We start from the raw sequence: 72,089 nt of genomic DNA, 5'->3' as shown, positions 1-72,089 counted from the left end.
AAATAGTGCGTTAAAATATAAAAACTATATAAACAGTAAATATAAAATAAACAAGGATTAATGATTAACCCAAAAATATTATATAAAGTGAACAATGAAATTGATAATATTTTGTAATCATTTTAAAAAATATTATATATATATATATATATATATATATATATATATATATATATATATATATATATATATATTATTTTTACATATTTATGTGCTTATTATTCATTATTTATGCACATTTTGAGCATTATTTTTTATTCTATTTAAAATTGAAACAATTTTATTATTTACTTTAATTAATTGAATATAATTTTTTTAAAGAAAATAAAAACGTGAATTTTGTTTTAAAATAAGAATATGTTATTTTTTTATAAAGATTAATCTTGATTTTTTAGAAATATTTAAAATCACGTATTTTTTATAAAAATAAAATTTATTTATGTGTTAGAAAAAGTTGGAGAGATTTATTTAATTTTATAAGAATGAATTATGATTTGATAAGATAAAAATTATATATTACCAAAAGTAGGAAAAACTATTTTAAGTAAGAATCATGAGTCACTAACTTGTTGTTTTTAACCATTGGATTAAAATAATATCAAAGGTTATAAATGAGTGTAATTATAAGTGTAACATATTGGTGTAATTTGATCCCTCCTATATATATATATATATATATATATATATATATATATATATATATATATATATATATATATATATATATATATATATATATATATATAGGGGACGACTCAAGTGAGAACACTTGGTTATTATCAGAAATGAGAACAATGAATCACGACCATTAAATTTTGATTTTGTTGATTTTCATGGACTGGATTGGTTTCTCTTTCTATGTTGATTTAAAATAAATACTAAGGATCATAGAAAGAGAAACCAAACCAGTCCATTAAAATCAACAAAATCAAAATTTAATGGTCGTGATTCATTGTTCTCATTTCTCAAAATAACCAAGTGTTCTCACTTGAGTCGTCCCCTATATATATATATATATATATATATATATATATATATATATATATATATATATATATATATATATATATATATATATATATATATATATATATTATGTTGAAGAATATATGAGCAGATGATGTAGTACACTTCACACAGAGACATAATTCTATGTCCTCCAAGCCCTGCGCTCATGGTTTTGTAGGGCGAAGGCAAGGTTTTAGAAAACGTGTGTCCATTTATAAAAATATTTGTAACTTATTTCCGTTTATAAAAATAATTTTATCAATAGTTGACTTTTTCCGTTTATAACAATTTTATCAACGGTAGACTTTTTTCCGTTGATAAAAATATTTGGTAACATAGTCCCATTTATAAAAATAATTGTATCAACGGTAGATTTTTCCAGTTTATAAAAATATTTGTAATTTATTTCCATTTCTAAAAATAATTGTATCAACAGTTGCCTTTTTCCGTAAATATAAAAATATTTGTTACTTTTTTCCGTTTATAAATATAATTGTATCAACAATAGACTTTTCCTGTTTATAAAAATATATGTAACTTATTCTCGTTTATAAAAATAATAATTGTATCAATCATAGACTTTTTCCCATTTATAAAAATGAGTAATGCTATTTAGTACGATGGAATTTGGAAAAGAAATGCAAGAATGAATATGTGTCACTATTTTAGTGGAGAATTTTAAATTAATTTTAAATTTAACTTCCTTTTTAATAGGGATCATGGGGTTGTGGTGATAATAGATGGTTGTGATTTATTCTTGCATTTCTTGTTTTTCAATTTTCTTACTATTAAGCATTTTCCTAGCTATAAAAATATTTATAACTTATTCCCGTTTATAAAAATAATTGTATCAACAATTGACTTTTTTCTGTTTATAAAAATGTTTATAACTTTTTCTGTTTATACAAATATTTGTGTTAATAGTTGACTTTTAACTATTAATAAAAATATTTATAACTTATTACCGTTTATAAAAATAAGTGTACAACACTAAACTTTTTCCTGTTTATAAAATTTTTTTGTAACATATTCTCGTTTATATAATTGAATTAATTGATTAATATTTTAAATGTATCCCATAAAATTAAATATTAGTATTATTGATCAAATAATAATTAGAAATGTAGCATAAATGTCTAAATTCCATATAAATATTTTTTTTTTGAAATGACGCATTTAACCTACTTTTTAAATTAATTTTCATTATAAAAAATGGTTTAATCTATAATTACGTTTTCAAAATTTTATTTTTAATTGGTGTAAAACTCTTGGAATGCAAAGGTTTTGTTTTTGAAAACGTCAGATATAGGGCTGGCAATGAACCAAACTAACTCGAAAATAGTTCGAAACTCGATTCGAAAATTAAATCGTTGAACTAGGTTCATGAACCAAATGAGCTGAGTATGAGCTAAAAACTAAGTTCGTTAACTAAATGAGCTGAACTTGAACTATACATAGTTCGACTCGTTAGGTTCATGAGTTAACTCGATTATATATAAGATAGATTATATTGTCTTTAAGAGTAGGTTTAAATATTTGCTCTAAATCTTAGTATCATATTTTATTTTAATATAACGGTTTTAATTGATAATTTATATTTTCTAGTGAACAAAATATTTCTACAAATAATTATACAAATAAAATTAAGTCGTATAAATTCAAATTTTATAACTTTTATTTTATTTCTATATTTTTTATTTAAAAAATATAAATTTAAAAAATCATAAATATATATATATATATAGGCTTTAAAAAATTACTTTTAAGTCCGTGAAATAAGCGAGTTGAACCTAACAAGATAAACCTAACGAGTTGAATTGAGATGTTCGTGAACTTCTAATAAATCGGGTTTACCCTAAAAAAAAGTTCGAGATAAACTCGAACTCGAACTCAAACTCGGCCAATTCTTAACGAGTCGAGTTTGAGCCAAAAAAAAGTTCGTCATGAACTCGAACTCGAACTCGAACTCGGTCAATTCTAAACGAGTCGAACTGAGCTGAGGCGAGTTCGACTCGACTCGACTCATTTCCAGCCCTAGTCAGATAGTTTGTAAAGAAATAAATAAAAGATAGTATAATGATTATAAAATTCTATAGATTTTAATGACATAAATAAAATGTAGTATTTAAGAATCATTGGTATTGACAAGAAAATATAAAAACGTGATATTAGTACCTTGTAGAATGCAAAGTATCTTGTGGATAATAATTAGGATTGGAAAACAAAAAAGTTTCCAGTGTGGATTTATTTAACCGTGAAAAACTTTTAAAGATAGTATTATTATTATATATTAATTTTAAAATATTATTTTTCCAATGCTTTATTTTCGGTTAAGAAAACACATGGAAAGTATAATAGAGTTCGTTTCAATTTTTTTTTTCAATTGAGAAAAGAACAAGCAGAATGAGAAATGTTTGTGCATGTTTACATCATGATTGGTTTTGCAGTCATAATTAATTTTATATTTAATAAATAGTAAGAAATAATTACCAGTTTGTAATGACAATTAGGAATATGAAAAATCTGAAAAATCTGAAATTAATGGATATTTGATGTGAAAAATCTGAAAATAATGGATATTTGGTGTAAATATTAAATGTAATAATTATTAGGAAAAAATAATTCATTGCATGTGGATAGTCTTCAATTCATCTTATACTGCAAGTGGTAGAAAATAATAAATTAAGAGGATTTTCTTACCTTTTGTAGTGTAATTATTTTAGTTAGATTATTAAGAAATAAAACATTCTACTAATTTAATTTATAATTAAAATTATTAATAATTTATTTATTGTCAAAATTATATTTTTTATCATAAATTACATTAATTATCTATCAAAAAATTATCAATTTAGTTGAACTAATTACAAATATTTCATTGGTGTAAAACTTAAATAAAAGGTATGATTATAAAATTGTTTTAATGACATAAATAAAAGGTTGTATTTTAGAACCATTGATATTGATAGAAAATATAAAAAGTAGAATTAGAAACGTTTTGCAGATTTCCAATGAATTTTCAAAATAAAAATACGGCTACATGCTACTTTCATGATTAGTTTTGCAGTCAAAATTAATTTAGTTAATTTTAATAGCATATTTATTATATTAAAAAGTAAATTTCAGATAATGATGCTATAAATGCATAATTTCATTATAAACAAAATATATATATATATATAAGATAAATTCTGAAAACTTATAAAAATTGGTGAGTCTATAAATAAAATTATGTCTATAAAAGAATTTTTTGCACATTTATTTGTTTGTTGTATGATTTTTCCTTTATCTCGTTTATAGGCACATCTTTAAAGGAAATCAATGAATATTTTCTTTGTTAATAAGATTCTGCTAAGTAAAATATCACAATGAAATGAGAAAATTATTAAGTTTACAATTATAATAAAATGTATTATCTATAACACGAATGAAGCCAAATTCTAATGTCAACATTGATAACATAATTTTTACAAAATACTCTAGACAACTGCTAATTATAATTGCAAATATGAGAATAACATGTAATTTTTCCAGAGACTAAAAGACTGCAGTTGTAACAATGTCATGGTGTCAATGACCAACTTCTCGTCGTCTATTTTAAATGGATTCTACAAAAGACATAAATACAATGTTAGAGATGTCAAGTGAATAACATTACCCCTAATATTGAAATAGTATGTCTATATTGATCAATATTTATATAACAGTTGATATATTAAGTGGAAAAATCTTACTTCAAATCCTTTAGCGAAACAACAACTTTTTTCCTCCAATCTTTAATTGAAAATTAAAAGATCTAAATTAATATAGAGAACTCACTTATTAACTTATTAATATGTGAATGATTTCTATCATTCTGTTTGGGGTCGAATGGAGAACTATGTTGTTGGTAGATAAAAGGGAGACAACTTCTTTTAATGTTATGCCAAAATGAGGCTGATAAGCTTGAGGTCTGGGCACAGCCCACAGCTTATCAGTATCTTAAATCCTTAAGTTTGGTATTTAGTAGCTTCCCACAGCTTTCCGCAGCTGAGAGCAACTTGAACCAATCTGTGCATAATTTTATCAGCAAAACATGGAAGATTGTGTAGCTAATGAAATTTATAATTGATATTGGAAGAAAGTATAACTCAGTTTTAGATTAAAATTGCAACCTTAACGAGTTGCATGTTGGATCTTTATCCTTAATATGTCTCCTATGTAATTTTCATTCTTCTTTGTTGTTGATTTTTCCATTTTGTATTAATTATAATTTTATTATGTCAAACTAATAAATTAATTTATAATTTAACACAAATTAAAAAATCATCTTGATCTTTATAACTATAAAATTGATTATTTATACTTTAATTGTTAAAATAAATTACACTAATGCTGTTTTAATGCTCTTTTGTAAAATAGGTAGGGTTGTTCATGGTTCAGTTCTGTAAGAAAACTGAACCGAAACATACCAAACAATTACATAAGGTCACTCGAACTGAACTGAACCGTTTCAATTTTTCTAGAATCGAACTGAACCAAAGGTTTTGGTTTGGTATAGCGGTTTTTAATTCCGAACCATACCAAACCATTTGAAGACAAATTTTTTCAAACTAAACCATTTGTTAAAGAACCAAACTGTTATATTTAGTTAAAAAAGACTTTTTTTTATTTTCCGCAAAAAATTGTTTTTTTTTAATTTTTGAAAAAAATTGACTTTTTAATTTTCGAAAAAAAATGACTTTTTAAATTTACAAAAAAAATGACTTTTTTTTTTTAAAGATGGCTCCCAAGCGCGGGAGAGGACGGGGGCGAGGGAGACCTCCACGATCGGAACCACCTCCACCGGAATCACCATTGGAAACCACCGAGAAGGGAAAGCCAGATGCAACAACAAGTATCTGAAGGATAGAAAAACACTTAGAAAGGGGGGGTTTGAATAAGTGTAGCTTTAAAAACTTGACAGATAAAAATAAATTGCACAGTTATTTTTATCCTGGTTCGTTGTTAACTAAACTACTCCAGTCCACCCCCGCAGAGATGATTTACCTCAACTGAGGATTTAATCCACTAATCGCACGAATTACAATGGTTCTCCACTTAGTCAGCAACTAAGTCTTCCAGAGTCTACTGATCACACACTGATCACTCCAGGAACAACTGCTTAGATACCCTCTAAGACTTTTCTAGAGTCTACTGATCCACACGATCACTCTAGTTACAACCTGCTTAGATCACTTCTAAGACTTCCTAGAGTATTCTGATCCACACGATCACTCTAGTTCCTTACAACTTAATGTAATCAATTCTAAGAGTATTACAAATGCTTCTTGAAAGCTATAATCACAAACTGTGATATTTCTCTTAATCGTTTAAGCTTAATCTCACTAATATATTACAAAAGCAATGTAGTGAGCTTTGATGAAGATGAAGATTCTGAGCTTTGAATTTGAACAGCGTTTCAGCAAGTTAATATGCGTTGTTTATGTTCAGGATCGTTAACCTTGCTTCTCATCAGAACTTCATATTTATAGGCGTTGGAGAAGATGACCGTTGAATGCATTTAATGCTTTGCGTGTTCCGTACAGCATCGCATTTAATGTTATACGCTTTTGTCAACTACCTCGAGCCTTGTTCACGCTGTGTCTACTGACGTAGCCTTTAGTAGCTTTTAACGTTCCTTTTGTCAGTCAGCGTAGCCGGCCACTTGTACTTCCTTCTGATCTGATGTTTGTGAATACAACGTTTGAATATCATCAGAGTCAAACAGCTTGGTGCATAGCATCTTCTGATCTTCTGACCTTGAAGTGCTTCTGAGCGTGATACCATCAGAACTTCAGTGCTTCTGTTCTCTTGTTCTTCTGATGCTTCCATAGACCCATGTTCTGATTCTGCTTTGACCATCTTCTGATGTCTTGCCAGACCATGTTCTGATGTTGCATGCTGAACCCTTTGAGACAAAGCTTCTGAGCGCTGAATTATGCGTACTCTTTATATATTTCCTGAAAAGGAAATTGCATTGGATTAGAGTACCATATAATCTTAAGCAAAATTCATATTATTGTTATCATCAAAACTAAGATAATTGATCAGAACAAATCTTGTTCTAACAATCTCCCCCTTTTTGATGATGACAAAAACATATATAAATGATATGAATTTGCGATCAGAAAGAACAGACGGCAAAAGACAAATTACACAGCTATAGCATAAGCATATGAATATGTCTCCCCCTGAGATTAACAATCTCCCCCTGAGATAAATAATCTCCCCCTGAAATAAATACTCGAAGAACTTTAATAAAAGACTTCCCTGATTATTTCGGTAGAGACGATCATATAAGCTTCTGTCTTTAGGGAATTCATAGCTTCTGACTTCTGCTTCCATAGGACAGCTTCAGAACTAGAATTTCCTTAGATCCCTAGAACACTCACAGCTTCTGATTCCTGCTTCCATCTAGGACAGCTTCAGAACTTGAATTTCTTTGATCTTCTGAACATTCACAGCTTCTGATTTCTGCTTCCATTCAGGACAGCTTCAGAACTTGAATTTCTTTGATCTTTTGAACATTCACAGCTTCTGATTTCTGCTTCCATTTAGGACCGCTTCAGAACTTGAGTTTTCTGGATCTTTAGAACATTCACAGCTTTGAATTTCTGCTTCCCTCGGATAGCTTCAGAGCTTGAATTTCTACCAACATCACTTCATGCTAGATTTGTATCAGAACATTGTTGAATGTACCAGAGCATCATCAGAGCATCTCTACATCCTGAAATGTTACAGAACAAAAACTAAACGACAAAAGTCAGCATGAATGAGTTAGAACATAAAATGTATATTCGAACACATTATATGTATCAGAGCCATAACATTATATGTATCAGAGCAAATAGAATTTTGTCAGAACAAATAGACAAATATGGATCAAATTCTATTATTAGTGCTTCTGATTCATTCTTCTTTCTTGCTTCTGATTTCTGAAGCTTGACAGCACTCAGCTTGCTTCAGTTTCCATGGTTTTGCTTCTTGTGTTTGCTTTGAAGATTTTCTTCACTTCTTTATACCTGCAAAACACTTAAACCATATAGAACTTGCAGTTCTTGTTAGTAAATGTGTGGGAGCTTTACCCAGCAACTGATAGATTAATCAAATCATTTATCATTTATCTTTCTCCCCCTTTTTGTCATAACATCAAAAAGAATATTTCAAAAGAATCAGATGAATAAAACGACAAATAAAATCACTGGAATGTAAAAACAAAGAACACATTTCATTGATAATCATAAGATATTACAAAAGGTTCCTATGTTTAACAAGATGAGAAACATTCCTAGCAAATACATAAAGAGTCATCCCAAGAGGAAATGACTACAAAAATTAAAAACAGCACCCTAGCAGGACACGCTCGGTGTCAACCCATCAAGAATCCCTGTGGACTCTTGTCTTCCAGACTAGAACCTCCACTGTAGGAGAGATCCAAGTGACCAAAGAGGAAGAGAGGGACAGTTCACAGACAGAGAGCTAATGTTGCAAACGGGGCTTTCCCTCAACATAGAAGTTAAGAATATCATTCTTAACCTCCTCCCATAACTCAAGAAAGTCTTCTGTCTTTGGGTGAAAGTTGATAACAACATCAAAGAAGAGGTCTGACTTGAGAGGTATTAGGAGAGCCATCCCGAGATATGCAGAGATCTGTCGCCTTTGAGTCATAGATCTTCAACAGGCTTAGGGTGAACGCTAGGTTTGAGCTAGGATTTTTTTTTTTAAAAAGAAGAAAAAAAACTTGTTTGAGCAAGAGACGAAAACGGAAGAGAGAGAGAGAGAGAAAAAACTTGATGAGGAATGCAAAGAGATAGGGAAAGAGAAGCGTTTGAAGAGTATTTAAATAAAATGAAACGAATGTTGAATAGCATTTAATGTTACGTGACATGAGGAGAGATAATAAAGACGAATGAGGTGACTAGCACAGTTACCTATGGTTGGTGTCCCTTCAACTGCACGCGCGCTTATCCATGAATAGTAACGACAGGTTTACCATCCCGAGATAAAACGTTACAGCTGTTTTGCTTTAAAAGAGGTTCTGAATCAACTTAGACAATGAAACGTTAGTAATAACCGAATCATAATTTCTAAAAGATTTCAATCAGAACTTCTGGAAAAAAAATTTGTTCCACATTCATTTCAGAAGATACTCATACATGAGAACTTCTCATCTTCTCATTCTGGGCAAAAATCCATACTGATGTTTTTCAGAATGAACTTAAACCTATCTTCAGCCAGGGGTTTTGTAAAGATATCAGCCCATTGATGGTCTGTATCAACAAAATTTAAAGATATAACACCCTTCTGAACATAGTCCCTTATGAAATGATGTTTAATCTCAATATGTTTAGCTTTTGAATGAAGAATAGGATTCTTAGATAAACATATAGCAGAAGTATTATCACAGAATATAGGAATGTTACTCTCAAATATCTGATAATCTTCTAGCTGACTCTTCATCCAGAGCATCTGTGTACTACAACCAGCAGCAGCGACATATTCTGCTTCTGTTGTTGATAGAGCAATAGTTGCTTGCTTCTTGCTGTACCAGGAGATCAAATGTCTTCCAAGAAATTGGCAACTTCCTGAAGTACTTTTTCTTTCAATTCTGTCTCCAGCATAATCAGCATCGCAGAATCCTACTAAGTTGTATTCTTTAGATTTTCTGTAAACTAAACCAACATTAGTAGTACCTTTCAGATACCTTAGAATTCTCTTAACAGCAGTTAAATGAGATTCTCTAGGATCTGATTGGAATCTAGCACACAAACAAACACTGAACAGAATGTCAGGTCTAGAAGCAGTCACATATAGAAGAGATCCAATCATACCTCTGTATAACTTCTGATCTACCTTCTTACTTACCTCATCCTTACCTAGGATGCATGTTGGATGCATAGGAGTTTTGGCTTCTTTGCAGTCTAGAAGATTAAACTTCTTCAGAAGTTCCTTCACATACTTGGTTTGGTGAACATACGTTCCTTCTGATGTTTGATTTATTTGTATTCCAAGGAAATACTTGAGTTCTCCCATCATGCTCATTTCAAACTCAGCCTGCATAGACTCAGCAAACTCCTTTCCAAGTGTAGCATTAGATGTTCCAAAAATAATATCATCTACATATATTTGACAAATTAAAATTTCCCTTTTAAAGGTTTTACAAAAGAGAGTAGTGTCCACTTTTCCTCTAGTGAAACCATTATCCAGAAGGAAAGAACTTAAGCGTTCATACCAAGCTCTGGGAGCCTGTTTCAATCCATACAATGATTTCTTAAGTTTAAAAACATGATTAGGAGACATAGAGTCTTCAAAACCAGGAGGTTGATGGACATAAACTTCTTCATCTATATAACCATTTAAGAAGGCACTCTTAACATCCATCTGATAAAGAGTGATGTTATGTTGAGTGGCAAATGAAATTAATAGACGAATAGATTCTAACCTGGCCACTGGTGCAAAGGTTTCTGTATAATCAATCCCTTCTTGCTGACTATAACCCTGAGCCACCAGTCTGGCTTTGTTCCTTACCACTTCACCTTTCTCACTGAGCTTGTTTCTGAAGACCCATTTTGTACCAATTATATTGAATCCATCTGGTCTAGGAACAAGATCCCAAACATCATTCCTTGTAAACTGATTCAGTTCTTCTTGCATAGCAATTATCCAGTCTGGATCTTCTAGAGCATGATCAACAGAAGTTGGCTCGATCAAAGATACAAGACCTAATTGACAATCTGCATTGTTCTTAAGGAATGCTCTTGTTCTGATTGGATCATCCTTCTTTCCAAGAATGACATCTTCTGAATGACCAGAGATGAGTCTGGATGATCTTCTGACAGATGGTTCTTCAGAAATGCTTAGATCCTCCAGAGAAGCTGATACTTGATCTTCAGATTCTTTGCTTCTGAGAAGCTCTGCTTCTGATGCGTTGCTTCTTGGCTCAACAACTTCTGATATATCAATATCACAATCTGCAAAATTATCAAACTGCTTTGGTTTTTCAGAACCAAGCTTATCATCAAACCTGATATTGATTGATTCTTCTACAATCAATGTTTCAGTATTGTATACTCTGTAGCCTTTTGAGCGTTCAGAATATCCAAGAAGGAAACATTTTTGAGCTTTGGAATCAAACTTACCAAGATGATCTTTAGTGTTCAGAATAAAGCATACACATCCAAAAGGATGGAAATATGAAATGTTGGGCTTTCTATTCTTCCACAATTCATAAGGAGTCTTATTTAGAATAGGTCTGATAGAGATTCTATTCTGAATATAGCATGCAGTGTTTATTGCTTCTGCCCAGAAATGCTTAGCCATATTGGTTTCATTGATCATGGTTCTGGCCATTTCTTGCAGAGTCCTATTCTTTCGTTCTACAACCCCATTTTGCTGTGGAGTTCTAGGACAAGAGAAATCATGGGCAATACCATTTTCTTTGAAGAATTCTTCAAAGGATCTGTTCTCAAATTCACCACCATGATCACTTCTGACCTTTATGATTTTACACTCTTTTTCAGATTGAATCTGAATGCAGAAATCAAAGAACACTGAATGAGTCTCATCCTTGTGTTTCAAGAATTTTACCCATGTCCAGCGGCTATAATCATCTACGATGACTAATCCATATTTCTTCCCTCTGACAGATGCTGTTTTGACTGGGCCAAACAGATCAATGTGCAAGAGTTCTAATGGCCTTGAGGTAGAAACAACATTCTTGGATTTGAATGCAGGTTTGGAGAACTTGCCCTTCTGACATGCTTCACAAAGAGCATCTGATTTGAATTTCAGATTAGGGAGTCCTCTGACCAGATTCAGTTTGTTAATCTGAGAAATCTTTCTCAAACTAGCATGACCTAATCTTCTGTGCCAGACCCACTGCTCTTCAGAAACAGACATAAGACAAGTCACCTTCTGACTCATAAGATCTTGCAGATCTGTCTTATAAATGTTGTTCTTCCTCTTGCCTGTAAATAGGATTGAGCCATCCTTCTGATTTACAGCCTTGCAAGACTCTTGATTAAAGATTATATCATAACCATTGTCACTCAATTGACTGATAGATAAGAGGTTATGTGTTAATCCTTCTACAAGAAGTACATTAGAAATGGAAGGAGAGTTACCAGACTTTATAGTTCCAGAGCCAATTATCTTGCCCTTCTGATATCCTCCAAACTTGACTTTTCCTCCAGACTTAAGCACCAGGTCTTGGAACATAGACCTTCTTCCTGTCATGTGTCGTGAGCATCCAGAGTCCAGGTACCATGACATGTTGTGCTTTGTCCTTTTTGCAGTCAAGGATATCTGCAATAGGAATAATCTTATCCTTAGGTACCCACATTTTCTTGGGTCCTTTCTTGTTAGATTTTCTCAAGTTCTGATTGAACTTGGGTTTAACATTGTAAGAAATAGGAGGAACAGCATGATAATTCTTAATGTGAGTTTCATGATATTTCCTAGGTTGTGTCACATGCCTTTTGGTGTGTGTTATGTGAAAACTTTGAGCATGTGAAGTGTGCCTAATATCATGGGAGTGGCCATACTTGAACTGATCATACAATGGCTTGTATGTGAATTTCATTTCATCAACAGGTTCAAGTTTGTATGGGGTTTCACCCTCAAAACCAATGCCAACTCTTTTGTTTCCAGACACAGCATATATCATAGAAGCTAGCTGACTTCTGCCAATACTTCTAGATAAGAACTTCCTGAAACTTAAATCATATTCTTTCAGAATATGGTTTAGACTAGGAGTGGATTTTTCTGAATCAGAAGGAGATCCAACATTATTGGATAATTTTAAAAGTTTTTCTTTTAATTCAGAATTCTCCAACTCAAGCTTCTTTGTTTCAAATTCAAATAGCTTTTTCAGCTTTTTGTATTTGAGACTAATCTGAGACTTGAGTTCCAGAAGTTCAGTTAGACCGGAAACTAACTCATCTCTAGTAAGTTCAGAAAATACCTCTTCAGAATCTGATTCTGATGTAGATTCTGATCCATCATCTTCTGTCGCCATCAGCGCACAGTTGGCCTGCTCATCTTCAGAGTCTGAATCATCTTCTGACTCATCCCAGGTTGCCATAAGACCTTTCTTCTTATGAAACTTCTTCTTGGGATTTTCCTTCTGAAGATTTGGACATTCATTCTTGAAGTGTCCAGGCTCATTGCATTCATAGCACATGACCTTCTTCTTGTCAAATCTTCTGTCATCAGAAGATTCTCCACGTTCAAATTTCTTTGAACTTCTGAAGCCTCTGAACTTCCTTTGCTTGGTCTTCCAGAGTTGATTTAGCCTTCTGGAGATCAGGGACAGTTCATCTTCTTCTTCAGATTCTGATTCTTCAGGATCTTCTTCTCTAGCCTGAAAAGCGTTAGTGCATTTCTTGATATTGGATTTTAATGCAATAGACTTACCTTTCTTTTGAGGCTCATTTGCGTCCAGCTCTATTTCATGACTTCTCAAGGCACTGATGAGTTCTTCCAGAGAAACTTCATTCAGATTCTTTGCAATCTTGAATGCAGTCACCATAGGACCCCATCTTCTAGGTAAGCTTCTGATGATCTTCTTTACATGATCAGCCTTGGTGTATCCCTTGTCAAGAACTCTCAATCCAGCAGTAAGAGTTTGAAATCTTGAAAACATCTTTTCAATGTCTTCATCATCCTCCATCTTGAAGGCTTCATACTTCTGGATTAAAGCTAGAGCTTTAGTCTCCTTGACTTGAGCATTTCCTTCATGAGTCATTTTCAAGGACTCATATATGTCATAGGTCGTTTCCCTGTTAGATATCTTCTCATACTCAGCATGAGAGATAGCATTCAGCAAAACAGTTCTGCATTTATGATGATTCCTGAAAAGCTTTTTCTGATCATCATTCATTTCTTGCCTTGTCAGCTTTACGCCTCTGGCATTTACTGGATGTTTGTAACCATCCATCAGAAGATCCCATAGATCACCATCTAGACCAAGAAAGTAACTTTCCAGTTTATCTTTCCAGTATTCAAAGTTTTCACCATCAAATACCGGCGGTCTAGTATAACCATTGTTACCGTTGTATTGCTCAGCAGAGCCAGATGTAGATGCAGGTGTAGACTTTTCACTTTCATCAACCATCTTTTACTGAAGCGTTTTTCTCTTCCTGAATCTTTTCTAAACACGGTTAAGTGCTTGCACCTTAGAACCGGCGCTCTGATACCAATTGAAGGATAGAAAAACACTTAGAAAGGGGGGGTTTGAATAAGTGTAGCTTTAAAAACTTGACAGATAAAAATAAATTGCACAGTTATTTTTATCCTGGTTCGTTGTTAACTAAACTACTCCAGTCCACCCCCGCAGAGATGATTTACCTCAACTGAGGATTTAATCCACTAATCGCACGGATTACAATGGTTCTCCACTTAGTCAGCAACTAAGTCTTCCAGAGTCTACTGATCACACACTGATCACTCCAGGAACAACTGCTTAGATACCCTCTAAGACTTTTCTAGAGTCTACTGATCCACACGATCACTCTAGTTACAACCTGCTTAGATCACTTCTAAGACTTCCTAGAGTATTCTGATCCACACGATCACTCTAGTTCCTTACAACTTAATGTAATCAATTCTAAGAGTATTACAAATGCTTCTTGAAAGCTATAATCACAAACTGTGATATTTCTCTTAATCGTTTAAGCTTAATCTCACTAATATATTACAAAAGCAATGTAGTGAGCTTTGATGAAGATGAAGATTCTGAGCTTTGAATTTGAACAGCGTTTCAGCAAGTTAATATGCGTTGTTTATGTTCAGGATCGTTAACCTTGCTTCTCATCAGAACTTCATATTTATAGGCGTTGGAGAAGATGACCGTTGAATGCATTTAATGCTTTGCGTGTTCCGTACAGCATCGCATTTAATGTTATACGCTTTTGTCAACTACCTCGAGCCTTGTTCACGCTGTGTCTACTGACGTAGCCTTTAGTAGCTTTTAACGTTCCTTTTGTCAGTCAGCGTAGCCTGCCACTTGTACTTCCTTCTGATCTGATGTTTGTGAATACAACGTTTGAATATCATCAGAGTCAAACAGCTTGGTGCATAGCATCTTTTGATCTTCTGACCTTGAAGTGCTTCTGAGCGTGATACCATCAGAACTTCAGTGCTTCTGTTCTCTTGTTCTTCTGATGCTTCCATAGACCCATGTTCTGATTCTGCTTTGACCATCTTCTGATGTCTTGCCAGACCATGTTCTGATGTTGCATGCTGAACCCTTTGAGACAAAGCTTCTGAGCGCTGAATTATGCGTACTCTTTATATATTTCCTGAAAAGGAAATTGCATTGGATTAGAGTACCATATAATCTTAAGCAAAATTCATATTATTGTTATCATCAAAACTAAGATAATTGATCAGAACAAATCTTGTTCTAACAGTATCACCAAGACTCCTGTGCTCGACAACAATGATAACGCCGTTGTGACACAAACTGAGAAGCGCACTGAGACACCATTGGAGAAGCATATCGAGAAGAGTGGAGGACAACCGAAGAACGCCATGGATGAACCTCGAAAGCTATGGGTAGACGTGCTCAACAATAACCGAAAGCCTTCACACGGTATGAATCTTGATTTTATTGCTCCTAAAGTATTAGAAGGGGTAACTGTGGTAGAAATTGAGGAAGAAGATATTGAATCTAAAATTAGGTATTGGGAGAATGCTCTTATCATGTATGTGTTAGGGGGAGAGTTAAGCATGAACATGGTAAAACAATTCATGATCAAGAACTGGAATACTGTTCAATTGCCTGACATACTCTACCAAGATGATGGCTATTTCATCCTTAGATTTAAGACTTTTTATGAGAAAGAGAAGATCCTTATGAATGGGCCTTACACTACCAAGAATATGGCTATGCTATTGAGGGATTGGACCCCTGAGTTTAACATGAAGACAGATATGCTGAGAACCATTCATGTGTGGGTGAAGTTGCCAAAACTGCCATTGAGATTATGGGGAGCAAAGAGTCTGAACAAAATAGGTAGTGCCATTGGTACGCCTATAGTTACTGATGAGTGCACTGCCCATAAACTTAGAGCCTCTTATGCTAGAATGTTGATTGAGGTAGATGCAACAATACAAGTTCCTAAAGAGGTTACCATCAGGAATCATGAGGGAGCTCTGATGAAACAGCCAATTGAGTATGAATGGCTGCCCAAAGTTTGTGGGAATTGTCAAACCTTTGGGCATAACTGTGCTACTAGACAGACTGCCCCAATCTGGAGGCCAAAGAAACAAGTAGAAGTAAATAAGCCTAATGAAACTACAACACATGAGCAGAGGGTGGAACAAGAGCATAGTGAGGCTGTGACAACACCAACAGCACCAGAAGTGATTGTGATAAATAATGCAGGGGAAGCTGTTTGGGAGACACCTAAAGCTAGAGGAGCTACTAATGGGAAAAACATAACAACAAGTACTGTGAGCTGCAGCAATGGCTTTCATGCACTAGAGAGTTTGGCTGACACTCTAGGGCAAGCAACCATTGATCCATGCTAATTTCATGGAACATTAGGGGGCTGAATAAAGCTGGCAAACATAGAGAGATCTGCTCCCATCTCAATGATTTGAGGCCAGATATTTGCATTTTGATTGAAACTCGTGTGAAGCATCAGAAAGCCATCAAAATTAGCGATAACATGAGACTATATGACTGTTTTCTGGATAACTACCAACACCATGACAATGGGAGGATCTGGTTATGCTGGAATTCTACCAGCTACAAAATTCAGATGGTGAAGAGCTCTAGCCAATACATACACTGCAGAGTGGAGAGCATTGATGGTAAGGTGTGTTTTGATATGACTGATGTTTATGCTATGAATACTATTGAGCAAAGGAAATTTTTGTGGAAAGCTATTGCTGCATTGCCTAGAGCCAATAGGCCTTGGTGTGTGGTAGGGGATTTCAACAATGTCCTCAAAAGCAATGATAGAATTGGAGGTAGAATGGTGGTGGCCCAGGAATTTCAAGACCTCCAAGATATGATGGATTTATGTGGGCTAAGTGAGATGGACAACACTGGTGACTACTACACGTGGCATAACAAGCAAGTGAATGATCCCATCTACACTAGAATTGATAGGGTGATTGGAAACCCTCTATGGTTTCAAGTGATGGATATGAATTTGAGACACCTTCCCCTAAGTGTCTCAGATCATGTTATATTGCAGCTCACAACCCACCATAGGGTGAGGCCTCAGAAAAATCACTTGAAGTTTATTAACTGTACCACAGAGTTTGATGGGTTTCAGGAACTTGTGGCTGAAAGCTGGGCAACACCTATTGCAGGTAGTCCTCCTTATATCCTATGGCAGAAGCTGAAGAGACTCAAGAGGCCTTTAAGGAATCTTAGTAGACCCCTGAATGATGTTAAGAGGACCATTGTGGCTACTAGGAAGGATCTGAATGCCTTGCAACAGGATATGGAGAATGATCCAATGAACAAAGAACTGCTGCAGAAAGTGAAAGACAAAACTGCAGAGATTTTACATTGGAATGAGATTGAGGAAAAAGTTCTGAGGCAAAAGGCAAAGGTGGACTGGATCAAGCTAGGGGATGAAAATAATCAGTATTTTCATGCTACCTTGAAGGCCAAAAATCATCAAAAAAGAATTTTCATATGTAGGAATGATGGGACTGAGATCACTGCTAATGATGAGATTGAAAAGGAAGTGTTGAAGCATTTTGGAGATCTCATGGGGAATGAGGATAGGACTCTAAACCAGATTAACATTAGAGTCATGAGAGAGGGCCCTCAACTATCTACTACCCAGAGACAATTACTAATGCAGCCTATAAGTGAAAAGGAAATCTTTGAAGCTCTCCATGATATAGGGGATGCTAAAGCCCCTGGCCTAGATGGGTACAGTGCAAAATTTTACAAGACTTGTTGGAGCATTGTGAAAGATGATGTGGTGAACACAATTAGCTATTGGTTTAGACACAAGATTGTGTCTAAAGCTTTCAGTAGTACTTTGGTGACAGTCCTCCCCAAGAAAGCCAATGCTAAGGATCTCAAAGACTATAGGCCCATAGCATGTTGCACTGTTGTGTACAAAATCTACTCTAAAGTCTTGACTACAAGAATGGCCAGCATTATTGGATCCATCACCAGTCATAATCAGGCTGCCTTCATTCCAGGGAAACAAATCCACTCTCACATCTTGCTTGCTACTGAATTGATCAAGGGATACACAAGTAAGCAGGGTACTCCAAGATGCCTTATTCAACTTGATCTCCAAAAAGCATATGATATGCTTAATTGGAAAGCCCTTGAAACCATTCTGTTGGAACTAGGTATACCTGAGACTTTTGTCCATTGGATCATGCAAGGAGTTTCCACTGTGTCCTACAGATTTAGCATAAATGGTAATCACTCAAATCTTATGCAGGCCAAAAGAGGTGTTAGACAGGGAGATCCCATATCTCCCTACTTATTTGTTCTTGTGATGGAATACATGAGTAGACTGCTCAAGAAACTGCACTTAAATCCTGCTTTTAAGCATCACTCTAAGTGTAGGAAGCTGGATATCACACACCTTAGTTTTGCTGATGACATCCTCTTGTTTGCTAGAGGTGACAAACACTCTATTGATGTGATGATGCAAACCATGGATACCTTTTACTCATCAACAGGGCTGAGGGTGAATCCTATGAAGTTCTACATCTATTTTGGAGCTGTGGACAATGATACTAATCATGATATTCTGGCCAGTACAGGATTTAATGAAGGTATGCTGCCCTTTAGATATTTGGGAGTTCCAGTCACTAGCAAAAAACTCCACATGAATCATTATCTACCTCTGATTGAGAAAATCCTGAGTAAGATAAACCATTGGAGTGCTAAGCTGCTGAGCATAGCAGGCAGGATTCAATTGGTCAAAGTTGTAGCTACCTCCATTGCAAATTACTGGATGCAATGTTTTCCTGTCCCTAAATTGGTTATCCAGAAAATCAACTCTGCCTTGAGAACCTTTATATGGACTGGAAGCTCAACTCCAAGTAGGAAGAGTCCTGTAGCTTGGAGGAGTATAAGCAAACCTGTGAAGCAAGGGGGCCTTAACATCCTTAACCTGGATGTGTGGAACCAAATCACCATGATGAAACTTCTTTGGAATGTCTGTAAAAAACAAGATTGCTTGTGGGTCAAATGGCTGCATTCTTACTTCATAAAAAATCAGAACTTGTGGACTATGGAGGTGAGCTCTAATTCCTCTTGGATCATCAAGGGTATTATGAGCACCAGGAGATTGACTCAAGATGTGCAGAGATATTGGGACAGTAGTATTGAAATTGGCCATTTCACTATGGGGACTGTCTACAAGATGATACATATGGGACAGGATCAGGTTAGTTGGTATGAGCTAATTGCTGGAAACAATGCAAGACCAAGGGCTGTCACTTGTCTTTGGATGGCATGCCACAGGAAGCTTGCAACTAAGGATCGATTGGCCAAGTGGGGTATGATACATGACAGGAAATGCAATCTATGTGATGAGTATGAAGACATTGACCACCTATTCTTTATGTGTGAGAAGTTGAATCAGGTGTGGAAGGAAATCCTGCAATGGATTCAAGTTGCTCATCTTCCTCTTCCTTGGGATAGAGAGCTCCAATGGCTGCGAAACTATTGCAAGGGCAAAGGAAAACGTGTATGGATTATGAAGGTTGCTATTGCTGAAATCATTTACCATTGCTGGAGCTGGAGAAATGCAGTGTGTTTTGATAAGCATTTTGATAGTGAACATATTGTACATAATATCATAGAAACTATAATTCATAGATGTTGGCAAAATAAAAAATATAGGGACTACACTGCTCAATTGATGTTGTGATAGTGTAGTTTAGGTTGGACCTTGGTCACTTGTACTTAATTGCCTTTTTGAATTAATCTACATATTTTATTGATTCAAAAAATCGAATTTTTGTATTTTTAGGATAAATCAAGTTTTTTCCCTCATTTTGTGAATGACATATATATTGGTTATTTAATAAACTTTTATTCAAAAAAATCAATTTTACTGCATTTAAAAAACGTTTCAGTATTTTCAAAAACACGATTTTACTGTATTTTTGGAAAAGCTCGATTTTATAGTAATTTTAAAAAAAAACTCAATTTTTTTGTAATTTCCAAAAACTCGATTTTACTGTATTTAAAAAAACAATTTTACTGTTTTTTAAAAAAGAGTTTTACTATATTTTCAAAAAACACAATTTTACTGTATTTTTGGAAAAACTCGATTTTACAGTAATTTTTAGAAAAAACCCAAGTTTACTGTAATTTCATAAAACTCCATTTTATTGTAATTAAAAAACGATTTTACTGTATTTCTAGAAAAAACTCGATTTTAGTGTATTTTCAAAAACCTAATTTTATTATATTTTCAAAAAAACTCGATTTTACCTTATTTTAAAAAAAAAATCAAATTTGTTGTATTTTCAGCAAAACCCAATTTTACTATATTTTCAAAAAAAACTCGATTTTACTGTATTTTTTAGAAAATGTGATTTCGCTATATTTTCTAAAAAAACTCAATTTTACTGTGTTTTTAGAAAAATGATTTAAATATATTTTTCCAAAAATGCAGTAAAATCGAGTTTAATGAAAATATAGTAAAATTGAGTTTTTGAAAATATAGTAAAATCGAGTTTTTTTTAAAATACAATAAAATCGAGTTTTTCAAAATTACAATAAAATCGAGTTTTTCTAAAATTACTGTAAATCGAGTTTTTTTCGAAAATACAATCAAATCAAGTTTTTTGAAACTACAGTAAAATTGAGTTTTTAAAAATTTACACTAAAATCGAGTTTTTCCAAAAATACCGTATAATCGATTTTTTTGAAAATACAGTTAAATCGAGATTCCCCAAAAATACAGTAAAATCGAGTTTTTTTTGAAAATACAGTAAAATCGCGTTTTAAGAAAATACAGTAAAATCGATTCTTTTTCGAAAATACAGTAAAACTGAGTTTTTTAATTTTCGAAAAAATGAATTTTTTATTTTTGGTAAAAACTCGACTTTTGTAATTTTCACAAAAAACGATTTTTTTTATTTTTAAAAAAAATCAATTTTTTATTTAATGTTTGAAGTGTAACTATTTTTTCAATATTTTTAAATTTTGAGATTGTGAGCAAAAATATTTACACAGGAAGAATACAATGAGATGTGTAGATGTGTTTTTTAAGAAACATATTCTATTATTAATTTTAATTTAATGTCATTTATCATTATTATAATTATTATGGATAGTATTGAATAGTAAATTTTTTTCCATAATTTTTCTATTTTTATGTTTGCAATTATTATCATATTTTCATATTTATGGAAGAAGTGTTTATAACGATAAAAATAAATAAAAAACTAAAATTTTAACGGGTCAAGTTCATCGTTGATCCATATATATTTATCTATATAATATAAGTAAATATACTTAAACGTAACACGAAAAAAAATGTGTTATTTTTTAATTATTTAAGTTATTTATGCGCTTAAATAATTAATAATCAATATATGAACTAAATGGCAATAGAATTATATGCTAATATAAACAATTCATAATTATACGCACAACTATCCAGAACAGAATTCATGCTAACTCAAGGATTATCATATTTTTTGTATAATTAAAGAAAATATAAGTAAATATAATTAAAATAAGTATGAATCCAAACACTAGATAAATGTGTTATTTTTTAATGATTTATGTTATTAATATTTTTCTTTTGAAATTATTTTGGATTTAAGATACAATATTAAGATGATATATGAAAATTGAACTATATCTTATTGATGTAAAACAAATTTGATAAAATAATTTTGTTTTTATTTTAAAATTATATCTTTCTTTTAAAAAAATAAACTACTTTGGTAAAACAAATTTGTTTTTATTATTATATTTTTATTATATTTTAAAAACAAAAGCGTGTACCACATCAATACCCGTGCGAACACATGAGTATCAGGCTAGAAAGACATTAAATTCTTTAAATCAAAATATTTTTACTAACATCTTTTAATTATTTATATTTATGATCTATATATAAATTGAAATATCTCTTTCTTTTAAAAATAATTAACTCTTTTGGTAAAATATATTTTTTTTCATTCTTACTATATTTTAAGAACAAATAGGTGTAACACACTCATACACACGCATGATCTCTTGATTTATAGAGAGAGACATTACCACTAGGCTAGACAAGTTGCAGGGGTGACCCTGAGCACGGGCTCGCGGGACGGGAGCTATATATTAAAAGAAAATTTCTAATATTAAAATACTTACTAGAATTTTATTTTTGAAAAATACTCATTAGCAAAATTATAGGGACACTACAAAGTCAAAATTAATAAAAGAATATAATTTCTCATAGATAAAATATAGAGTAGAATAAAATCAATTAATTCTCCTAAAATAAAATCAATTAATTTTATATCTATAATTTTAGCAACTAAAGAGTTCAATTGAGACACTAAAATAAAAATAATGATATAGAAAATATTTTATATTATTGATAATGTTATTTAATAGGTTAGAGATCTTCTAACTGTGCCAATTTTGGATTCGAGCTGTATTAATAAATTTTGAAAAGCTTTTATAAAATATTTTTTAGGGCAATTAAGTGAAATAAGTGAGATAAGTAGTATAATTCAAACTGCTAACATATTTATACTATATTTATACAATATTTTTTGAGTGTTACAACATATTTATACTGTATTTTCTAATTCGACAAACATTGAAAAATTCTTAGAGGCAATGTGAAATGTTTAACTATTAAACCATTGTCACAAACATGTTGGAAAAGTCGTGTGAATAAGTGTATATGCAATTAAATCTCAAACCTCAGATGTAAGAGAAGCAGTACTTCAACTAGCTGAACAAGATAATAATGCCAAAATTAAGAATGAAGTCAAATCTTTAGCAACTCATGGAACATGGAAATAGCAAAAGTTTGCAACAAAAAAAACACGCGTATTGATGTGGTTATAAAAGTAGTAAAAGGTTTGATCAAATAATTGAAAAAATATAGAGAATCTGTATTTGTAAATGCTAAGACTAGTGCTAAAAAGATTGGAAATGAAATGGAGATCGAAAGTTATTAGAGAAGTTTTAACAATTGAATCAAAGTCAAGCTATATGATATTGAGTTTTTTAAATACTTATAATTGTTTTCCTAATGCATACATAGCTTATAGAATAATATTGACTATTCCTATCAGTGTTGCATCTACTGAAAAAAGTTTTTATAAATTAAAATTATTAAATTCTTATTTGAGATCTACTATGTCACAAGATAGATTAAATAGTCTTGCTTTGATTTCAATTGAAAATAAGTTTTGAAGAATCTTGATTATGAACAAATTATTAATGATTTTGAAACAAAAAATGCGATGAGGATGATATTTAAATAATTTTAAAGGTTTGGTCAATTTTTTATAGGAAAAAAGATCAGATCAAGAAGAAGAATAAGTCTCCTTATAGTGATTTATGTTTTGATGTAGTATAAACATTGATTGAAAGATTCATTATTGTATTCTTTTTGCACAATGTCAAATGAAAAGTATTTTTATCCATATGTATTTATTGTTAAATTTTTTTTTTTGAAGCACCATTCTTTTGATTCGCCCATGGCACATAAATTCAAAGGACCGACCCTGCAAGTTGTTTTGATTTATTTCTGAAATGAAATGTATCAATTACATACTCCATGTTTTCCCTATTTCATATTTCCATTATATTTTTTGTGTGTAAATTATTGTATATATTAAATAATTCTGAATTAATAATAGTTTTATTAAATATTTTGTGAATTAACAATAGTATATATTAAATAATTTTGAATTAATAATAGTTTTTTTAATATTTTGTGAATTTATAATAGTATGTATTAAATAATTCGGAATTAACAATAGTTTTTATAATAATATTTTGTGAATTAATAATTGTTTTTATTAAATATTTTGTAAATTAATAATAATATAATATGAAATAATGGTCTATATTAATTATTTAAAATTATTTTAATTCACAAAGAACATTATTTCTAATTTATTAAATATTTCTAATTCACTAGAAACGTTATTTCAAATTTAAAAAATATTTTTTCATTATAAAGAATATTATTTATAATTTATAAAATATTTTAAAATTCATATTTATGTTATTTAAATTCGTATTAATTTTTTAAAAAATTATTTCCAGTTTATATAGAGTCTAAAAATATACTATAGGTTCATTATATACTTTAGGTTCTAAGGTTTATTCTAAAAATATACTATAGGTTCATTTTTTATATACTATAGGTTCATTTATATTATTTAAATTCGCATTAATTCACATTTTTAAAATATTCTTCAAATATATAACGTGGATATTATTTATATAAATTTATTATTATTAATTTCAGCTTATTATTAATTAATTCAATATCAAAATTATTAATTCACAAATTATTTAATATATATTATTATTAATTCATAAAATATTTAATAAAAACTATTATTAATTCAAAATTATTTAATATATACAATAATTTACACACAAAAAATAATGGAAATATGAAATAGGGAAAACATGAAGGATGTAATTCATACATTTCAATTTAGAAATAAATTAAAACAACTTGTCTAGACTCATTCGACAGAATCTTCATTTGACAATTTACAGGGAGTGATTTCAAACACGAATTTTTATTTTTTTTTCTTCAAAATAATATATGAAAAATTGAAATATTTATTATTGCCATAAAACAATTTTGTTTTTATTTTAAAAATAATAAACACTTTTGGTTAAATAATTTTGTTTTTCTTATTTACATTTTTATTATATTTTAAAAATAAAAACGTGCGTACCATACGAGTACCCGTGCGAACGCACGAGTATCCCACTAGTTATAGTTATTATGAGATGAGTTTACATAATCTTAACTAAGTGAGGATCTTGGGGTTCGCACGGGTATCCCACTAGTTATAGTTATTATGAGATGAGTTTACATAATCTTAACTAAGTGAGGATCTTGGAATTACAAACATTTTGGATTTCCAACTATCTGTATATGTTGTTTCATATTTTTTTTTAGTTACTGACTTAACAAAAGTTTCATCATTATAAATCTAAATTCATTTTCTTTTTAATTTTTTTAATTACATAGCTCTAATAATTATAATTTTGTCATAGCCATTACTATTCTTTTAAGACTTCAAAAGAAAACAAATTCAAAAAAGGATCCAAAAGAACTACTATCAAAACTTTTTGTACAGAGAAGCAACTCTTAACACAGTAACACACAAAACAATGAGATAACTGAAATGAGTATGAAAATAAAATAGAAGGAGAGGCTAATTCGTGTGCTAATTTGTTGGCAAATGAAGGACTTTCGGTAGATGGGTACCAGTCCTTCATTAATATTCCGCAAAGGTTATTGTCTAGCGTGATTTCCAACAAGTTTCGGGCGGCCTAACTTTAGAGTTACCTCTTTTGAGTGAGGGTTTGGTCTGGTCCCTCCTCCTTTTTGTAATCATTTCTTCTTTTATGATATTTAACTTTATATAAAAAAATAAAAGATTTTTTCTTTACCCACCTCCCTATGGGGGTCATCCCCAGCAAAAATCCCATTTTACCCCGCTTCGGAAATGCATTTCCGAAATTTTTTTTTCCTAAATTTTTCCAGACTTCGGAAGTGCATTTCCGAAAAAATCCCAAAAATTGGGATTTTGACTAATTCGGAGATGTATCTCCGAAACAAAAAAAATCCCAAAAATTAATTTTAGGATATTAATTAATTCACATATCATAAATTTGATATAATTTATGAGTAATAAATAATAATTATATATTTTGATATAATTTATGAGTTATGAATAATAATTATATATTTTTATATATTTATATATTTATAATAGTTATTATATATTTATATATTTACAAAAATAATTAAAAAAATGAGTGTTTTAATTTATTTATTTATATATTTATATAATAATTATAATAATTATTATATATTTATAAAAATTATTATGTATTTATATAATAATTATTATATATTAATTATAAATATATTTATACATTTATATAATAATTATAAAAATTAAAACAATGAGTGTTTTAATTTATAATAATTATTATATATTTATATACCAATTATTATATATTTATATATTATATATTTATATATTTCACTTACAAAATTAATAATTATTATATATTTATATATTTCTATTATGATTCATAATTAAAAATGAGTTATAATTTTTTATTTAGTTTAAAAAAATTAAAAAAATATTTAATTAATGAATAAATTTTATATTTAATTCTATATAATTCAAAATTTGCTTATGAAATTAAAATGTTTTTGATTTATATAAGTTAGTAAAATAATTTTTAACTTTAAAATTGTTTAGGAAATTTTGATTCACCTTGATTTTATTGATTCACCTTGATTTTATACTTATTAATTGTATTGATTCACCTTGATTTTAATTTTTTAATAATTATTGAATTCTTTCGGAAGTGTATATCCGAAACATTCCAAGACCAATTTGGTCTTGGAATATTTCGGATATGCATTTCCGAAGACACCCCCTCCCAAAAAAATGTTTTCGGAAATGCATCTCCGAAAACTAAAAAAAGGGGTGTTTTCGGAAATGCATCTCTGAAAACACCTTTTTTTTCGTGTTTTCGGAAGTGCATTTCCGAAATAAGACAAATTTTGAAAAAAATATGCGTTTCGGAAATGCATTTCCGAAATAAGGGGTATTTTGGGTTTTTCACCAGAGGTGAACAAGAAAGTAGGGAGGTTGGTTAAGAAATTTCCAAATAAAAAAAACCAAACAATAGAGATGGCAAAATAGTAAAAGGAGAAATAGGCGAGAGTTTCAATAACTGAATTACATACAAGTGAAAATTAGGATTACAAAGAAAATATATATAACACATAAATTAACTAAATTACTCTTAGTTCAACTATAACAAAAACTCATTGTACACATTATCTAACATGATACATAACCAAAACGTTACAACCAACACTTGTATTGGGAACCCCAAGTCATACATTAGTTAATTAAAGATAGAGCCTTAAAAAAAGTCTATAAATAGTTACGCATCTCATTTTACATGTAAGTTTTATAAATTTGAGTTTAACTCAACCATAATTCTTAAGATAATATCAAGAGTCTATTGATCACGTTGACCACCATTTATTTTACACATTAACTCAATAGTGTTGACTTAGGCATAATCACAATTCTAAAAATCTTCGTTCATCCTTCAATTTAACCTATGTGACACTAAGAAAAATCGGAAGATAAATTGCAATGGTCCTAATTTTTTCAATATGGCTGCTGGCTTTTGATTCCACAATTTTTTTTAATTAGAGAGTTTTAGATTTTGTTCGAGATTGTGGAGAAAAGGAAATGAAAGGACTTTGAAAATAAAGAATAGAGTAAAAACAATGGAGGGATTAAGGTAGAGAAAGTTTTAGGGGTTTTATTATATTCATAATACAAAAACCTCCTAAGTTTGAATTGTATTGGACGAAGGGTTTTGAGGACTTACATGTCAATGGAATAGATTATAGAATATTGGCTATTATTAGCAGAATGATGACATAGATGATTTCCTCATTATTACAAAATATTGTTTATCATTAGTTGTAATTAGGTAATTATTTTAGCATCTCCTTAATTAAGGAAATAGATTGTATACACTATATATATATATATATATATATATATATATATATATATATATATATATATATATATATATATATATATATATATATATATATATAGAGAGAGAGAGAGAGAGAGGGGAATAATATAGCAGAAAAACACACATTTTTACGATACATTTTTGTGTTTGACATGGTATCAATTCAGGTTTCGATCCTACCCTAACTCAGTCTTAGTCTCTTGTCTTTCTCAAGTCTGCCCAGATCTAGTTTCATGTACTTTCTTGTCATTTTTCTCGGCCTCATGTCTACCGATAAGTATGACAAAACTGATATTTTATTCATTCGCCTGAATGACAAGAACTATCCAGCTTGGGCATTTCAGTTCCAGATTTTTGTCATTGGTAAGGATCTTTGGGGTCATGTTGATGGCACCAAACCTACTCCTGACAAAGAGAAGCAGAAGGAAGTACATGCCAAATGGATAGTCAAAGATGCTCAAGTCATTGTGGATCATAGGCTCTGTTGATACCATTGTTCTCAATCTTCGGCCATTTAACATTGCAGCAAAGATGTAGGCCTATCTAAAGAAAGTATACATCCAAAATAACGCAGCTCGTGGATTCCAGCTAGAACACGACATTGCCATTTCTCAACAGGATAGTCTATCAATTTATGAGTTTTATTCTCATTTTATCAATCTTTGGGATGAATACACTGACATTGTCTATGAAGATTTGTCAACTACCGATCAAATTGCAGTGCAAAAAGTTCACGAAACTACTCACAGAGATCAATTTCTTATGAACCTAAGATCTGATTTTGAAGGTATCTGGTCGAATCTTACGAATAGAGCCACAGTCTCCACCTTGGATGCATGCTTTAATGAGCTTCTTTGTGAAGAACAACGCCTCCTAACTGAAACAACAATGGAACAACATAAATCGTCTATTATTCCAGTTGCATACGCTTTACAAGGCAAGCCTAGAGGACAAGATATGAGTGATGTCCAATGTTTTTGCTGCAAAGGACTTGGACATTCTGCATTACACTGTCCTAACAAGTTATGTAACTATTGCAAAAAAGAAGTTGCATCATTAAGGAATGCCCTATAAGACCACCAAAGAAAATTGTACCCGCTTTTACTGTCTCTGTTGGTTCCTCTTCTGTAACTGGTTGTATGGATCAAATTGCTTCCACCAACGTCCAGAACATGACTCCTAAAATGGTTCAACAAATGAAAATTTCATCTTTTTCAGCTTTATGAATTTCAGGTAAACCTTATCTTCCCTATTCTCCTTGGTATTTTGACTCTGGGGCCTCCAATCATATGACTAACAATGTTGATACTCTTACAAATGTTACAAGATATTCTGGTGATCTTCAAATTCACATGGCTGATGGGAATAATTTACCTATCACAGAAATCGGTGATATTTCCTCCTCTTTAACCAATGTTTATGTTTCCTCTAGTCTCACTCGTAATCTTATTTATGTCGGACAATTAGTTGATAATAATTGCCGAGTTGAATTCTCAAAATCTGGTTGTCTTGTGCAGGATCAACACTCAGGGAAACTGATCGCGAAGGGGCCTAAAGTTGGACGTCTTTTTCCTCTTTATTTATATTTGTCTCCATGCTCTTTATTACATTTTGTTTCTTGCAATTCTGCTATTGTTGATTTTCAAATATGGCATAAGCGTCTTGGTCACCCAAATTCATATGTACTTCATGATTTAGTGAAATCTGGTGTTCTTGATAATAAAAATTCTCCTTCTTTAAGTGCTGTTCAATTTGATTGCAATTCTTGTAAACTTCGTAAAAGTAAAATTCTACCATTTCCGATCCATCAATCAAATATAAATCAACCTTTTGATATGATTCGTAGTGATTTATGGGGGATATCACTTGTTATATCTCATGCGAATTACAAATATTTTATCACTTTTATTGACAACTATAGTCGTTTCACACGGGTCTATTTTATGCGCTCTAAAAATGAAGCATTTTCCGCTTTCAAAAAATTTCTAGCTTATGTTCAAACCTGATTTTCTTCCAAAATCAAAATTTTGCACTCTGACAATGGGGGGAATTCACATCTCATTTATTCCAAGATTTCTTGCAGGTTAATGGTATTTTATCTCAGAGGTCATGTCCTTCGACACCTAAACAAAATGGGGTAGCTGAAAGAAAAAATCAACATCTTCTTGATGTCGTTCATACTCTCATGTTGGAATCCTTTGCGCCACCATGATTTTTGTGTGAAGCTCTCCCCACCTTATTAATCGGTTACCGTCTCAATCTTTAAATAATGATTCTCATATCTCACGACTTTTTGGTCACACGCCCATTTATTCCAATCTACACACTTTTGGTTATGTGTGCTATGTTCTCTTCTCCCACAAGAACACAATAAGCTCACATCTCAATCTGTTAAATGTGCTTTTCTTGGTTACTCAACCAACCAAAAAGGTTTTCTATGCTATGATCCTAATTTATGTAGGATTCGGGTTTCTAGAAAATTCATATTTCAATAAAATACTTTTTTTGCAACTCATCAAGATATTCTCCCTTCTACATGCAAGTTTATTTTGCCATTATTTTCTAATGTTTCTATAGGAGAATCAACACCTAAACCTCTATTGGTTTACGAAAGACGTCCAATTGTTTTACCCAATATTAGGCTTCCTCTTGATCAATCTATGACTGCTGGTCCAGTACTTAATCCAGAACCAGCCCCCCCTATGTCGCAGTACTTGCGTTGGTAAACCTCTGGAAAAATATGGTTTTTCTTCCCATTTCTCTTTAACAGCTACTTTAGCATATGTTCCTATTCCTTCTTCCTATAAGCAGGCCATGGAACACAACTCATGGTGAGAAGCTATTGAAGCAGAACTTCTAGCACTAGAAGAAAATCAGACATGGGATGTTGTTTCTTATCCTCCATCTGTTAAACCTCTTGGAAGTAAATTTGTGTTCACTATAAAAGCTTCGCTCAGATGGATCAATAGATAGTTACAAGGCTAGGCTGGTTGTTCTTGGAAATAAGAAAGAATTTGGTTTTGACTATGAGGATACTTTTGCACTCGTGGCCAAGATAACTAATGTTCGCATTATTATTTCCATTGCAGCATCCAAATATTGGCACCTACACCAGATGGATGTAAAGAATGCATTTCTACGCAATGACCTCAATGAAGAAGTTTACATAAAACTCCCTACAGGTATGCCGTGTCCATCGTCTAATGTTGTTTGCAAACTGAAGCGTTCTTTATATGGATTGAAACAGGCCCCAAGAGTATGGTTTGAAAATTTTAGAACAACATTCCTTGGCTTTTCATTCACACAAAGTTAGTATGATCCCTCCCTTTTTATACAAAACACCTCCAAGGGAATTGTGTTACTCTTTGTATATGTGGATGATATTGTAGTCATTGGATCTGATCAAGAGTCTATCTCAACAATCAAGAAATTGTTGTAGTCCAATTTTCACATGAAAGATCTTGGCCAACTAACTTACTTCTTGGGATTAGAAGTGCAATATCAACAAGAAAGCATTTTTGTTACCCAACACAAATATGTTCATGATCTGATTAAGCTCGGTGGTCTTGCCAATGTAATTATGGTTGACAACCCCATGGAAGTAAATGTGAAATATCGATGGGATGAAGGTAAACTTTGACAAGACCCGACTGTTTATAGAAAACTTGTGGGAAGTCTTATCTACCTAACCATTACACGACCAGACATCTCGTTTGCTGTCCACACGGTAAGCAAATTCATGCAATCCCCTCGGCACTTGCATTTTTCAGCAGTCCACCGTATTAGTAGATACCTCGTCGGCACCTCCAATCGTGGTATATTCTTCTCTGTTGGTGCATCTCCACAACTCCAAGCCTATAGAGATGCTGATTGGGCTGAATGTCCGGACACTAGGAAATCTACTACTGGCTGGTGTATGTTTTTAGGCAATGCACCAATTTCATGGAAATGTAAGAAATAAGACTCGATCTCTAAGTCATCCATTGAATTAGAATATCGCGCCATGTCTGCAGCATGCTCTTAGACTATTTGGTTGTGTGGTCTTTTGTTAGAGATTGGTATTTCACAAACACAACCAACTTTGTTGAATGCTGACAATACAAGTGCCATACAAATTGCAGCAAATCCTATTTACCATGAACAAACAAAACACATAGAAGATGATTGTCACTCCATCTGGGAAGCTTACGATTGTAGAGTTATCACTCTACATCATGTCTCCACTTTTGTTCAAATTGCAGACATATTCACCAAACCTTTGACACGTCAGCGTCATAATTTCCTTGTTAGCAAATTAATATTGATAGATTTACCAACATCAATTTGAGGGGGATGTCAATTGAATTATTTACAGCATATTAGCTATTATTAGCAAAATAATGACATAGATGATTTCCTCATTATTACAAAATATTATTTATCATTAGTTGTAATTATGTAATTATTTTAGCATCTCCTTAATTAAGAAAATTGATTGTATACAGGAATAATACAGCAGAAAAAACACACAGTTATACTATACATTTTTGTGTTTAACATTACATAAATTCTTCAATTATAAAATATATTGTTATAACATTTTACAAATTAAAAATATATTGATTAAAAATATATTGATAAGAAATATTCATTTATCATTACATGCAAAATTATTTTTTTAAAAAATATTAAAATTTTCAAATTGATGTACAACCCTCTCTTTCCCTCCCATCCTAACTAGGGATAGAAATAGGCTAGGCTAGGTTTTAGGAGGCCTGAGGCTGGCCTACGATAAACCTAAAAGGCCTATGGCCTATCATAGGCTCAGTTTTTTGGCTTGACTGACCTTTTTAAAAGCCTAGCCTGGCCTGAAAGCCTATGTAAAAGCCTGTATCTCATTAAAAATTTCAATTAATCTATATTACTTAAGAAGCCTTATAGGTCGGCCTATATATGCATATATAAGCCGACCTATTTAGCCTTTGTTCTAATATATATACATACATAGGCTAGCCTATTTAGCCTTTTTTTTTCTAATATATATTCATACATGAACTAACCTATTCAGCATATCTCTAATATATATATATATATATATATATATATATATATATATATATATATATATATATATATATATATATATATATATATATATATATATATATATATATATATATAGGTCGACCTATAAGGCTTCATAGGCTTTTTTTAATAGCCCAAGTCTGACCTATTTAATAAGAGAATTTCTTTAAAGACCCCCAACCTTCTTGAAAACCCGCGGCGAAAATACCAAAATGCCGCTATATTTCGGAAATACATCTCTGAAATCACTTTTTTCTGAAAAAAAGTTGATTTCGGAAGTGCACTTCCGAAAAACACCAAAAAAAGGTGTTTTCGGAGATGCATTTCCGAATTCACCCCCTTGAAATATTTCGGAGATGCACTTCCGAAATATTGTCCGATACATAAAACAAGGTGAATCATATTTGGGATATTAATATTCAAAATATCTATTTAATATAATAAAGTAAAAGGAATATTAATTATTTTATAATATAATATATATAGTAACATTTAATTCATCGATTAATTTACCAATGACATATTTGGGTTATTAAGATTATTTTATTTTACGACGTATTTTTGGTTTTTGGTTGAATGTACGGTTTATCACCTTTATTTTATTTAGTTTGTGTTTTAATTTGTGTGTTAATATATATTAGCATTTAATTGATCGATTAATTTACCAATAACATATTTGGAATATTAATATTCTTTTATTTTACGATGTAATTTTGGTTAAATGTACGGTTTATCACCTTTATTAAATCTTTATTTTATTTAGTTTGTGTTTTTGGTTAAATGTACGGTTTATCACCTTTATTAAATTTTTATTTTATTTAGTTTGTGTTTTAATTTGTCTGTTAATATATATAGTAGCATTTAATTGATCGATTAATTTACCAATGACATATTTGGAATGTTAATATTCTTTTATTTTATGATGTATTTTTGCTTTTTGGTTGAATGTACGGTTTATCATCTTTATTTTATTTAGTTTGTGTTTTAATTTGTGCTAATAAAATTTGATATGTCAAATTTAGAATATTGGGATATTTCAGATATGCATATCTGAATTAATCAATATCCCAAATTTTGGGAAGGGTTTTTTCGGAGATGCTTCACCGTAAAAATAACTGATAGTTAAATCCAACGCTAATTTTGAATTTTTAGTGCTTTCGGAGATGCATCTCCGAAAACACCACAAACTGAGTGTTTTCGGAAGTGCATTTTCGAATTCTGAAAAAAAATTTAAAAAAAATTACTTCGGAAATGCATTTTCAAAGTAGGGGTATTTTTGGTTTTTCGCTGGAGGTTCTCCCCATAGGGGAGTCTCCAAAAAAATTCTCTTTAATAAAATAGCCCTAACTCTAAGCCTGACATTTTTATTAAATAGGTCTGATCTGACCTTATGTAAGCTAGGCTATAGGTCCCTGTAGACCAACCTGACCTATTCCCACCCCTACTCTAACTCCCATACAAAACTTTAGTTAGTGTGTCATGGATAATTCCTTTCATTTAACCCTTTCCACTTTTATATGTTTTAAATTGTAACTGTATTTGTTGTAGTTTCATATGAAAATTTATTGACAATTGAAATCAACAACGCCCATTAGAAATAATATGAAAATATTATTGTGTAGCTAGCCTCCATTCTCAAGCATCTAACAACAAAGGTTGTTGACAACATTAAGGCATATGCTGCTAGCATAACTGCCAAGAATTATTAGGAGATGAGCATGTTCCTATAACTTGATTTATTTAAGAAACATAACAAAATTAACCATGAAACTTATGATCAATTTTTTAATGTCATTTATTGGTCAATTTGTGATTTTATTCTTTATATGTGAAAATAATCATTGTAGAGTTGACTACAATTCATCATATTTATCATTTATCAATGGATTGAGCTTATTTTCATTAATATCTATGTACTCTTGTAACGATCTATTTTTGTATAGTACATTCCGTTATTGCAACAAATTTGGTCCTAACGAAAAATATTGCACTAGAACTAATAACTAAAAAGAATACAATGTACATACATGCTACAGTACAGCAGTAGAATCTTGTGTTACATGCAAGGCATGTTCTTCATCCCTTATACTCACATCCTCATTTTTCAATTCCACAGCACTAGATTCTGTTGATTTGCTAAAAGTATCGGCCGGAATATTGATTCCTGCAAAGCCAATCATAACGGCTACTGCTCCAAGGTAATCCATGATGGGAGGAGAATTTCCAGTGAAGGTATCGACAATGGCAGCCAATGGGACTTGAATTGTGAGTCCAGCTGTAGCTACTGTGGTTGATGTAAGAAGAACAGCCTTGGCCCATAAGTAATCACTCAGCACATTGTCCAGTAATCCTAGTTTTGATAGCAAATAAAAAATGTACAAGTCAAATAATGTAGAATGAGAAAAGGATCCATGGATTCAAAGGTTAGGGCGTATTTGTTTGAGAAAACTGACACAAATTTCCGTTCTTTTGAACGTTTCATGTATAAAAGAAAAACCAAGATGAAAATAAAGCGACAGTTTTGTAATGAAAAGCAAAAACAGGAATGATTTGGGAATAATTTACAACTCTTTGAAGTTCCAAGTGCAAATGTAGAGTTGTATCAGCATATAAAGCGCTTTTTTGGAAATAGCGATAAAGTGCTTGCTTAATAGATTTAGCTCAATTATCACTGGGGGTTAGGCTATTGCAGTAACATGCCAATAAAAGAAAAAACTTCATTGTCTGCAAACAAAGGTCTGTACAACATGACACTAACAATGGGAGGCCTGACAGTCAACAGTGAAGTCTAATGATACAGATGACCTTTCGGTTTCTCGTCGCCACCGCAATAAGAATGTCATAAGTGAAGTAATGCTAGTTTTGTTTTCTAGGTTTGATAATTCTACTATAAGGTGGATGGATTTTTAAGAAACTTTAAGCCAATCTTCGGCCAAGTTCTTTGACACGTGTTCAGCTAATGATGGTGCTAAGTATCTCACATAACTCGGCCGTACAATACAGATGAGAATGTTCCCTCAGAAAATCATATTACAATTTTCGAATACTAAATAAAAAATGGATTTAATTGATATGTTTTGACAGTGTAAAGATTTTATATAATATCAATCAAAGATATCAGTGAGATCATTTAAAATATTTAACTTTAATCATATCTACCTTAGAAGTCATACATATGATGGTTTGTATTGGTTAGCAGTGTAATTTACACTAACGATGCATCAATATTAATCTTAATGCATGACAAAAACGTTGACTTCTTTTCTCTTTTCACACTTCCATTCTCATTAAAAGGGGTAGGGATGGCAAAACGGGTCCGGTCCGTCGGACAAGCCTGTTTTACCCGCTTTTTTCCACAGGCGGGACAAGGTTTTAGATTCACTCCCTCTAATATGTTTGCTCCGCCCCGCTCCGTTTTTTTGAACATTAACAAGAATTTTTGCAACTTTTAGCCTTTAGAGGTGAAAGACCTACTGTCCGCCCCACCCTCATTTTTTCGTGGGACCGACCAAGGTTTTAAATCCGCACCCTCAACTATGCTGCCCCGCCTCGCCCCGTTTCTTATATTCTAGCACTAGCCAGTCAGAGTGGCAGAGTGTTAATTATTTATTGTAACGTAACAGTAGGCTAGCAAAGCAAAGTTGAGACATAGCACATGGTAGGAAGCTGTAATTTATCCATAAGAATTCCTGATTTTACGCATCCTATAACAATTTATAGAAAGCTACAATGCTGGGATCATTTTCAAGGCTTCCTCTTATTTTTGTATCAGTAAGTTCTCATTATTTAATGAAGAAATTTGACAATGAGCCATTAATAATCTTCTTCCCCTTCTGTTTCAATCTACAGAAGCTTAATGCTTTGAAGTTAAAAAGACTGTACCAAATGTAATATACGAATTTCCTCTCAGATTAATTTTCATTATGTTTATAAGAACCATTATCAACCCTATTGTGGCTCATTATTTATCAATTAACCTGCTATTCACAGACACATGCAATTATACACTATACATATATAAATAACCAAGATCAAAAAGAGATTCGGTTTCTTCTAAAGTGAAATTCAGGAAAAGTGATGAGTTATAACTATATTGACTGGAAAACTAATGCTTGAGATTGTAATACAATGCAAACACCTACCTATTTGTTTAAATCCCCTACTTGATTTTCCAATCAAAAGTTATACCTCTTCAGTTTTCTGTATTTTCCCTCATTGTAAGAGCTTTAAGCTCATCCACTTACGGTAAATTATACACAGTTCTTACCTAAATTCTCTGGTTTTTATCAGAAGCACCTGTGAGACTGTTTGCGTGAGCTTATGAAAACAGCTTATGATATGCCCATAAGTTGTTTTCAGCTTATATCTATAAGCTCTCTAGATATGAAAACAGATTATACCTTATTTGAAAATAGTTTGATTTTCCATCTGAATAATTTAACCTATGACCATTACTACCGTTTGTTTGATCTACTCTTAGAAAATAACAAATTTCATTTCTAAAGAAAGATGCACAAAGAACTTATCCACTTCATCAAATACCAAAGAAAATGTAAAAGATAGTGAATACAAACCTTTGCCAATAATCAGACCAAGCTGCTTCAAAGTAAGCATATGAAAAGGTTCAGTCTTGGTGAAATTGAGTATAAGGGCAACTGGAAGAAAAAGCAAAGCATTGAAAAGCCCAAGAAATCCAAGAAACTGAGCCATACTGGCTTCACCGTTCTTTCCATCTTCATCGTTTAATTTCTTGCGAATAAGGGTGATATACACTGCATATAGTCCTGCTGAAGATAGAGCAAAAATGTCTCCAAGAAGAGGATTTGATGCAACTGTTCTTAAACCAGATTTTGAATCACCAAGACTTACAACTATTGTTCCTCCCATGCAAAGAAGAACACTACAGAGCTTTAACCATGTAAACCTCTCACCCAAAAAAGCTAGGGAAACCAAGAAGGTAAAAAGACTGGATGCACTGCTTAAGATTGTATTTGACTGCATATGATATGAAAAAATAACTAATTTAGAGGTGTTTTATTTTGCTACATAATTCAACAATAATTTGGATAGTGAATGCAGTTCAAATACACGCTTAATCATGTTTAATAGATGATTAATGAATACAACAAGGTGTTGCAACTCATTAACCATCCACTAAACACAATTAACCATGATTTGGAATGTCACTAACCATGATCCTCATATGTATATTTGAACACAAATTATGGTTAATAGAATCATGTATGCTACTTAAGCCAAATAATGAAGTAAGGACAAATAATCTAAATTCACTTACGGTAACTGTAGTATACTTCAACGACAGATTAAAAGTGAGTTGAGCGAAAAACCAAAACGGGCATATCAACAAACTAACTTTAGCAACTCTGCAACGAGTCCAACGCCCTTTCTCATCCAACCCTCTTTGATCAACATTTTCAATCAAAGAAACCTGACCAACCAATCCTCCTTCTACATTACCAGAAGGAACCAATTCAGAACCGTCGCTCCTATCTTCAACCACGTCCACCGCTTCAACAACCAATTCACCGCTCGCTTCGTTATCTCTAAGAAGTATAGTCTGTTCCGACTCCCCTAACTTCCTTTCCAAATGTGTTTTCCTCTTACCACTCTTCCAAAACCATAAACCTCCATAAGAATCCTCGAAATACCTCCCGATCTCAACAATCGGAAGCAACACGACGAACAAAGAATTGCATATGTAAGTAACAAGGAATGGTGATACACCATCATCTACAACAGATTGCACTACAAAGCTAGCAGCTATCCATATTATTGCAACAGCTATTATATATACCAAACCTAAACCCCATTTCCATGCTTTACTATCCACATCTTTTGAACCCATATCTATGAACCACCAAAACCCTCATACAATAAATAGTGAGACTTCAAACCTACTATACCCAGAAATCAAAAACCCTTTCTAATCGAAAAATCATCAATACCCATTTCGCTATTCTAGAAAATAATCACCTACCAGCTAGAAAAAGTGATAAATTGGATCAAAATCTTAGATTCTGAAGGAGAAAATCAGAATCTGATACAGTATGATGTACCTGAGGGATAATCAATGAAGTTGGATCAAAAGGGGATAGGAATCAACATTGAGGGAAATAGAATTGTTCTAGGTAGAAATTGAATTCGAGAGGCAAGGCAATTTCTCTTGGTAAATGCTATCCGCACCCTTCAAGACAAGATTGAATCGTGATTGGCTTGCGGTGCATGCACCGAATTCATAATCGGGGCTTTTTGTCTTTTACGTTGAATTTGGATACAATTTTTTCTGCCGTGTAGGCTAGGGTAGATTTAGGGTATTTCTTAATAGCACTCTTTCGTGGAAAAACAAAAATATCTTTAGATTTCATAAATGTAATTTTGGGCGCACATGATTCACTTAGAATTCATTTATTTATTTTTGAACTACGTCCCAATTCTATGAATACCTTCTTAGAGTGTGGGAAAAAGTATTCAGTTATAGCTTCAATATTCAATTATACTAGCTTTAATGTCTTTCCTATATACAATGAGAGATTACTTATATATCAAGTAATCACTTAACTAATTTATGGCTAATTTAAAATTAATTAAACTAATGTCCAATTAGGTTCTAACACACTCCCCAAATTTGAAAACATCAAAAACTCATATTACAATACATTTATTGGATCAATACACTAATATTACATGAACTCAAATATGTTGAAACTGCATAAGCATTCAGAAGCTGACACTTTCATAAGCTACACAAGCTTTCAGAGGCTAGGACATTCAGAAGCTACATTCAGAAGTTGCACAAGCTTTCAGAGGTTAGGACATTCATAAGCTAAATTCAGAAGTTGCACAAGCTTTCAGAGGCTAGGACATTCAGAAGCTACATTCATAAGCTACATTCAAAAGCTACATTCATAAGCTGCATTCATAAGCTACATTCAGAAGATGAATTTTAAGAACTTGCACAAACACCGAGTCTTGTTCTAATGTAGTTGAAGGACTCGAGTTTTAAAGGTTTCGTCAGCACATTTGTAAGTTGTTCTCCTGTGCTGCAATGAGTCATCTCAATCTTTCCATCTTTAGTTAAATCTCTAAGGAAATAGAATCTAACATCTATGTGTTTGCATCTTCCATGCATGACAAAATTCTATGACAACTTGATTGTGGAACTGTATGATTGTGCCTTGATGTTGATTTTGGCCAAGGTGTTGGAGGATGCTTTGAAGCCACAATCTTTGATAGGCACATGAGGCTGCTGCAACAAACTCTACTGCAGTTCTTGACATTGTTACTATGGGCTACTTCTTTAAGGACCGTGATATGAGGCCTGATCTAAGCTTGAAGTCATACTTTTTCTATCATCATTATCCCCTGTATAATCCACTACGCCAAATTTGTCTTTTAGCAGCGCATCTACGAAAGCGCTTTTATGAAAAGCGCTGCTATAGGGTTGCGCTAAAAACAAAACTATGAAACAGGTGAAAAAAACGCTGGTAAAGGGGTGGGGTACGAGAGCGCTTTTTGAAAGCGCTGCTAAAGGGGGGGATACGAGAGCGCTTTGTTAAAAGCGCTGGTAAAGGGGGGGGGGGGTACGAGAGCGCTTCTTAAAAGCGCTGGTAAAGGGGGGTACGAGAGCGCTTTTCTAAAAGCGCTGGTAAAGGGGGGGGGGTACGAGGGCGCTTTTCTACAAAGCGCTTTCGTAGGCATTTTAATTAAAATAAAAAAAAGAAACGAACAGATTCAGTATTCTATTTGGGCGTATTTTCACGAAACGAACTCAACTTCTTCTCCAAATTAACAAAACAAACTCAGAGCTTCTTCTTCAAACCGTTCGCCGTCGCCGTCTCCGTATCCTTCTTCGTCTCTGTTCGCTGCTCCGGTATCCTTCTTCATCTTTGTCTTCTTCTCTTAACCCTATCTTTGCTTCCGCCACCATCAACCTTACATCTTTCGCCATCTCTCCCTTACTGATTTTAAGGGTTAGCCGTCTTTCCTTAATTGATTATTAGGGTTCGATGTCTCTCATTTCACTGTTGTTGTTCAGACGCACGAAATTCCCAAACCTCACTTGGTTGTAGTTGTTCAGATCTGGCATCTCCATCATAAAAATTAAGGTAAGATTCTTCAATTCAAAAATGGAAAAATGCCTTTTTTCAATTTGATTCTCAACAATCGGTTTCTCATTTCATGTTTATTTCTCCTACTTTTTACAAATGTGGAACTCAGAAACAAAGGGGAAACCCTTATTCTTATTTCAAGCTTCAGCTTCTCATACTAGGTTCAAAGTTCAGACCATATGATAAGAGGTGTGTGTCCCATTTTCTTTATACTCATTTTTTTAATAGTAATAATAATTATTACTATTGTTTGATTTTATAATTGTATTATTGTTTTTGAAGAAGAGTTATAGTCGATAGTTTGAATTTTATTGGGTTGGAATTGGATTTGATTCTCGTTTTCCTTTTAAGTGGAAATTGATATTGTTTATTATTATATATGTGAAACTGATATTTGTTAAAGTGGAACAAATCAAAGGGTTTCTTATAGATCTCTAGAGATGACTTAATTGTTTTTTTGGTTTTAGTTCTTGATGAAATATGCCCTTTTATCCCTTAAAAAAAAAGCCTCTGGTATTGCTCCATCTATTATGTGGCGACTTCTGTGTTTTTGGTAGCTATGAGCAGAAATAGCACGGAAGCACGATATGGTGCATTAAAATGCAGCCAAAGGGTACTTTGTGAAGCCCTTTTGCGGCTATAGTGATGCAATAGTGTGATTTTAATAACTATGTTTCATATTTTTTTGATAGTCCAGACTAAACTGTATTGTGGCCTCTCAGCTACTTGAACTCGTGATTGAGTATCGGAGCGGAAGTAGAAAATGTTTCTTAAGGTAGTGAGAAAACACACTGATGCATTAATGCTTTCCGGTGAGCAATCTTAACTTCTTTCTTTGTCTATTTTCCATTCTTTCTTGATGTTTAAGCTGTTATTGTAATATACTTTCTTATCAATTGAGATACACATTGAAAGTTCAAAGCTAATTATATGTTGGTTCACTGCTATATAATTATATTTGATAATCACGGTAATTAATGTGTGCTTTAAGAAACTACTATATTGAAAGTTCTTTTGTTAAAATTCAACATTATTGTCTTTTACTTTTATACAATAGTATAAAATTTTGCTTTGTTGTTAAAATTATTCAATAAAGAATCATGGTTCATATTTTAAAAACTATCATTGATTCTTTATGTTGATGAGTGATTGACACACTTCATTCTCGTATAAATTTCAATATGTTTTTATGCTCAAGTTAAGCTAAAATCTCATTTTTTATGTTTTTGGTTTTGTTTCATTTGGTTGTTTAGTGTATCTTATTATGAGTTTAAACTTTGGCAGCCAAGTTATGATATTTTTTTTCATTTAATAATTGACCAAGAATCTTATAGTTTATTCCTCCTGCATGGATGCTTGATTCGGGAATTGCGAGAAAGGTATTGTTTTCTATGCTTTTACTCTTGAAATGTAAAACAATGACTCTACTACCCGTATTGGCTTTGAAAAGGCTTATTAGAACTCTAGTGAAGATGTACATGGTGAAGATTGACAATTGTGCATTGTTGGAAAGTCAAGTATGGCCATCGAGGAGTCACGTTCGGCTGGAGAGAACTAGTTTTCTTAGGGAGCAAATCAGTATATATATATATATATATATATATATATATATATATATATATATATATATATATTGTATTTTGTGTTTTGAGAATTTGATTGTAAACTTAGCTTCTAGAGCACTTATAAAATTAGTGATGTTTTATTTGTATTTGATAATAAATATATGCAATACTTATAGATTCAATTCATAAAATGTTTCATATTAAATGTATTTTTTTAATTTTTATTTGTTTAATATAATAAATGTATTTCTCAAAATATTTGTGAGAATTTGAGATATTTCAAAATATTAGAATTTATAAAAATAATAGGTTTACTAAAAACACCTACGAAAGCGCTTTTTAGTAAAAGCGCTGCCAAAGATTAAAAAAAAAGCATAAAAAATAAAAAAAACGCAACATACGAAAGCGCTTTTGGAAAAACGCTCTTATAGGGGGGGCTACCAGAGCGCTTTTTCCAGAAAAGCGCTCTCATAGGGGGGGATACCAGAGCGCTTTTCTGGAAAAAGCGCTCTTAAAGGGGGGGTCTACCAGAGCGCTTTCAGAAGCGCTTTTGTTACCTACGCCAGCGCTGGCTTTCACAGCGCTTTTAAGCGCTTTTAAAGGCCAAAATAAGCGCTTTCGTAGGCCTTCCGTGTTGTAGTGATCAGAGTCTGACCATCCTTGCAGTATTGCTTCATGATCACTTTGTACAAAATTCCTAGATTTATAGTTCCTTTCAAATACCTCAGGATCCTTTTTGTTGCTGCCAAGTGAGCTTCAGTTGGTCTCTCCATATACCTTGCCACCAGTCAAACAGAATATGCAAGATCATGCCTAGTAGTAAGTAGATACATCAAACTCCCCTCCATAAGTTGACTTATGACAATGCCACATAATGTTTCTCGCCTCTTCACCTACAACACACCTACGAATCAAACCATCAGCACTAATTTTAAACAGATAGGGCTCATCCAACAAATAGTGATTAGCCTCTTTGTAAAATTATTTCTTTTGTTTCCTGGTGTGCTCCTTAGGGACATTCTTTATAGCTTTGTAATTGGCCATATCAGCAAACCAAGGTCTTTTGCTGATTTCCAACAAGTGCTCATCCAAAAACTCTTTAGTAATGTTATTTTTCTTTTGAGTCACTTCCTTATTTTTCAACTAGGATAAATGGTCAACTACCACATTTTCACAACCTTTTTATCCTTGATTTCTAAGTTGAACTCTTGTAGAAACAATATCCATCCGAGTACCTTTGGCTTAGAATATCATTTGTTGAAGTGATATTTCAATGGTGCAGGATCTATAAAAATAACAAATTTCAAAACCAATTAGATAATGACTAAAATTTTTCCAATGTGAATACTACAACTAGTTATTCTTTTTCGGTGTTGGTGTAATTCATCAGATTTTCATTTAAAACTTTACTAGCGTAGTAGATTGCATGAAAACATTTCTCGTGGCATTGACCGAGAACTGTCCTACCAGGTAATCGCTCACATCACTCATCAGTTCAAAGAAAATTTCTCAATTTGGGGAAACGATTACGGATGCAGTAACTAACTTGTCTTTAATAATAGAAAAGTTTTCAAACATTCAACATCAAAATCAAAATCATTTTTGAAATTCTGTTCTTAAGGGGATAGATGTTGGACACGATGTTGGAACAACTGGTCCAACAAGTTATACCAATCTGACAACAGTAACAACACTAATAACTTAATGAAAAAAGCAATAAAATAACACAAGAGATTGGTAACTCAGTTCGGTGAAACCACACTTACGTTTGCAGGGAACTATACCCAAGAAAGAAAATTCACTACTTCGAATTAGTGTACTTAGTCTTATAGGAACATCAACCCCTGTGATGTTCAATGTATCTTCCTAATCCTAGTGAATTTCTATTTAGGACTCCCCCTAATATGAGAACCCCTATCACTTTCTCTCACTCAAGAACCCTCTAGTGATTAACTTCAGTAACAACTCTATTGATCAATAAATTTACAAATCAACTAAGAGAAACCAATAACTTTGCTAAGTTACTGAAACATAGAGTGGTGTAGAATAGAGATTCAACGTTAATCCTTATGATGACATTAGCGTAGAATACAAAAAACAAAATACTCATAAAATCTAGCACAAAGAACATAGTTTTTGCGCATAAAACTCACTCTTAAATATGAGAATTGAGTCTCCTTATATAGAAATGTCTTTTGGGATTTTTTGCATGGATATCTGAATTAAATTCGTCCATAATAATAGCTGAAGTGATTGGATATGATATGCTCCATAAAAATCTCCAACAAAAGAAATGATTTGTTATATTTCAAATTCAAATTTAAATATCCATTTATATATGGTTTGATATTCTCCAGCTGTCAAAAAAATCAAACAAACATTGCTAACAAATCTGCAACAAAATCTGATTGAATTACAATTAGAAATTTTCCACCAAACAACATCTATTTTATCCTGCTGACAAGGACCAAATGTTGTACTGCACACATGTTGAAGTATCGTGTTCAACATGTTGCACTAGTACATCCAAATCAGCTTTTCTCCAAGAATTGTAGATCTTCTTGTAGAGTGAATCTTGGATAGATTAATTAAAATCAATACTGCAATACCATCTGTCTATTGTAAGAGACCAGATGTTGCAGCACACATGTTGGAACATCGTGTTCAACATGTGTCCATTTTGCACCAAAAATAGCTTGAACATTCTCCATGTTGTTTTGCATAATGCAACCATTCCAAAAGGACCAACAATCTCCCCCTTTGGCAAATTTTGACAAAAAACTCTTCAAGAAGATAAAAACTTAGTAATAAGAAATACAATACTCAGAAAAAACACCAGCAGCAACAGAAGAACAACTATCAAAGCACACATCAACAGCCGAAGTAACACAAACCAGTAGAAGTATGATGATAGTTGCTACACATCAGTTAGTTTGTACATAATACTCCAACAAAGTTAACATGCAATCATTCATGACAGGTAAGTCATGCCTGCACACACAGTTAGTAGTAAGTAGTCAAAGATTATAAACTACTACTAACACAAAACCAAATCTGTGGACACAGATCTGGGCCAGATGCTTTAGCGTGTGTGCTTTCCATAGAATACAAAAAACCATAACAGTTGTTAGTACTAAACACATCAGAGATCAACAAATATCACCTTCTATGAAATCAATGGTTAGTAGTCAGAAAAACTACCACCTACACACTATTACACCCCATTAAGCAGTTAGAAAAACTACCCTTTACACATTATTACACACCATTACGCCCCCTTTTTGTCATAGTTTGGCAAAGATATTCCTCAGAAATATTGGTCAGTCATCACAGAGGTTAGTATGTTAACACATACGCACATCATATCAGGAGTATACAAACATCTGGATAGATGTTGAACCCGATGCTAAAGCATAACGAACTCTCGAAATACAACAGAGTTGCCACTAAAATTTATTTATTATAAAAAAATGAAAATATTGATAAAATCCTAAAAGAACAAAATATGGTCGTTGCAATCAAATTCAGGTTCGTGGCTTAGTTATGCAAGGAGAAGGTATTAGCACCCCTCACATTCGTTGTACTCAACGAGAACCATTTAGTAAGCTTTGCGAATATGAGTGTTAGCTTAATGCTATTTAGTTTCTTCGAATTATTGTGTGTTTAGAAAGAAATAAAGAACTAAAAATAGATTTTTTTATCAGGGTGCTTGACGAGACGTTGAATCTGACTCCTATGTGTATTCTTTGGCGCGAAGAGGAGTTCAAAGGTGCTTAGTTCTTAGTAGAAAACCACGTAAATGTTGGTTGATTTTAGTGAATAATATTTAAGTCGTATTCTAGCGGTTAAACGTTGCTTGTATGCTTGCGTGTGAGAGGTTTAAGCATTTGTTTGTATCGTGGTAGAATAGATAAAATATCATTTATTTATGAAAAAATTTACGTCGCGCAGGGGCGGAAAAATGATAGTTTAATTGGTTGAGATTGTTTTTTAGGTGAAAGATGAGTATTCGAACAACAAGCTAAGTACGACAAGCATTCAAATACTCGGGGAAAAGAAAGATATTACATTCAAACTAATCCTCTTTTATCCAAATCGATTATGAAATTTGTGAGGCGAATTAAGCCATAAGTCTTTAACGGAATACAAGTATTCGAACAACAAGCTAAGTACGACTATCATTCAAATACTTAAGGGAAAGAGATGATATTACTTACAAACCAATCCTTTTTCATCAAATAAAGACCGAACCGAATTCGATTAATTATCATATGACAAATTGGCATGCCCTCCCCATTTACACCCTCCTCGCAAAAGCTCGAAAAAAATGGGGCGATCTTTGCTGAGGGTGCATGCCTAAAACTTTGTTCTGCCCCGAAAAAAAATAATTGTGGGGTGTGGCGGGTATTGCACTTTTTAAGTCTAAAAATTATAAATGTTCATGTTAATGCTCACTCCCGAAAAAAATGGGACGGACATATTTGAGAGTACGGACTTAAAACCTTGATCCATCCTATAAAAAAGTGTGGAAAACACAGAATATTTCGGGCCCATTTTACCACCCATAAGGTGAACCATAAGAATAAGGCAATCTAATGAAATTATATAGTTTCTAGAACCATAAGAATAAGGCAATCTAATGAAATTATATAGTTTCTAGAACCATAAGAATAAGGCAATATAATTAAATTATATAGTTTCTAGAACCATAAAATTTATAAGTCACTTGTAAATGATGAAACCATCTAACTTGCGAGGCTACACTTTTTTTAAGCAAAAGGGATTCAATAAATAGCACTAGGGGTTCTACAACCCAAAAATACAACAAGAACACTAAAAGAGTCCACAACCCTTCAAACCAATCAACAAAGCACTAGCTTAGGATCAATACACCACTCTTCCCAAACACCATTAACATCCCCTTTGTAGAAGACAACCAACCACTCCCAAGAGATCAATTTGATCAAACCCAATCCATCAAAGGAAGAGAAAACAAGATTATTGAATATAATATCATTCCTACATTTCCAAACTACCCAACAAAAAGTCAACCCAAAAAACCAACCTATATCCAAAGAAAAAGCCGTTTTACAAGCACCCTCCAACCAAAGAAAATGATCAATAATCGAAGTGCTAGTTCCAACAATAGGCAACCGGAGCCACAAACACAAACGGTTCCACCAAAGAGAAGTGATCCTACATAATAAAAAGAGATGCTCTAAATCTTCATCAACTTCCAAACACAACGGGCAAAGCACCATGCCATTCAATTCAAGAACACCTCGCTTAACCAATTCCGACTTCGTGGGAAGCCTATTCCATAACAACCTCCACCCAAAGAGATGAATCTTACTAGGCACTTTCGTTTTCCATAAGCGGGAAAAAACCAAAGACATAGAAGAAAAAGAAGTAGAAGAAATAGAAGTATTCCCAACGGGTTCCGGAGATAAACACAAAACTAACGCATTATAAGCATTACTTACCGAAAAACCGGAAACATCCCGCCACCACACAAACTTATCCACTTCTTCACCAAGAGGAGACACCGGAAGAAGGAGAGAAACTAAATAATCCCGTTGAGCCGCGGCTGCCCCATGGAGAGAAACCCCCGGAAAAAACGGCTTCCAAACCCACGAATCACCAATCCAATCGCCTAGCTCCGCCACTTTGCAATGAATATCAACCACCAAGCAAAATAAATCCGGGAAAAGAATACTAAAAGGAGTATTTCCCAACCAAGGATCAAGCCAAAATTCAAAGATATTACCCGCTCCAAGTTTGCAAGAAATTGAGTCTTTGAACCAATTTGATGAATTGTTGGAAGAAAGCGTTCCTACGGAACAAAGATCCCTCCACCATAAAGAAACCTTGCTCCTAAAGTTAAAGGAAGGTTCTCTAAGCATCGCTCTTTTAATATCTCCATACCTACAAGAAAGAAAGTTAGTCCATAAAGAGTTTTCATCCTTCAAGATCCGCCACTTCCACTTGCTCAATAAAGCCATATTAAAACTCCCACAATGTTTCACCCCAAGCCCCCCTTTTAACTTCGGTTGGCACACCTTATCCCAACTAATCCAACTAATCTTCTTCTTCTCCTCACAACTCCCCCAAAGAAAGGAACGTTGAATTGAAATAATATGTTTGATAATAGACTTCGGTGCCTTATAAAATGAGAACATAAAAATCAGAATGCTAGACAAAATAGAATTCAATAATACCACTCTCCCTCCAATGGATAGGTGTTTGTGATGCCACCCTCCAAGTTTTCTTTTGAGCTTATCTACAATAGGTCTCCAAACCGCACACCTCCTCGGATTAACCCCTACCGGAATCCCAAGAAAAACAAAGGCCGAAGAACTAATGTCACAACAAAGAAAGGATGACGCCGCTTGAATAAACTCCGGTTCGAGATTAACACCAAAGAGCCTACTCTTAAATAAATTAACTTTGAAATCCGAAGCAAGCTCAAAACCTCTAAGAATAGCTTTAAAGGTCCACAAATTAGTCCAAGAGTCCACATTTGATCCTAATGTTAGAAATCCACAAGTGGAAACCTCTTCACGAGTCCTGGGGGTATATGTAGCCGTCACTAAGGGAATTAGTTTTATTCAAATGTACCATTCATATATTTTTAAATATTATTTTATCAATTATAATTTGATATTTAATATTTTATAAACTTAACGAGGATGACAATGGACACGAGATATTATTTTAATGGATTTCCAAAAATAAAATTAAAAAATCTATAAAAATACTAGTTAGTTTTTATTTTTATTTTTAAATATTCATAAATTGTCTCAATTTTATAATATCTACCACCAATCCACCATACACATTAACTACAAACTACTATATCTAACATGGAGTTTTGTCAGTTGGATATAATAGAAAATTAAAATATAAAAAAAGTCAAACAAATAATACAATGATGTTACCCCTTTATATGAGAAGTCAAAATTCGAAGCAAGTGGTAGATATAGATGATAGAATAGATTGATTGATAATTTGAATTAGAGAGCTGTTATTTTTACACCAAAATTCAACACCGTATAGTTACACCCACCAAAATACAGCCTATGCCCATGAGTTATTTGTATTAGAAAGAAAAAATAATTATTATTAAGTATGATAAAGTTACAAAACCGTATAAATTACGGTGTAAGTGTCACCAATAAATGTACAAATATCATTTCCCTTTGAATTAGTATATTGAAAAAATAATGGCCATACATGTTACTACCTTTCTTTGTCAAGCTATATATGACTGTTTATCTAGATCGTGGGAGACAAATAATCATCTCCAAGATTTATGGTATTGATGGTCGATCTCAAATTGAATGAGACAATTTGTACGTGTTTCATTTGCATTAATGGTCTCTCATCTCTATTAATCAATTGTATATAACTAATTCTCTTTACATAATTGTTTATGATACCTCTAAGCCAAGTCAAAGAGGAGGACAAAAATACCAATCTTGATTGGCTTCTACAAATTCAAGGTTCACATAACAGAACTCAAGATAATTGAGAAAACTTTACCGTTTATATGGTCTATCTGACTCTAAGAATTAATTATTGTATTTGCACACAGAAAATATCCGATTTATATATTATAAAATAAAACTCAAGACAATTCATATTTACATATATATTTTATTTGGAAAGTAAATACATTATTCACATATCTCTAACTATAATATTTTGAAAAAGATAGACTATATGAAATGTACTATCACACATCACTGACCATCAGTTCCATGGTATTGAAGCATCTCAACAACTCTACTCATAGTAGGTCTTAAATCTCTTTCATCCACAACACAATCCAAAGCAACTTTAGCCAACATCTCCATCTTACTTTTATCATAACCTAATCCCATTTCATCATCAACAATTTCCTCCAACCAACAAACACTACTCCTTTTCTTCTCTCTCACCCATGTAACCAACCTCCCAACACTTTCCTTTTCACCATTCAATACTTTGAAACCTGTTGTTGGACTCTTACCTGTTATCATCTCCAACACAACTATTCCATAGCTATAAACATCAACTTTAGATGTTATTGGCAAGTTGAAAATCCATTCAGGTGCCATGTAACCTCTTGTTCCTCGAATCGTAGAGACGCTTAAATTGTTGAGATTGTTTCTATTTTGTAGCTTAGACAATCCGAAATCAGCTAACTTGGGTTGGAAGTTAGAATCGAGAAGTATGTTTTGTGGCTTTATATCGCAATGTAAAATCCACTCCAAACATTCTTCATGTAGATATGCTAAAACTCTTGCTATTGCTAAAGCAATTTTGTATCTTTTACTCCAATCAAGTTTATTAGATGATAGATTTTCGGCTAAAGAACCGTTTTCCATGTACTCATAAACCAATAGTCTATATTTTCCCTCGGCGCAATATCCCCACATTTCAATCAAATTCATGTGATTAAGTCTTCCAATGATGCCTACTTCTGCGAGAAACTCACCTTCTCCTTGTTGAGCATTGTAAAGTCTCTTTATCGCGGCGTGTCTTTGATCAGATAATACGCCTTTGTATACAACACCTCCCCCGCCTCTTCCGATCTCTTGACTAAACCCTTTTGTTGCTTTCTTGAGCTCCAAGTAACTGAATTTTCTGAACCCTATTTCGGCAAGGTGGTAACCATGTTGGTCTGCATTAGTCTTTTGACGCGACCGGAATAGGGAACACCAAACGGAAAAAATGCAGACCGCTTCAAAAGCTCCGATCACAGTGACGAACCAGAGAAAAAACTTTACGTAATGGTTTTCGCTTTCTTTGACATAAACTCTTTGAAGTTTTTCTAAACAAAGATGATTACTCGGAGTCGAAGATTCTCCTTTAGAGAAGCTATTACCTTTAGGTAATCTCAAGTAGGTTGATCCTTCAAAGGAAGGTACAAACCTTCCATTTTGCAATTGTGTTTTTGTAAAACACCTATAAAACCCCTTTTTCTCCCAAAAAGAATGTTGAAATGCAACACAATTACAATCTTGTATGCATAAATCCTCACAAGTACTATAGTTACAAATTTCAATATAATGAAAATCATAACCATAAAACTCAACATTCTTCATCTCTAAAAAGGTTGACTCACTTTTATTGCAAGTAAAATCAAACATAGGTTCACAACCAAAAGACCAATCATCATGATTCCTCATCTTATACCCTGGAATACATGAGCACTTTCTTCCAAACTCAGGACTATAACTACATGTACTATTAGCTCCACAAATTCCATGAACCAAACAAGTACCAGAAAAGGCTTGCCATGAAACATACCAATTCTTTGACACATTATTTCTGCTATAAACTCTCACCATACCATCAGAATCAAGTTTCATTATTCTTTGCAGCACAGATCCATAATCAGAAGTCGAAAAAGTGAAATTATCAGAAGAATGGAAGTTACCAAGAGAGTCCAACACTGCAGTTCTGCTACTGTTGAAATTTGATCTGCCAACATCCCAACTCAGAAGCCAAGGTCTTGGCCAATACGAGCTAGAAACATCGCGGCCGTTGTAATGAAGGCCGAAAATATTTTCATCGTCGAAAAACGACATGTAGAAGCCAGATGAATGATTAGTCTCACTTATTGCAGCGACAAGCTTTGTATATCTGGTAAGAGGTTGACCAGGAAGGAGAGTATCTGTTGGAGAATCAAAACTCTGCCAGAGTATTTCGGTTCCTTGTAGCTCACGCAACACAAGATTTCCATCGTTTTTGAGATGCAACTCTAATGGTTTCAATGATGCAGTGTTTGAAGACCAAACATTGTTTAGAGAAACATCAAGAAGAACAATGTTTCCTGTGTTTAATAGGGTGAGTTTCGATCTTTTTCCGTTAACCGGTTGGTCGCGATTCGCCGTCCAAATGATTGTGTTGTTGAGTTTGAGAGAATTTGGTTCTGTGAACCATATGGCAAAGGAGTATGCATTTTCACCAATGGAAGTAAAGCCAGCAGTGAACATGCCATTTGGTGAGATGATTTTGTCTTCTGGATTTTCAACTGAGAGGGATGAACCTTTTCTTAAGGATGATGAAGAAGAAGATGAAGATTGGAATGAAAAGATCAATACTAGAAGAAATAGTGTGAATGAGAAATCCATATTTTTCATGGAGGCAATGCAAGCTCTTGAAGTTGCATTTATTTTTCTATTTATGTACAGTACTACTAGCAAGTAGCAAGAATACATTAAATTAAGCTATTCAGATTAAAAATAGGAAAAAAAATTGTCAAATTTTCTTCTTCTATTATATCATAAATTAATAAAAATTATTATGAAATAATCTAATTTTTTCTATATAATTGATTTTTTTCAACTACCAGTTTATATTTATATTGAGTTCAACAATAATACACTGATCAATACATCAATATCTTTGAAAATGTCAACCAACCAACTCATCTTTTGACCCTAATAATTTGAACCTCTAATAAAAGTTTGAGTTCAAAAACTAATACTATTAATATATTCAACGTTATTGTTAGGGAAGACCTAAATAATTTAATTAGAACTAATTAAATTTCATGCAACAAGAGAAAATATATTAAAAAGTTGATTACTCTTTCACATAATAGAAAAACAATTTTTATAAATTTTAACAGAATTTTTTAAGTGAACACTACTCATGTACCTTATCTTGAATTTATCTTAAATTTAGTTGAATATCATATTCTTATTCAATCAAACTAAGTTATTTTTTTCTATGTCACTTTTTAAATAATTTTATTTTAAAATAAAATAAACTTTTTAATTAATTTACACATATCGGTATCCAACTACCTATCGTGGAGTATTTAAATTTTTTTTAAAATCTTTTGTATACTCAGAGAGATTTACTACAATAAAGAGAATCTGTTGAATATTTATTGTCAATATTATCAAGATAAGGATAACTACCAATTAAATAATACAAGAATTGATTAACCTATTTAATTTCTTCGACAGACTTGATCATGACAGGGTTGAATGAATTAAATGGTCTTTCATGCACTTGTATAAATGATTCAACTTGTTTTACTTTATTGTTTTCTAATTATAAATTTCTTTGAAAAAATATTTTTATATTCTTATTTGGTTTTATTTTATTTTCTTCTGACTCATCTCAAATTATAAATCATTTAAAAATATTTGTTTGAATTATTAATTCTATTGATGTGTTAATTAAGTTAAAGAGGGTAAGTTGCTAGTCCAAGGTTCAATTTCTTATATTTGTTTACAATTTTAACAAGTTGTTGTTTATAACGCCTGGATTTTTATTCAGGATATAACTCTAAAAGAACTATATTTATTTTTAAAAATGTTACAATTTAATTTTTTTTTATTTAAAATTATAATTACAAGTTTGAAATGATATGTAATTTAAAGTAAAATAAATAAGTATGATAAAATATGCAACTGAAGATATAAGCTAGCTAGCTCGATTTCTAAATAAGTCATTCCACTACGGTTGCTCAAAACAACCGTAGTGATATATGGATAAATTAATGAAATTTTATAAAAAAAGCGTCTGGTATTAAGCATTTAAAAATTAAAAAATATTGAAAAATATATCAAAATGGTTGTTCTAAACAAACGTGATGAAAACTCGAAAAATATATCACAACGTTTAGGTTAAATAATTATAGTTATATCACTTTCATTTTTAAATAAAAATAAAAGGCACAACTAAAATACTGAAGAAATCACAAATTAGGAGGCATAAAGAATCGAACTCATGAAATGTATAAGATATCACCATATTTGTTTTAAATAACCGTGGTAATAAGTTAACAATGTTTAATTAAAAAATAAAAAAATAATAGGCGCATTAATTTAGAGATATCACCATGGTACTTCAAAGGAGCATTGTTGTATATACTTTTTGTAGTAGTACTCATTCGTCAAAACAAATCATATCAGACTCATACATTTGATGAATTCATTAAATGAAACATTGTCCAACACATTCTTTCACTCTGCGCCAACTCTTAATGATCTTATTTGTTTTTTCACTTAACCACGTGACACATAAAACTATTTTAGGCTAAATACCTTTTTTTGTCCCTTAAGTTCCAAAATGGTCCCGTAGTTGTTCAGAAAGGTTCACATTACTCTTTTTCGTCCAATTTTTTCTAACGGCGTCATGTGTTTCATGCTGACATCTGACGTGGCGCTGAGTCGTAGGCGTGGCACGTGAGTTGGCACACATTCTTCTTGAAATTCATCAAAATTCTGAAAAAACATTCCAAATTTTTTCCCAAGATTCAAACCCATGCCACATAGCTTGCAAGCAATACCAACTTTTCACTACACCACTTCACCACAAAATTTGGTTAAGTGAAAAGTTGGTATTGCTTGCAATTTAGGTGGCATGAGTTCAAAATGGACCCCGAGGTAAACTTAAGGGACCAAAAAAGGTATTTAGCCATTATTTAATTACCTTTGCTCATGTTTAATTTACAACTTTTTATATGAAAATTATTATGCTTAATACAATCTCTATGAGTTCGGTACTTTTTCTTGTCACTTCCTACTAATTTAACCATGCATACTAACACGTACAAAAATTAGCCAACATATCTTATCACCATCTTCGTATCCACTACCAACATATTCTATTTTTATATTAATTTCATGGTTGCTCTTCATTCTAGCTCTCTCATATTTGTGCTATTTCTTATCATAAAAGGTAAAGTTCCATTTTGTCCTTCTGCAAAATTTCTTAATAGATATCTTTCTTCATACTTCGTATCATTTTGATTTACTAATATAACTTAAATCTTGTGATGTTTAATTGACCGTGATTAAGGAATTTCCGTTTTTGATTTTTTTTAGGAATTTCCCTTTAACATAATCACACATACATACCATACATAATCACGAAAGAAATGGGGTGCTACACTTTTAAACTTAAAAATTGATACATTTATAAATTATAAATATCAAATTGAAACCTTTTAAAATTAGACTTGTAAAACAAATAAAGATATATTCTAGTATCTATTATAAAATAACCTAAAACTTCATCATTCTAAAACTGCATATTCTCAATTTCACATATCACTCAACAACTCTTTCATTATTTTGAAGCATCTCAACCACCTGGCTCATATTAGGCCTAATATCCTTATCTTCCTCTACACAGTCCAAGGCAACTCTAGCCAAAGTTTCCATCTTACTTAAATCACAACTTGTCCCTATTGCAGGATCCAAAATTTCTTTCACCCAACATGCACTCCTCTTTTTCTCTCTTACCCAACTTATCAAACTTCCATTATATGCCATTTCTCCACCGTCTCCTTCTATATTCATCATTGTTGGATTCTTTCCAGTTATCATCTCCAACACAACAACCCCATAACTATAAACATCTACTTTAGATGTTATTGGTAAATTGAAAATCCATTCAGGAGCCATGTAGCCTCTTGTTCCTCTAATCATTGAGAATGTTGAATTGTTATCGAGATTGTTTCTATTTTTTAGCTTAGACAATCCAAAATCTGCTAACTTGGGCTGAAAGTTAGAATCAAGAAGTATATTTTGTGGCTTTATATCACAATGCAAAATCCACTCCAAACATTCTTCATGTAGATAAGCTAGAACTCTAGATATTCCTAAAGCAATATCATACCTTTTACTCCAATCAAGTATGTTTGTCTTAGATGAAAGATTTTCACCTAAAGAACCATTTTCCATGTGCTCATATATCAAAATTCTATGCTTACCTTCAACACAATATCCCCACATTTCAATCAAGTTCATATGATTAAGCCTTCCGATGATGCTTACCTCAGCTTGAAACTCTCCTTCTCCTTGTTTAGCTTCATTCAATCTCTTTATTGCAACATCTCTTTGATCTGGCAATGTACCTCTATAGACAACCCCTCCTCCACCTCTTCCAATCTCATTACTAAAATTCTTTGTAGCTACCTTCAACTCAGAGTAACTATATCTTCTAAATCCCAAAAATGCATGATCAAAGCCATTTTGATTTGCACTATACTTTTTCTTGGTTTTATTTAAACAAACCCAAACCACAACAAAGAGAACAAATTCTAAACCACCAGCTGCAATTGATGTCCACAGAAAAAACCTCACCAAATTGTTTGTTGGTTTTTTGACATAGTTTTTGAAAAGCTGCACCAAACAAACATGATCTTTTACACTCACAAACTCTTGTTTTGAGAAGTTCTTACCTTTTGGAAGTCTCAAGTAAGTTGTTCCTGGAAAACTTGGTGAATGTCTCCCATTCAGCAGTTGTAGCTTTGTGTAGCATTTAAAGATGTTACTGCCATCTTCATATGTGTATTGGAATCCTGTACAGTTACATTGTTGTAAACACAAATTCTCACAATCTTTGTAGGTAATATTTTTAACAAAATTACCATCATAGCCATATAGCTCAAAACCCTGTAATTTTAAAAAGGTAGACTCATTTCTTTTGCATGTAAAATCAAACATAGGTTCACAACCATAGGACCAATCATTGTAGCTCTTCACTTTAAATCCTGGCAAACAAGAGCATTTCTTACCCTTTTTAGGATCATAGCTACAAGTACTATTTGCACCACAAACTCCATGAATGATGCAAGTATTAGATATTACTTGCCATGAAACATACCAATTTTCTGACAAGTTTTTTCGACTGTAAACTCGAATATTACCATCAGAATCCATCACTATTCTTCTTTGCAGAACCGTACCATAATCATATGTGGAAAAAAAGTAATTATCTGATGAAATGAACTTTCCAAGAGAATCTAACAAAGCAGTTCTACTACTATTGTAATTAGATCTTCCAGCTTCCCAATTTGACATCCAAGCTGGTGGCCAATATGTGCTTGAAACATCAGGACCATCATAGTCGAGACGAATAATATTATTATCGTCAAAGAATAACTTATAGAAGCCAGAAGAATGATTACCATAGCTTCTTGAGGAAACAAGTTTTGTGTATCTAGTGAGAGGTTGATTTGGAAGGAGAGTATTTGTTGGGAAATCATAGCTTTGCCACAAAATGGTAGTTCCTTGAAGCTCGCGTAACACAAGATTACCATCCTCTTTGAGATACAACTCTAATGGAGCATTTGAAGCTGTGTTTGAAGACCAAGTGATGAGTTGACCTGCATCAAGCAATAGGATATTTCCCGTGCTTAAGAGGAAAAGCTTTGAGTGTTTACCTGTTGAAAAATAGATGAGATAAAATTAGATAGCTAGAATAATAGTACTATTTTAGTGTTATATATTGATATGCATAATACTAACATTGTAGTATTATGTTGTATGATAGTCAAATACCCCTCCATTCCAAAAGAGAAATGATATCTCAGTAGATATGCAACCCAGTGTTGTACTTTTTCTAGAAGACTTAAGAACCCTATTCTTTGTTTGATAGTTTTTGACCTAATTCTTAGGCAAAATGTTGTTGTTGTCTTCCTGAAGGATACTGTTTTTGTCAATTGTGATTTTTTTGGTGTAGAGATCAAACCTATTTTTATATTTGCAGTGTGGTGGCTACTGGTGTACAGCTTATCGATCAGACCACAAGCAATCCACCATTTATGTCCACATATTAAAGTTAAAAGTGCTTTGTAGGAAGAGGTGTCCACATAAGGAGTTTTAAAAGTGTTTATACAGACTGACTTCAAGCCCGGCCCTGCACAAGTGCAGGGTGCGCTACGACACTGGGCCTCAAATTTTAGGGACTCAATTTTTTTTATAATTAGATGAAAAATATACAAAATAAATAAAAATATTAAAAACATAAAATTTATAATTTAAATAATACTTTGAACTTTTTAGTGTTTTGTTTGATTAATATACAATTTTATTTTTGATGTGTTATTTTTAATTATTAAAGTTAATTTTGTTTTAAAAAAAAATTAGACTCATTTCTTAAATTAAAACAGAACCTCTGAATTGATTGGGTCGGCCCTGAGTGATTCCCTCTACCTTTCATAAATGATTTTGTATTCTAACAATATAAAAACAATGTGGTCTATTATTTTTTCCTTTTTTCCTTTTTATTTTTGTAAACACAACCTCAAAATAAGAAGAAGAAAAATTTTAAGTCTCATTTGATAAAGAAAAAGAGAGAAAAAAAAACATATTTTTACTACAACACCATTCAAAATGATCATCAAATACATGCTAAAGGAGTCAAACTTAAGAGATATGGTCAATACAATCTCATTGAAGAAAAGGAGTGGAACTGTCTGAATAAACAACAAAAAGAAAGATACTCAGTTGCCGTATTTGAGACTATATATTTTTTAAAGACAAAATATTAGTAATAAAGGATGACAAGCTCAAATAAAATACAAGTGAGCAAGACTATTGATACAAGAAGTATCAAAGCTACACAAAAAACAAACTCCAAAAAAAAAAGTGGTCCTCTAAAAACTTCACCATAAAAAAAAAAAAAGGATAGATTTTAAGCCACACCAAAATAAACTCCAAAAAAGAAGTGGTCCTCTAAAACTACACCATAAGAAAAAAAAAGATAGATTTCAAGCCGACTGAACCTATTTATATAAAGACTTTATGACACATTTTATATTTTATATACTAAGAAAAGTAGTGTGTGTAACTAATGTTTATATCTTATATATTAATATTACAATATATACATTTAATTTAATTATTAATCTTGTTAGAATTAACAAGGATATATTAAGAACAAACAAAATCTTGAAATAAGTTTTATATAATTAGAAACAGATAGAATACATTTTTCTTATAAGTTTTTCATCTCTATTACTCTAAGCAGATTATATTAGGCAAATTAAAGTTCAGAATACTAAATTTTTTGTATAAATATTAAAATTACCATTGACAGGTTGTTCACGGTTTGCCATCCAAACAATATTGTTAGGATTGTGATTGTGCAGCTCTGTGAACCATATGGCAAAGGAAAATGCGTTCTCTCCAACTTGATAGAATCCAGCAGAGAATAAACCATTTGAAGAAACAAGTACATCTTCTGCATGTTTCTCAACTGAGAGAAAAGATCCCTTGTTCAATGATGATAAAGAACATGAACATTGAAAACAAAATAACAAGACTAGGAATATTATGTATGAAGTTTTATAAGCCATAGTTGTTGTTGCAATTGCAATGTAATTAAGTTATATGTATAGTATAGAGTTTATATATAGAAGATTTATTTGTTGTAGGTGTTGTGCAAGTGTGTGTATTTAACAGAAAAGAAACAAAGGACGTTGCTTCGTGTAGAGTGTCGTGTATGAACTTTTCAATGCTTGACGCAGCCAGTCTCTTACACTAAGGACTTGGACTATTGGGGTCGTCCCTATAGTATTTTATTAATTCTAATATTAATTATAATCTGGTTTTTGATTGCTCCATTTTAATTTTTTCCAGAGTTAATCCTTTCATTTTAATATTTTGATCTTTTTATTTTTATTTTTATTTAGTTTTGATCCATTCCTTTTAAAATCCAATTTATTATTAAATATAAATTATTTTTTAGATCCCTTTATTTATAATTATTATTAAATATAAATCATTATATTTATTAAAAAAAATTAAATTACATTTTTGAGTTTTATTTTTTAAAGAATAAATTATTATATAAAAACTTTTTTTAATGGAATTATATATATATATATATATATATATATATATATATATATATATATATATATATATATATATATATATATATATATATATATATATATATATATATATATATATATATATATATATATATATAGGGGACATATCAAATGAGAACTTTTGTTATTATGAGAACTGAGAACTTTTAATAAGAACCATACAATTTAAAATCAATGTCTCAGTGAGCCATCAGTACACATTGTTAAATTTTATGCGACGATATTTATTTAATATTTTATAAAGCAGATTTGTTGATTTGCATAAAACAGCTACACAACCAATCTCTTCGCTCTGACAAAGATTACATGTTTAACTCTCATAAATAAATATCAAAATTCAATGTCACGAAGTATATGGTGATTGATTAAACTATTATGTACCTTAATTATCTTCAATGTAATTGTTGGATTGTGCTTTAAAACCTTTATTGATAAAGAGAAAGAAAATATATTTTGGAGATTGCATATATTACAAAAATCAAAAGTTTCAGAAAGTCAAATAAAAAGTCAAAAAAATCGGCCGGTGAATAGTGATATCCGTATGAAGAATAGTGTTGTTCGTACGGTGAATAGTGACTTTCGGTTTTTTGAACTTTTTCGACAGTTTCTTGTTTTGAGCATTTTTGGTTCGGTCCATGGATCCATATGTGATTGGATTGTGATTTTGGGCTTTGTTTGTTGGGTATTTGCTATTATAAATATGTATCTCTTATATGCTTGCAGATGCGACAATCTTAAAGCTTACAACAACAAGGGAATGCAAGGGTTTAAGGTATATCATAGGGTTTTGGCTATTCTCAAGGGAAACCTTAGAAAGGTAAGAGTTTTTGGAAATCTTTGGAGTTATCTAAGAGAATTGGAGAATTGGGAAACACTTGTTTACACCTTGGGTTTGGGTTATTCATATATTGAAGGTTGAAGAGGTTGAGAAACACTTGGGTAGAAAATATGGTTAATTTTTAGGCGCCTTCAGGGTTGTTATTGGGAACCAGAAGGAAAAGGCTATTTTCTTGTAACTCATTTGTAATCTCTTGTAACAACTTTCTGAGTATACTGAATTGGAGAGTTGCTATCTACCCTAGAGTTTATCGTTTGATTGAACTGGATAAATAAACCTTCGTCTTCTTTCTCGCCTTATTCTGTTGTATTATCCGTGTACGAATTATTATGACTGTAAACCATTTATTTTAGTTGCTACTATTCTTTGCCTTACAACTGATATTGAATTTTGTCGTAATTTCTAACCACGGTGCTCACTTGTAAACAATTTTCTTTGCTTACGCTCACTGCACCACTTGTTGTGATTCTTTTGGAAAATTTGTTACCAAAAATTTTCTGGTAACAACAACTTCCGATTGTGGAAAATTAAGATGGAGGCAATTTTAATTCAAGAGAAGTGTATCAATATTTTGAAGAGTGGAGCATTGATGCCTGCAGGGCTTACACACGCACAGAAGACCGAGATGATGGATAAGGCCAAGAGTGTCATTATCTTGTGCCTCAGGGATAAATTTCTAAGAGAAGTCGTTAGGGAGAAAACTGTGGTTGCTATGTGGACAAAACTTGAATCATTGTATATGACAAAGTCTTTGGCTCACAGATTGTATCTGAAATAGCAACTCTATTCATTCCAAAGGGTGGAGAACAAATCCATAGTTGAGCAACTTACAGAATTTCACAAGATTATTGATGATCTTGAGAATATTGAAGTGAAGATTGAAGATAAGAACAACACTTTTCTCCTGTTGAGTTCATTACCTAAATTCATTGAGCACTTTAAAGATGTCCTTCTTTATTGTAAGGAAGGTACTATTATTACTTTGGATGAAGTCCAGAGAGCGATAAAATCCAAAGAAGTTTCAAAGTCGAAAGATTTGATGATTGAAGATAGTGGTGAAGGCTTAAATATGTCAAGAGGAAGATGTAAGCGTAAAGGGATGTCCAAATAAAAGAGGTCTGACAAGCCAAAGGTAAAATGTTTTAATTATCATAAAATTGGTCACTTTAAAAGGGATTGTCTTGAGAGAAAGGTCAATGAAGATCCTGTTCAAGTTGGAGTTGCCTTGGGTGAGGAAAGTTATGAGGATGTCGGTGCACTAGTAGTATCAAGTTTGGAAATTGAAGATAGTTAGGTCATTGATTCAGGTTGCTCTTATCACATGTGTCCAAGAATATAATACTTTGAAACTTTGAAGGTGGTGCAAGTTGGAGTAGTTCGCCTTGATGATAATAAAGCATGCAAGATTCATGGTATTGGTACAGTCATATTTAAAATGTTTGATGATCATGAACTTCTTATTCACAATGTGAGGTATGTTCTAGAACTCAGTCGAAATTTGTTATCTATAAGTATGTTTGATGATATAGGCTATAGTAATAGAGTTGAACATGGAGTGTTGAAGATTTTGCGTGATGAATTTATTATTGCTAAAGGTTCTAAAATATATGGTCTATATATTTTAGAAGGTTCAAATAGTATTATTCATTCATCGTTAACTAGTGGAGGCTTTCATGACAAGGAAGAACAATGAGTTTTAAGTTTAACGCGTTATGAATGCCTTGAGAAAGATTCAGAGGAGTATAATGAATTTAGCAGAAATCAAGGGATAAAAATGTTGTTACCACTGAGTTGTTATTGATTTTTGGGGAAGATCTGGGGTTAAAACAACTTACTTGGTTGGTAGGGAATTTCTTTAGAGGAACAATAGTGAAAACCAAGGGAGAACCCAGTCAAAAAATATAATGGAGAAAACTCAGTTTGAGGTGGAGTTTCCTACTATGGATGCTAGAAGTAGTGAGGGAACGGTTACAAAGATCTATGATTATCATTTGACTCGCGATAAGTTAAAGAGGGTTATTGGAGCATCTCAAAGGGACATTTAGGCTAGCCTTGGATATTATGTTTTGAATGTAGCTGAAGGACTGAAAAGTACAAAAAGAATAACCTTCGGAGAGGCATTTGAAAACAGGTGGAATCAAGGGTGGTTGAAAAATCATACTTGTGGGCTTGTAAAATTACCTAGGTAGAAAAGGGTAATTGGAAACAAGTGAATGCGAGTGGCGAGATCAAAATTCAAGGGTTGTTTGAATTTTATCAAGGTTGTTGACTAGAATTTTAACATGGTAGAGAGCAACTATGTTGTTGATTGTTAAATTGGTATCAACATGGTTTAAAGTCAAGGTGGATATTATTATAATATGCCTTAATATCTTTGTTGATGAAGAGAAAGAAAATATGTTTTGGAGATTGCATTTACTACGAAAATATGAAGTTTCAAAAAGTCGGGCGAAAAGTCAAAAAAACATAAATTGGGAAAAACCGATCGATGAATAGTGATGTACGTACGGTGAATAGAGTTGTTCGTATGATGAATAGTGATTTTGGGTTTTTCAAACTTTTTTGACAGTTTCTCATTTTGAGTGTTTTGGACTTTTTTGGTTCGGTCAATGGATCCATGTGTGATTGGATTGTGATTTTGGGCTTTGTTTGTTGGGTATTTGCTATTATAAATAAATATATATATATATATATATATATATATATATATATATATATATATATATATATATATATATATATATATATCTCTTATATGCTTGCAGGTGTGACAATCTTAGAGCTTACAACAACAAGGGAGAGCAAGGGTTTAAGGTATAGCATAGGGTTTTTTCTATTCTCAAGGGAAACCTTAGAAAGACAAGGGCTTTGGAAAACCTTTGAAGTTATATAAAGGAATTGGGGAATTGGGAAAAATTTGTTTACACTTTGGTTTAGGGTTATTCATATATTGAAGGTTGAAGAAGTTGAGAAACACTTGGGTAGAAAATAGGTGTCATACCCCAAAACTTGCCCACCATATTTCAAGACAAATTGGCTCAGGCACTGAGATCTCCAACTGTTCAAAGTGGTACATGAAGCAAGCATGCCTATCTTCTCCTAAGTAAGCCTCTAATTAGGGTTTTGTTGTTCTTCAAGGAAATGGGACCTATGAGACTTCAAGTAGACTTCAGGATATCTCATATGTCTTAAAGTATCCTCATACAAGCTTCAAGCTCTGATTCACAAGATTGCCCAGTCAACTACTCAATTGATCAATGGTCGACTATGTTGACCTAAGAGTTAACTCTAGTCAACATACAGTCAAAAGTCATGATTTTTGGTCAACATCAAGATTATGAAGTTACATTCATCATTGGATCAAGGAATGATCTTAACTCGTCAAAAAAAGCTCAGAAATCAACAAATGTCAAAGTTTCCAAATTAGGGTTTTGAACTAAAAAAGTCAATTGAACTTTGACCAGCCATAACTTTCTCATAATTCATCATAAATTCCCCAAAAAAAGTTCATTTTGAAGGAAATCCTATTCTCTACAACTTTGTCTCACTAAAGGTTTGGCCAAAAATGCACCATTTGGAAGATATGAGGTAAAACATTACAGGTCCTTTTGAAAGACCATAACAAGCTATCTTTTGTCAAGGCCAATATCATCAAGATAAAATCTCCAAATGCAAAAAATGTTCCAAAGTGGGTTGTAGAGAATATCTTGGGCTTTCCAAAAAGTATTAGATCATCTCGATATGATAAAAATTGAGTGAGTTGTGATTGGTGCAAGTTGGGAAAAATTCAAGAAAGGCATAAAACCCTAATTGGTGAAATTCATACTTTTGAGTATTGGGCCTTAATGCTTGAACTATCCACGTGATTTAAAACCCATAAGGAGTCCATTTATGTAATTTGGGCATTTTTTTCTCGTTCAGATCGTTTTTTTGCAAGTTTCCAATTTGCAGGTTGTTGCTACGAAATAATCGTAGCTAATCCGCAGCAAAAACGAAGCAAAACTGTAGCTATTTTTAAAGCCAAAACAAAGAGGAAGGTTAACAGTGGCGTGGAATCTTTGACCATGCGTGTGGCGCCTCCACTAGCCAGTCAAACGATCCAGATCCTCTCTCCATTTGTGATTGGTTCGCGCAGTATACATGAGACCCAGGATGACTGTTTCTTTGACTTTTCACAATTTTCTCCACTTTTTAATATTTATTTAATTTTGTTTGGTTCATTATCAGCTTAAACGTTCAGCACAGTTGGCCATACAGCTTTTCCAAAGATTTGAAAGGCAAATGGGTGGGATCGAGCCTTGCCTCCTGCAATATTTTTTTTAATTATTTTGCTATGTGTGATTCGCAGGTGCAATGTTGCTGACCAATAGGCGCGTATGATGCACCCTCACATATATACCTTTAGATCCTCATGCAGCCTGATTCGATGCCCCTGGAGAGGTGCCTCCACCATGTTCCCTTAGGATATCCTCACACTGGATCACACGCTGTGGGCTGATCTTCATTATTGGGCCTGGACATCTTGCTGTTCACACCGCCCCTTTTATTTTTTGTACCCCATGCCCATTTATTTCTTTCTTTTCTTATTTTTATTAACCTCTTTTAATTAGCCATTAACTTAGTTTTTAGGCCATTTAACTTAGGTTTAGGTTTTTAAGCCAATTAGTTTTTAGCTAAAATAATTAATTAGATTAATTAGGGTTTTTTAGCCAAGATATTTAAATTGATTAATTAGGTTTTTAAGCCAATTTAATTAGTTAGATTAATTAGGTTTTTTAGCCAACTTAAATAGTTAGATTAATTAAGTTTTATAACCAATAATTAAGTAATTAGTTTAGAATTAGGGCTAATTAACTAAAGGGTTAAATACGCTTTTAGTCCCTATAAATATGCGATCCTGCATTTTTAGTCCCTATAAAATTTTTCTTCAATGAATGGTCCTTATAAAATTATTATGCATCTAGTTTCAGTCCCTACTGTCAAACCAATGTGTATTTTAGAATGATTATTTTGCAGACATGTTCATAATGTTTTAAAAGGTTCCTGGAAAAAAAAAACTCAAAATTTAATTTCTAAGTCGAGATTTTCATTACTTTTATCATTATTTTTTGAAATTTGAAAATTTCATATTTAATTCTTCTCGTTTTAAAAATTCTAAAACTTGGTAAATAAATATTTTACATTACTCTAAATATATATAAAAAAATTATTCAAAAATTTCAAAATTAAAGGGTAATTAAAAAGTTTTTAAAATTTTAGAAAATAGCAGGGACTGAAATTGCATGCATAACAATTTTAGAAGTACCATTCATTGAAGAAAAATTTTATAGGGACTAAAAATGCAGGGTCGCATATTTATAGGCACTAAAAACATATTTAACCCTTAAATAAATTTAATTTAGACTTTTAGGTTTGGAGTAATTAAAATTAGTTAGGTTTCTACCTTTTAACCCTAATTTCTTCTTCCGATCTTCTTCTCCTTCTCAAACTCTCAATGATTGTCGCATATTTGTTTATCTATTGGTTTAAACTATTTCATTTGCATTTAAATTCTAGAAATCGATGTATAGGTCGCAAGGGTATTTTGTAATAGCGTAGATTTATTTTTTCGCACATTTACTTTCCGCATTCCCCATTTTTAGTTATGTATCCCTAATCCCCGAAGCCTTGTAATAGCTATAGGTTATTTTTCCTGTCTTATCCTGCTATTATTATTAAATGTATGCGTGGTTAGTAAAATAGGGCATGAAAGGAATTTAACGGAATGAACCTAGCTAACTTTAATTCAAGATAATATATCCAAATCTAACACACTTCCCACACACTCACCTTTAGGGTAACCCCCTCTTGTTGCCTTCGATTAAATGGTCATGTCCCTTGAGTGTAGGGATACCTTTAGCAAGTTTCCTACGATTCAAAATTATCATGTCCCTCCGTTTTAAAGATCATGGTCCCTTTGATGCTGCCTTCGGTTAAAATGATCTCGTCCCTCGATTAAATGATGATAGTCCCTTCGAAAGCTAAGGTATCCCTACAAGTTGCCTTCGATGACCATATGATGACCCTTCGATGTCCCTTAACGTCCAATGAAAGGACTACCAGCCTAACAATTGGTATGGATAGTCCCTTCCCTAAAAACGAAAGAATTTAAGAACAGGATAGACCTTACAAACTTAGGGTAGGTAGTTCCTAATTTCTTGCTCACAAAAACTCTTCAAATACTTTTCGCACCTCGCTTTTTCAAAAAACATCTTTCAAGATACATACTTTGTATATATTCGAATGATGAATCATTACAAAGTCAAGCTCTTTTACAAACTGTTTTTCTAAATACACATCGCACTTTCAAACAATTCAAAACAAATCAAAGTGAGTTAAGCAATTAAGAGCCTGTGGATAACCACGGATACAAAGGGTGCTAATACCTTCCCTTTGTATAACCTACCCCCTGAACTCAAAATCTTTTAAAGGTCTTTCCTGTTCTTTTGGCCTTTCCAATTGGATAAAATAAAATTCGGTGGCAACTCTTGCTATCCGCGCATTTTAAAAAGTTAGTTATCCTACCGTGTTATAGAACTGGAGACTCTGCGGGGGAATACTTTATAAAAGAGGGGTTACCTTCAAGTTTTAGATCACTTTAAATGTTTTCAATTGTTTGTCTTGTTTGCTTTATTTTTAAGGGTATTGCTTGGGAATGTTCTTGTGTGAAAGATTCTAACCCGAATCTTGAGATACCTTAGGTATGTGGCAATAAACCAAGGAGACGGTACGGCTCATACCGATATGGTTGATATGGTGGCCACCGTTAGTGTGACACTTTGGTTTGTTCTGATGGCCCTTGAATATGATCGAGGAGACATTAGACTACCGCGTGGTGTCATTAAGCACTAATTTTCCTTTAGAACCCTAGTTGAACTTGACTTTGGCCAATAGGACGTAGCGAGATGGCCGACTTTGGATTTGACTGAAGTTGGTTGATACTCGAAGCTACACTCGTTGAGATCATTCTTTCAAGATTTTTTTGGTCAGCCATTCGAGCATTGTGTTGAGATAATGCTTTCGAAAAAGATCTGTGATATGAGCTCCCTAGAACCCGGTTACTATTTTAGGGCAGGTTGAACCAACTAAAACTTCAATGGGGAAGGTACTTACCTACTAAACTCATGCAAGCCTTTAAACCTAGGACACTTGTGCGACTTGTTTGTTATCTAACCATTTGGTTCTCGTGCAGGTTTATTTGTAGGACTTGCTTGTCCTTACTACCTTGTGCTTTGCCTAATGCATAACATTTGCATAACATTTGCATAACATCATAACATAGCCTGTTAACTAACCATTTCAAGGATCTTAGGAATTTAGGGCGCACAATTTCAGGTGTTATTATCAAGGACTGAATTCCTACCAAGGGGCAAGAGGATTTATTTTCCTCTGGCCATGTGTCTTCGAATTCAGAGGTACTGTACCTATCAAGGGGCAAGAAGATTTATTTTTCTCTAGCCATATGCCTTCAAATTCAGAAGTACAAGTATCTCGAATCAGAGGCTATGACCCACTAGATATGGTGAGCTCGATTCTCATAGAAGGACGTTCGAGAATCAGAGTTCTTCAGACAAAGCTGCGACGGATTTAATTTCTATATGTCGCAAACTAAATTCCATAGAGATCCTTGAAAATGTTGCATTGGAATTCATAACATCGCATAGCAGGTTTCTTACAACAGGCTTCTCCTCCTCTCGGTGTTTATTTCAACAAAAGAGATGAGTGTCGAACAAAGCGTCAAGAATCTCGAGGCACGTAACGCTCTATTTCAAGAGCTCATCCTAACCTTGTCCAAGGGGCAAGAATAACTGAAAGCCATGCTGACAAAGAAGAAGAAAAAGGGAAAGAAGATTCGGGGCCTTATCAACCTAGGAAGAAGTTTCAAAGGTTCGATCAAGAAAGCCAAGGAAGTCAAGGTTTCTGAGGATACTGACAGTGAACAAGATGATGAGATTAGTGTCAAGTCCGATTCAAAGAGTAAACGTGATTCCACCAAGCTCTCTGACGGAGAAGGAGATTACTACTATGAAGAGGAATATCTTGAAGAGAGGTATAAGCAACTGGAAGAACGCATGAAAGCTGTGGAGATCTAGAGAGTTCTTGGGCTGTGTAACACCCTTCTAAACCCTGCGACAATTAATAAAATAATCAGAGTAAAAAAATGCAACCAAGGGTGCCACAATTAATTTAAATCAAACGTATGTCAACTGTCATGCATTATTAGAAAACGATTTATCAATTAAACAACATCATGTTTAACACAGCGGAAAGTACGCATCACAAAATACAAGTAATGGAACAAAACCCAAACCATTAAATAGAGTACCTAAGTTAAACTCTAAAATAAATCAGTCCAAGTGTTACACTATCAGAGCATGACTGACACGACACCAACTATCGGATGAGCTCTACAAGCTATCCTCACCGAGCAATAAGCCTCTACTCCTCAATCTGAAAATATCAACATGTAAGGGTGAGTCTCATTCACAATTAATACATATTATGCATTCATAAGCAACAAAAATCATAATATATCATTCACCCAATTCGCAATATATTCAGATTTCCAATTGTCATTCATCAACCACAACAATTACATCACCCAACATAACACTGAAATTCATTCAATCATGTTATGACAAAATGCATATGAACCAACTGACACTATGCATGTGGTACCAATAAACCGTGGAATTAATCCACCTGACCGATCTAAACATCACTGAGATACAGTCTCACCGACACAAATTCCACACAATGGGAATAATGTCCACCCTTGATCCAACATCACCGGGATCCATCACCGAATGCTTATGAATGAATGCACACATATAACATACTTAAAAAATCACGGATCCGATACACCGCATCGTCTCTCCATAACTTACCAGTTTCATCACCGCTAAAGTATGCACATGCTTGCACGATCATTCAATCATTTACATATTTATCACAACAAACATAGCAAAACCACAATTCATTCATCACTACACCAACGCATTGTCATACTCACAAGATCACATATATGTAAAATATTTCATTTTGCCAAAGTAATAAAATCGAGTTTTTAAAAAAATAAAGTCAGCCACTGCCCATCTCTCTATTTTATATTATAAAACATTTAATTAACTTAACATCGCCCAAAACGACACATAAAAAGGATACACAGATCAAAAGATACGCTGTTTCAAAGTTCAGAGATTTTCTGCACAGCAGGGTCCGCTTAGCTACCCTCCAGCGCGCTTATGGAATCAACTTTTCCAATAACCCCGCTTCAAGTGGTCCATGACACTAGCTAACTACTTTGGGACCTCCGCTTAGCGAGCCTAATTAATTTTTGAAAAACGAACACCATTCGCTTAGCGAGCCTGAGGCCGCTTAGCGGACGTGCGATTATGCAGAGTTTCACCTCTGTGACAGACCTGCGAAATCCAACATCCCTCATCCAAAATTCAGTCTAAACAGTGATTAGGCATGTATTATCATAGTTTCAATCATCAATCAACCTCAATACCAAATAAATTCATAATTTCAATTACCCTAACCATAAACTCCCAAACCTAACAATCCCAAACCCTCAGATATTCAATTGAAGCAAACAATATCTTAATCAATCCTATCACCTATAAACACATAAGAGATACTAATAGGAAGCGTCCTCCCTTACTTTGATTCAAAGTCTTGAAAGCTCTTCCTCTTCTTCTCTACTCTTTTACGTGTTCTTGCTCTTTCTCCTCTTTTTGCCCTTTTGACTCCTTTTTGACAATTTCCTCTATTTTATGAAAAATGAAAATTATCTTAAGTAAAAGGCCTAACCATCACACCCCCTCGATACTAACCACAACTTTAGCCCAATAGATCTTTATTCCATAATCTCCCAAAAATTCCATTAATTAATTAACTCCACTAATTAATTTTAAATTCCAAATAAATAAATAAATAAATAAATAAATAGGAAATATGGGGTGTTATAGGCTAGAATTTGAGGAATTTAGGCTCATCTCAGGAGTTGTCATCCCTCGGAAGTTCATGATTCTAGTCTTTGCTAAGTACGGAGGAATCTCTTGTCCTAAGATGCATTTGAAATCTTATATGAGGAAGATTCAGCCTCACACTGCTGATAGGATGTTGTGGATCCACTTCTTTCAAGAAAGTCTGATTGGAACACAACTGGAATGGTACTATCAACTTGAAGGTACCAACATTCATACCTGGGAGGATTTTACTACTACTTTCTACAAGCAATACCAATACAATGCTGACCTCGCACCAACCCGCAGGCAACTACAAAGCATGACTATGGGTTTTAACAAAAGCTTCAAAATGTACGCCCAGAAATGGAGAGATCTGGCAGGCAGAGTTCAACATCCTTTGGCTGATAGAGAGTTGGTCGATATGTTCCTGAATATGCTGACTGGTCCGTTCTATAGTTATTTGCTGGCAAGTTCATCATCTGGTTTCACTGACCTCATATTGACCGGGGAACATGTTGAAAGTAGTATCCGAAGTGGGAAGATCCAATTTTCTACATCTTCTAATACCACAAAGAAGGTGTACAATGGGAGGAATGAACCCAACACTGTTGGAGCAGTCCTGTTCTCTAGTCAAGCACTGGTACAACAACAGGGCAACCAGCCTAAACTAGGAGCACCCAAAAGACAATTCACAAAGATCAACATGACTTTCGCTGAAGCATTACAACAGCTGCTGAAAGAAGGGCTAATTGCATTGAAGGATCCTCCTCTGAAGCCTAATTCTTCATCTCATCAATATAATCCCAATGCAAGATGTGCTTATCACTCAGATAACATTGGACATGACACTAATGATTGCTGGTCATTGAAGAACAAAATCAAAGATATGATCAATGTTGGGGAAATTGAGTTCGACCCTCCTGCAACCCCTAACATGATCACTGCTCCCATGCCTAATCATAACAAGAATGCTAATGTTGTGGATGGTTAGAAGGATGGACTTTTGGATCATTAGTTTTACTTTCATTTGCAATTTCTATGTTGTTTGTTTAAGCATTTGA

The 72,089-nt window shown here is 32.8% G+C and overlaps 3 protein-coding genes across 3 annotated transcripts; all 3 read right to left on the bottom strand.

The window, feature by feature from the left end:
• Window positions 1-34,697: 34,697 nt before the first annotated feature.
• Window positions 34,698-39,268, bottom strand: LOC131628731 (uncharacterized vacuolar membrane protein YML018C). The gene is made up of 3 exons (XM_058899557.1): window positions 38,145-39,268; window positions 37,423-37,843; window positions 34,698-35,198 (listed from the first exon to the last, which is right to left on the bottom strand). The coding sequence occupies exons 1-3, from the start codon at window positions 38,712-38,714 to the stop codon at window positions 34,879-34,881; spliced, it is 1,311 nt and encodes a 436-aa protein (XP_058755540.1). The 5' UTR covers window positions 38,715-39,268; the 3' UTR covers window positions 34,698-34,878.
• Window positions 39,269-50,063: 10,795 nt separating this feature from the next.
• Window positions 50,064-52,716, bottom strand: LOC131628730 (putative receptor protein kinase ZmPK1). Its single transcript, XM_058899556.1, has one exon. The coding sequence runs from the start codon at window positions 52,670-52,672 to the stop codon at window positions 50,285-50,287; it is 2,388 nt and encodes a 795-aa protein (XP_058755539.1). The 5' UTR covers window positions 52,673-52,716; the 3' UTR covers window positions 50,064-50,284.
• A 2,785-nt stretch (window positions 52,717-55,501) lies between these two features.
• On the bottom strand, window positions 55,502-59,672 carry LOC131628722 (putative receptor protein kinase ZmPK1). Its single transcript, XM_058899550.1, has 2 exons — window positions 59,370-59,672; window positions 55,502-57,720 (listed from the first exon to the last, which is right to left on the bottom strand). Exons 1-2 carry the CDS (start codon window positions 59,635-59,637, stop codon window positions 55,601-55,603), a joined length of 2,388 nt encoding a protein of 795 aa, XP_058755533.1. The 5' UTR covers window positions 59,638-59,672; the 3' UTR covers window positions 55,502-55,600.
• Window positions 59,673-72,089: the final 12,417 nt, after the last annotated feature.

This window comes from Vicia villosa, unplaced genomic scaffold, assembly GCF_029867415.1.
Source record: "Vicia villosa cultivar HV-30 ecotype Madison, WI unplaced genomic scaffold, Vvil1.0 ctg.000474F_1_1, whole genome shotgun sequence".
In the NCBI taxonomy this organism is placed as follows: domain Eukaryota; kingdom Viridiplantae; phylum Streptophyta; class Magnoliopsida; order Fabales; family Fabaceae; genus Vicia; species Vicia villosa.
This window is presented reverse-complemented; position numbering and strand designations above follow the sequence as displayed.

What these genes read in the sequence shown, in the direction of transcription:
- LOC131628730 (XM_058899556.1), bottom strand. Translation starts at nt 52,672, where the DNA reads ATGAAAAATATGGATTTCTCATTCACACTATTTCTTCTAGTATTGATC.
- LOC131628722 (XM_058899550.1), bottom strand. Translation starts at nt 59,637, where the DNA reads ATGGCTTATAAAACTTCATACATAATATTCCTAGTCTTGTTATTTTGT. An exon ending in CCGTGAACAACCTGTCAATG is followed by an intron (nt 57,721 to 59,369) that starts GTAATTTTAATA and finishes ATTTTTCAACAG; the next exon opens with GTAAACACTCAAAGCTTTTC.
- LOC131628731 (XM_058899557.1), bottom strand. Translation starts at nt 38,714, where the DNA reads ATGGGTTCAAAAGATGTGGATAGTAAAGCATGGAAATGGGGTTTAGGT. An exon ending in TGAAGTATACTACAGTTACC is followed by an intron (nt 37,844 to 38,144) that starts GTAAGTGAATTT and finishes TATCATATGCAG; the next exon opens with TCAAATACAATCTTAAGCAG. An exon ending in TGGTCTGATTATTGGCAAAG is followed by an intron (nt 35,199 to 37,422) that starts GTTTGTATTCAC and finishes TATCAAAACTAG; the next exon opens with GATTACTGGACAATGTGCTG.